This window comes from Pleurodeles waltl, chromosome 10, assembly GCF_031143425.1.
Source record: "Pleurodeles waltl isolate 20211129_DDA chromosome 10, aPleWal1.hap1.20221129, whole genome shotgun sequence".
In the NCBI taxonomy this organism is placed as follows: domain Eukaryota; kingdom Metazoa; phylum Chordata; class Amphibia; order Caudata; family Salamandridae; genus Pleurodeles; species Pleurodeles waltl.
In genome coordinates this window covers 778,259,216-778,331,304 of record NC_090449.1, presented here as the reverse complement: position 1 = coordinate 778,331,304, position 72,089 = coordinate 778,259,216, and positions in this window count along the sequence as shown.

Here is a 72,089-nt window from a genome sequence, read left to right as displayed (position 1 = left end):
AATACAGTCTCTGACTCTGGTGCTGTCAACCGAATGGGGCACTGACTGATGCTCCAGAGTGGCATGTAAATTTCCTTGTCAGATGGGTGGTGAACTTGTCCCTGGGCCGGGCTCCTGCTGTGGGTAAAATGGATGCTGGCATTTAAGAAGCTGGGGCGTGATGCGGCCTCAGGGGGAGAGTTAGTTCTTGCAGTCTAATCTGTTGTGAAGTTATTAGATGGTGGTAAGGGTTCACCCCCCTTAAAGGCAGCCCAGCTCTGTAAGCCTTTGGAGAGAATTTTAGTGTTGGGGGGAAGTTCTTCTAAGTGTTACCTCTTGCCTTCTGAGCCTACAGCTTATCTTGTTTCCCCTATGACCTTTTCATTAGCGAGGGTGTCTCATTAGCCATGTCCCAGATTTCCGAGTGCCAACCTGCACCTCCTCGCTACTTGGCCTGCTGCTCTGCCCCATGATTTGCCTGGTAGCTGACATGGCGGTCCCTTCCCCGTAGCCAGGATCCATAAACTGACAGACTATAGTGGCCAAAGCAAGCCTTGTCGAATGGGGCCCTTTGCAGCCCATTCCGGCGTTGCCAGCCCCCACACACTCCCAGTCTCAGCCACAGTTTTACTTTTGTCAGAAGTGTCTCTAAGGGACTCAGACAGGAAATCAGGCAGCGACCCTCAATCTGCCCTTCATCATTAGTTAGTATTGTGGCAGTTGCAGTGCCATTACATTATTACCTTCTTTCATGGTCGCCAGTTTATCTGATACTTTGTTGCCAGTCACCTCCATCGGTCCCACAGCAGAAGCCTGCAGATCAGGAAAATCAGCTTTGATTATTTCCATCAGCGCTCTGGTGACTGGTGCTTCTGTATGCTCTCCCTGCTGTTCTTCTCTGCTCACCTGGAGCCATGCCTGATTGAAGAAGCTTCATAACTGGGCGGCCCCTCAGGAGACAGGACCCTTCTTGGTGATATACTGTGGGCTTATAGCATTACTTAGAGCATTACTTGGTGTGTCTCCCATTTCTCTTCCTAAGGCTATTGTTGTAGCTGAGCCATGTCCGTGCCCCCCTGGAGTATGCCCGGCCTAGCTGGCGCCATACCACGGGTGAGAGCTATATGCTGCTGAAAAGTTTTAAAACTGCTGGAAGAGAGGTCAAATACATCTCCTCACAATCCCTTGCTCACCTCCGTATTTCAATGTCTTGGTTAAATGCCATTTAGAAAGGAAGCAAGCGGGTAATTCCCCCACAAATTAATTCACACACAAGAGCAAACTGCGCAAGGGGGCAACCGACCGTGCAGGGCAGCCTCATCTCCAAGGTCGAAGTATCCAGTTCAACATTGAATAGCACAAAATGCTGAGGCACTTCAGTTCAAAACCATCCAAGCATATATTCACATTGTAAAAAGCAGCTCCTACAAAGTCCTCCTGGTGCGTTTCGGCTGGAATGCCTTAATCAAAGGATAGTAGTTTCAGGTGTCCACAAAGCCAGTGCTTGCAGAGGTGAGCAAGGGATTGTGAGGAGATGTATTTTACCTCTCTTCCAGCAGTTCTAAAACTTCCTGGCAGTTGTTGAATGATTATATTAAGAACAACAGCTTCCTTGACACAGAAGTCAAAATACCAGGCGTAGGGGTTCGGATAATTCCCAATGAAGAACTATGACCAGAGTTGATTAAAGCAACGCATGAGGGAGGTGCTTCCCCCCATGCTGGTGTGGCAGCTACAACATCATTATCGCAAGCATGTTATTGGTGGCCAGGTCTATACAAACAGACCAAGCAGTATGTCCTTTGTTGTGACACTTGCCAACAAATTAAGGGCTCCACCGTCAAACGCCCACCGCAGACACTCCTCCTAATTTCAAACAAACCATTACAATGTGTGTACTTGGGCCACTGTGGTCCCCTAACAACTGACAATGCATACAAATACATCTTAGTCGCTGTCGACTCTTGCACCAGATTTCTATGGGTGTGGCCACAATGCTCGGCTAACACTCAGACTGTTATTAAAGATTTGCAAGTCTTTATTGGCAGTTATGCAGTTGCGGCTTTCCACTTGGACCAAGGACCCTGCTTTCACCTCCAGGGCATGCAGGGACACCCTGGCTTCGTTAGGGGTCCAACTCCATTACTCATCTCCATTTCATCCTGAGGGAAATAGTGTAGTGGAGCAACGAAACTGAAATTTAAAGCAATCCTTAACAGCCAGAGTGTTAGGCACGGGTTGTAGATAGCTTAATCACCTGTATGGAGTCTAGAGAGCACTTAACAATCTGCCTAGAAGGTCCGTTGGGGGGTCGTACTTCATACGAGTGCCTGTTCGGAACCGGAATGTATGTTCCAGATCTTGATGGTCCTGGCGTGGAGGCGGCAGGAACACCTTTTAACATAAATGTACTTGTCACTGTCTTGCAGGAATTACAACAGTTCCGTGATGACAATGCTTCTGCCAGTGCTGCCTCCGTAGGAATTAAGGATGTACCAATAACATCTAACGGCTGGATTCCAAAGGTTGGGGATCTAGTATGTGAAAAAGTTGCTGTGAAAAAGGAGTTTGGTCCTTCTTATCGTGCATTGGTCCCAGTCCTGGGAATACACAGTACCAGAATTGTCATTCTACCACTGTTGCCTAGTGCTGAAGAAAATGGTTTTGTATCTATTGACAATGTCAAGTTACACCATGTGGCCGACCCTACACAGCAGACCAAGAGAAGCAACCAGTAGTTCCCGAATCCCTCTCACTGCTGGTCAAGATGCCCCGCTACAAGTTTTGAACAGCAACACTGACACCTTTCCGAGCTTGGGGAGGGTGGAAAATGATCTTGCATTAGTTCTACTAACATCTATCACAACAACCAGCACAGAAATTGCTGATCAATTTGATTAAACTTCTACACAGATGGACCGCATCAATTACAGTCAACCACCGTGGAAGACCCCTACCAGTTCTCCTCCTCCAAATACAAAGCCAGTTTTTGCACAAACTGCTTCTGGATACTTTGCCGACATCAAAGACACCTTTTTGGACTCAATTGCCTTTTCTACATCTGAACTGCCAAAAACATGTAAGCTGATAACGCGGCTTTAAAAAATTACTTTATTTTCCCATGGAACTATCTGTGGCTTTCCTTGACTATATTAGCTTTCCCCCTTTGGATTGGCTTTGTCATTACATTCTTTCTATTAATACATGGTCATTACCTTCCTGAAAGATCAACAGATGAACTGGTGGATGAGGTTCTAAAACCCCATTTTTCTTCTCACAAGGTCCGCAGAGACTTGTCTTTCGTGAACATTTCCGCTATACCAATTCCTGATGAGATTGTTTGGGATAAAGTCACATTTGATATATACGGCCCCACGGAGGGCATTCAAATACCATATGTGTTTAAACTTTCTATGAATGATGTAATAATACTCTGAGTTGTTTCTGGTGACTGGGATGTGAAATCAGTTGATTCTATGATGACTGAATTTCAGTATTTTACTAAATTTGAAAGTGAGGATGTTTATCAATCCAAAGAGAATTATGGTGACATGTTTAGGTATAATTATTATGGACACCACTTCATTCACAGAGCAAGTACCCCAAATACTGTTTTTAACTACACACAATGGAACCATTGTCCAACTCCACCACAAAGGAGTTCTAAAACATATTCTGAAACATTTGCATATTTTTCTGGGCACAATGTTAAAAATGCTGAGTCATATTTTTCAAATTGCCATTGATGGAACATGTACATATATTATTGACAGATACAACATTCATTTATTCAGATTCCTTTGTTTCCCGGTTGACTATAAAAGGCTATGAATATTGGTTGAAGTCGATTGACTTAAAAAGTGTGTGGGGAACAAAATATTGGCAAATAAGGGGAAGGGAGCTTTAGTTGGAGCATGCCTGATACCTGTTCAAATGATATTTTTAAATGAAACTGTACAACAGACAAGTTGTTTAGGCTTAGCAAAAATGAAGGACTTAAATGTGTCCAGTATTCCTGCCCCTGCAAAATTTTACAAATGGCAGAAGTATATAAATGCAACTGAACATCTGCTCAATGAATGGGTCCAAAAAGGCACATTTAATGCTTCACTTTCACGTCCTGGTGGGTGGTTATTGTGGCCAATAGATAACAACGGGTGTCATAAATGTTTTATAAACTCCACAGGGCGTTTTAGGACAAGAAGGCCAGGCCCTCACTAAGTGTCATCTGAACATGTAGGTATAGTAACAACATGCAGTGTACGGAAACTATGCCAGCAATGGTCTCCTGTCTAATAACACTGACTTACAGGATTTCCTGTTAGGCCCCAGAAAACATTGCAGGAAGCGCTTCTCACATGCATTCTATCTTGAAGTTTGGAAGCTTTCTCAACAAGAAGCTGCAGCCCGGTTATGAAAGGCTAGGAGATAATTACATCCATGAGGTGTGGGAGCTACCCTTCTCGTACAAATGTCTCAGTGGCATGAAAGAGGTCTTTCTTAGTGGTAGTGAATGCAAGACTTCTGTCAGCCATTCAAAGGTTTGTAACCAGCTGTCCTTGCACTGGGCGTGTAACGATTTGGCAGCAAACTTGGCTTGTTATCTGAAGGGAGTCCCAGTCCCCTTGATTAGACCTGTGTTCCAGGTGATCTTGAATGGCAGCTATGTCCTCCTCATTAGTGAAAACTGTTATGGGATGCGAACCAGAATAGTTTATGTCATTTCGGTCTCTAAGATTGTTACATGCTGCGGGAACGTACTTTTTCCTCCTACGCGACAGAGGGAAGTAGCTGAGATTTGGCCCCATATCGCTACTTCAAATGTAAATTTTGACAAGTTGAGAAGACTCAAGCCTTTATTGTTTCAAAAACATGTGGCTCTCACATCTGCACACGAGACCGACCGCTTCAGGTTGCAAGGTCATCAGCAGAAATACAGTCACTTTTAAATGCTAACTTTCCGAGACACTTTAGTGAGCTCATGGGACAAATATTTTATGCATCCAGTACTACTGGAATCCCAATTGTTTTTAAGGCTTTTGGTTCTGGTTTCGTCCACACTTTCTCCTCTATATTCGACATAATACCTTGAGCCATCCACTCAATATTCTCCAGTATTTTCAGGGGATTTCTGATAAATTTGGCTATAATAGCAGGCATATTGCTATTGATACTTTTTCTGCGCAATGGCTGTCACGTCACAACAAGGCGGACTGAAAGCGATTCCACCAGCGCAGCTGTGTCATGAACGCATGATGCAGTACTTTGGAGCATCACTCCTGGAGCAATTGGAGTGTGACTGGTCTCTGTCATTCAGACCAGTTTTGCATTGTGTGCAGCCCGTGTTTCGGTGCCCCTCGTGCTCATTCAAACATGCACTGGAAATTTGTCTTTCTACACAGCGCTTGTTTTCATTGGACGCTGATCTGTTGATGTTATCGCTGAAGGCTCATTACTAGACATGCGCGTTGAGGGTGCGTTTGCTACGGGAAGCTGCTTATGAGTTGCCCTTTGTGGATGCTGCAGCTCTAAACTCATTGTGGGCACATCAAGGAATGCTGCTGCCTTGGTTGGAGCGCAGGCTTTGGAACACAAATGCTCCTTGGTTTTCCTTGGTGATGAACTTTCTACTTTACCACCTGCTAAGTGGAAGATTTCCTGTCTTCAATTATCCCAGATCCAATTGGCAACTTCCGAAATGACTCTGACTTTTGAATTTCGGCCTTTTTAACGCCACACTTAACATTTTAAATTGTCCTTCTAATACATGTTCAAGTGTCTTTTTAACTTGTCATTATTGACATTCATATATATGCCTTAGGTTGAATTTTAGTAGCTTTTATGCATAATTAGGCTTTAAACCACCTTTGAACTGGCAAGGGGAGGGTGTTGTGTAGCCATTTTAGTTATAGCTTCATACACGGTATTTTAGTAAACTTGGCCTGCCGCTGTCCACCTTAACCTAGACATATTTTACTCAGCTTTGTTTTATTATTTTATTATTATAATAATAATAATTATTATTATTTTTTTTATTATTTTAACAACAGCCACATTTGTGGTCTTGTTTTATTTTCTTTATATAGCAGTTCTTTGCGTAGGCCAGCACTGCATTCTTAAACAAGACATTTCTTTCACTCTGTGCTTTTCTCAAGGCTGCAGTAAGATAGGTTGCCGCAAAAGTGGTACGTTTTGTCTCTAATGTTCACAGAAACATACACACTCTCACTTGCGGATCCTTTCTTGGAACATCAGCTGTTTTATTATAAAAAACACTACTTTGACGGATGTACGTTAGAGGGAGATTCCAGCCAGATGACCACAACTGTATGCTGATTGCTGAGTGCTTCGCTGCAGCTGCTTATGTAGACTACATGCCTCTTGCTCAGGTATGAGGGATGATGTCTTTCCAGGGGAGCCTGAAGGGCAGAATTAGAGCTTAACATGCTGTGCTCTAAGATAGCCTAGGTAGGAGCTATTTTTAATGATCTTAGTGACAATATGATAGCGTTATTTTTATGTTTCACTCTCCTTGTCACAATTTGAATCCTGTCATGCTTCATCGTCCTAGTTATTGCATTACATGCTTTATTATGTAAGATGCAGTTACTTCAATAAAACCTTATTGAACTATACTCTGCCTCTGATTGTCCTTGCATACGTGAGACTAATGTAACTGAGAGAAACAGATGAGATCTGAGTGACCATGATTTCCCTGAGGAGTCAATTGTGTCATGCACTTGGATGCCCAATCATCCCTGCTCTTGGGTAGAGATGAGGCACTGCTAGTTAGCCGGAACAAAACCCAGATTAGGCCGGCAGGTGTCACCTGTAGTGGGTTCATACTCAGTCCCCCACAGTACAAGTGATTCTCCTGCCCAAATCCAGTAGTCTCATTAGGATAATGAGAGCCTATGTGACAAAGGGCTGGACCAAAAGTGCTTTGTTTATGGCTTGCCTCTATCTAGAGTGGTTCTGTAAATGAATATACAGTGGACTGGAATGCGGCACAAGTAATCAACAGTGGTTGAGAGCAAAGCAAGCATTCCTTCCATCATATTTTTGTTCATGGCAGAATACTCTCTAAGTGCAATTGTTATGGACAGGCATGTTTTCCCTGCGCAGTTTGCCACAGAACTCAAGCTGCACCTATTCGTTGAGGTCCAAGGAGGCCAAACCTGACCTGGGTTTGCTTGTACTGGCCTGGCAGTTTTGGCTACACGCTTAGGAGTTTGAGCAAGGATAATTTGCACATAGCTGGTTTTGATGAAAAGTTGCACAGTAGGTGAAATAAAAGGGACTGGAATCTGTCATGAGTGATCACCAGTAAATGGAATTAATTCAAGCATTTCTTCCCTAATTGTGTTTGCTGCTATAGATAACATAAGTTTGAAGGGTATTTCCAGATATTGGTCCCCTGCTCAATATGCCATGGAACTCAAGCTGTACCTCACTGATGTGTCATGTGCAGAAGGGTTTTCTGCTAATTTATGCAAGTTACAAACAAGCCAAGCCTGATATGTGTATTAGACTTAGGGCCTAGAAAATGAACTGGTGTGCTTACAAATGTGTGCACGGTCACCATGTTTTTAGAAACTCCATTCTGACAGTGTTCATGTAAACAAAACAGGGAAGGAATTTTCAATCTCTAGCCAGAATGACATTTCACCTTGTACAGAACCAACGTGGAAGGAAGCGAGGTTGTTGCATTTCTGCCTTCCATGCTCATCTGCAAGAGAGAATTGCGTACAGAAGCAGCCTAAAATGTGCTGAGCAGGAGTGCCCCCTACCATCTCCATAGGAAATCCTTGGAAACTAAGGTATAAAGAAAAGTTAGAAAAGGAGGGGTTAGACACACAGGCTGTATGCTGAGGGGGGCATGCTGAAAGATCATAGTCCAACCGCAGGCACAGAAGCAAATTAAAGTATGTGGGGAAACTAATATGACTTGGTATACTGCAAATTACTTAGGCGAAACAGCCAAGTAATTATAAGGCTGAATATATTTTGAATAGTAGATAGAGGTTTTAGAATAACAGGAAAAGGGATGTTGGTAATAATGTTTTGGGGCTTTCCTTGTGTTATCTCTGACTTTACTTTTGAATACTTAGATTTTAGTTATTATTACAACAATTCCGTTATGTATGTTTTATAGATTTGTTTATAATAAATACGCAATTACTGTAAAATATCAATCACTAAGGCCCTCATTACAACCCTGGCGGTTGGCAGAGAAGCGGTGGTCTTACCGCCAAAAGGCTGGTGGTAAAAAATTTGGAATTATGACCATGGTGGTTACTGCCATGGTCATCCGCCACTTCTCCGATCAGACCGCCAGGGCGGAGACAACCGCTGGGCTGGAGACCTGGGTCTCCAGCCCGGCGGTCCTCACAATACCGCCGGCGGTATCATGACCCGGCTGACCGCCATGGATTTCATGGGGTTAGGAACCGCCATGAAATCCATGGTGGTGAGCACTATCAGTGCCAGGGAATTCCTTCCCTGAGACAGACAGGGGTCTCCCCCAGCCCCCACCCCCACCCTGAGTCCTTCCCCGACACCCCCCACCACCCCTGCCACCCCCAAAGGTGGCAGGACCCCCCTCCCCACCCCTACCCCCAACATTACATTACACATTCACACCTGACACGCATGCAGGCACCACCAACACACATACCCGCACACACACCAACAAACATACCAACAGCCACACACACAGTCATACACACACACCCACATTCAGACATACACGCACACATTCATGCAGACATACATACAGACAGACACGCACACATTTCCAAACACACTCACACACCCCCTCTACGTACACACACGCACACCCCCATGCACGCACACAACACACAACACCCCCATCCCCCTCCCCTAACGGACGATCAATTTACCTGGTCTGTCGATCCTCCGGGAGGGGACGGGATCCATGGGGGCAGCTCCGCCGCCAGCACCCCGGCAACAGAACACCGCCACGTCGAATCACAGAACGTGATTCGGTGGGCGGTGTTCTGTTGACATGGCGGTGGAGGTGAAGCAACCTCCACTTCCTCGCCGACCGCCAGAATGGCTGCTGGTGGCTCTCCGTCCGGAAAAGGACGGAGGGCTGCCAGCAGTCATAATGCGCCGAGCGGAAATCCGCCTGCACTGGGGGTCTTCAGCACGGCTGTCCCTCGGCGGTCTTGTAAAAAGACCGCCGAGGTTGTAATGACCCCCTAAATGTGTCTACTGTTTTTAGGGACCAGGGTGGAACTCTACTTCATAAATAACCCTTGCAGATGAGCAATACTCCAACAGGGTTGTCTTACTCCTAACACTCCCTTGCTAAAGGAGGATATATCGTTAAAGGCAGGAGTGAGAGACACCTGACAGTTCCCCTTTTCTTTGAGCGGTATACAATAAGTAGGCTACCTATTCGGGCGAAGGTGATCTATCCAGGTGCGCCTCCCAGTGTAGGAAGTTCACAGCATGGCATACAGCGTGGTGCTAACAATTAAGGGCACTTGAGCGGTGGGGCCCTAAAACAAGTAACACGCACAACATTTACCCGAAGACATTCAGAGGTATTTTAGAATCCTCCTTTGAGCTAGGAGAGGTGTTACCTACTCTTGCTGGGGTTTGTTAAGCCCTTAACAAATAAAAAGCCGATATTATAAGTACCGTATTGTGACTCAGTGTTTGTGAGCGATGAGTTGAGAACCAGAAGAGATTGAACTGGAGGTGGTAGAGATTCCGGAAAATGATTTTCCTACACTTAATGCCCATAAAATGGAGAAGGGATCCTCAATAATTGGGGGAAAAGTATACTCATGGTTGGATCGAGCCCTGTACCCGCTACTACTTTTTTTCAGTGCTACCATTTTATTGTCATATTTTGTTTTGGCTTACTGCTATTATTTTATTCTTGGATTGAAATAGAGGTTTCTGACGCAGCAGTGGGCGACATACAAGGTAGCCAGCATTAGATGCATATAGTCCACAGCCCAAATGGGAATCACCTTTCCATAGCGGAGATCACTGAAATGCTAGCAGAAATAATCAACATATAAAGACATTTTAGGCCGTATGGCTTACAACACATATGGACACAATATAATTTATAGAGTTCAGATTCAAATTGATGGGTTGTTGGACAGATAATCTCAATTTTGTTTCTGGACTCAATTGACTGATCTCTATACTATAATATTTGATACAGAAGGCTGGCTCCCACAGTTTACAATTGAGGACCCTTGTGCGCAGAAAGTTATAATGGAAATATTTTCTTCTTTCATGCCCCAGACACTTAGGGGCCGGTATGCCACAAAATGCGTGCAACACCACATGTAATTGCTTTGAGAGATTAGCCGTATGTTCAAAAGACAATAGGCAATGGAACTAGAAGCTGAGGGAGAATTCACACTAATTATAAATGAAATACATTATCCCGGAAGTGTCATCCCATGCCCATCAACACTGAAAGCTGGATTCATGTGCTTTTGAAACCAGATAAGTCTTGGATCGTAGTTGGACTATCACAATTTGAACCAACATTGTAAAACATACTGTTCAAAATACACACAGCACTGGCTTTGATGATGTAACTACCACACAAGAAATACAAAACCACAATAGACAAAGCAGTTTAGTCACAATATGTGCTGAAGCATGTTACAAAGTGAACTTCAGGAAATCCAGAATATACTTTTTGAATGTAATCTTACTAGGATATGAGTTATCCATGAAGAGAGCAAACTTGTACCCAGAGCCTTCGAAAATTGTGGGACTCTAGAGCACCCTAGTTCACTTAAGATATTACAAGCATTTGTGGGATTCCTGTACTTCAGTGAAACGCATCTCCTTCACTCTGCACAAGAGGTAACATCAACCCCCTTATCCATTAAACTTATAATTTTTAGAATACCAAAAGGTGGTTCATTATTTTTTTTACTGATGGATCAGCACACCCTGTTAAAGGCACAACGGAAATTACACCACATCATATATAGCTGTGCAGGAAACGTTTGAGGATTCCGAATTTAAAATTAAGCACATACATGTGAAGTCCTGAGGTGAATCAACCATGCAAACTGCAGAATGGAATGCACTCCTCTTAGCTTTACAAGAAATTGATAATGCAGTTCCTACACTGGTTGTTTCCATTTAATACTTTTATGAAAAAGAATACAATGCTATTTTGAAACATTGGAAAACCAATGATGTCAAAGAGTCACAGGGAAAGACAATGAAATCTAAACAGATTTGGGCTTGGATACCTGCGTTCTAAAGACAGCTTCCTTCCAATGTCCTGTACATGCTGGCACACTAGAGCGAGGGAAAACACTCCATAGGCAATTCAACTGTGCATGTGCAGGTATGTAAAGTAGCATCAACGACCTGGTCGTGAACTAAGATCAAACAGGTCGTACACTCAGGAGTCCAATCATTGAACAACAAAGTGAAGCCCTGCCTCCTGTCTAATTGGAAAAGTACAATTACTTCAAGGGTCAAAGTGGTCTTGTTACTGTCAGAATTACCAAGATATGGGTTCATAGCATACCAAAACTAATTAAAGCCACTTATTTGCTCCGATCAGAAGCAAGCTTTTAGAGTATTAGCAGAGGTACCGGCTGAGGTGGAAGCAAGTCTCCAGTTCCCACCATTCTACGAGGTAGTTAAGAGGGTAAACAACATGTTAAAACAAGTCTTAACTGTGAGGGGTCTAGACAAAAGCAACTTGTGTAGAATACATAGAGCATTAGACAGTATGCCAAGACATGTTTTGTTGAACCGAATTTCTGTTTATTGTAAGGATGTATGCACTAGACCTTCTAGAGGGAAAGAATCGGCATAGATCTGGTATAGGATTTTTAACTCATCCGGAACAGTTTAAGTTAGACTGCAAGAATTCAAGAGTCGTATCCTGCAACCAGCTGATAACCAAAGGTTGAACTCTTGGTCAGAGGAACTGGGATTGAAGGAGGAGTTCCGGTGTGCCAATCGAGAGCGTGTGAAGTTGTTGGCAATAAAAGGAACATAAACAGTGACTACCACTGCTAACCAGGAAAAAGAGAACACAATTGGTGTTCGTTGATATAAAGAAACTGTATCACGTGGACCATACTTTACAGCAGATCAATGCAACTTCCAAAACCCCTGAAGACTGTGCAACTGTTGACAATTTTGCATAATGGGTTTCAGTCGGAAGCCCCTGAAGATAAACAAAGTCCAAGCAAAGATCATCAAGCGGTAAGCACTGAAATGACTGGTAATGAGCATGAATTACCAATGGCACCACCTTTATAATCAGAAGATCAACATAACTCACAATATTCAGATATAGATTTGTCAGAATGTAAGACTGTCACTATGAATTAAAAAATCAGTCTATAAGTGAAAAGAGATTTGATTGATAACAATGAATCAGGTAAAAACTATGCTTACAATACCATCACAATCGAGCTGGGTAGAATTTAAGTGCAATAAAGTGTGATGCAGTCTCCCTGAGCAATGGATGTCTGCAATGTACAACCCTCCCTTGAGATGACTTAAAACTTGAACTCCAAGGAGGTTTCCTTTGAAGTGAGTTAAGAAGCATACATTGACCAACAGACACAAAACACTGACAAGAGGTCTCTGGAAGCATATATTCTATGTTTCTAAAGTCATCACGAGTAAAAGACACACATCAGTAAAAACTAAATTAGGTAAGCAAACACGAGAATTCAAATCCAATTATTATCTACAGTTCCAACACAGGCAGCCCTAACTCGCAAAACACATGTAGGATCCAAAACAACCAGGGGCCGGTACTATGATGAGATGAAGACATCCTTTCCTCTCCAGATAAGAGCCCAGATCCAAGAGAGCCTCCATTGCTTTGCAGACTGAGGACCCGTTTTAGACTCTGGCGAGTAGTCCATTACAGGATGGAGGAGCTCACCAAATTTAGATATCACTGCCCACCCCAGCAAGTTTTATGGATTACCACTGTCAGTTGATGACAGCTGTCCACCAATGTTTTTTAAAACCAAACCCCCAGAGTGCGAGTTTGTTTTTAAAAATTGAATAACTATTGGTAACCACGCCCTGGGGAGCACCCAGTGAGTTTCTTTTTCCTGTGTGTGAGTGTCATTGTTTTTGTTTTTCAGTGTGACAGAAAAAATGACATCAGACCATCAGTCCTAAAGAGGTGGGCAGTTGAAAGCCCTTACTCCGTTCTCCAGCATCTCATCTGGCAGTAAGAGTAAGCTTTCTATCAACAGAGTCACTGGGGCACCATTGAGAAAGCCGACATTCTGCCCATCTCTAAATAGGGTGGGCCGAGAGTTTTGTAGTCAGGGTACTCCATCACAATTGTGTTGGAGTACCCTATCTGACAAACTCTAAATCAGGCCCTAAGTTATACCCCCTAGAAAACCCACTCACACCTCTCAGTAATCCTTTCATGAGGACGTTAACACACCATAACTCCATGGTGTCCAAAGGGACTGAGGGTGGGCTAAGAAATGTGCTTATAAATGGGGGGAATCTGGGAGGGTGGCATCTACCTCTGCCAGGTACCAATGAGCCTGCTCACCACAAAGTTGACTCATCTACAGAGTTATGTCCCCAAGACCAAGCATGACAGGAAGTATTTGCCCATCCCCTCATCCATCTCCTCCATTCTGTTATCTCATTTGAGATGGGATTTCGCAGAGACAAATTAGAGACTTGGGGCCATATGTACGAACACTTTTTCCCATAGACACAGAATGGGTAAAAACCTTTGCTACATCTGGCCCTTGGTCCTGAACACAGTACAGCCTTACTAACCCAAGACATTCCTCCAAGCATACATAATCTACACTACTATTTCACCACTATGCCTCTAATTCTTTATACACACACTCCCAAAAGATCAATAATCCTTTCCCTGCTCTCTATGCATTCCACACATACTAAGGGGGAAACATTGACATTCCAAAGTGGACAGTCCACAGGGAATAAAGCACCTTCTGAATAGAGCTCAAATCTTCAACCATGTAGGGTCTGACATGACACCTAGAAAACTACATAAGGTCACCATGGACTTAAGTCTGCTTAGTGTGAATACTGACTTCACTCCTGCCTTGGAACATCATGGTGGTATTCCTAATAAGAATGGAGAATGAAGAATACATTCCAAATGTTAAGGATCCAAATTCAGAAGCCAGAATGCTGAATGCGCAAACAAAATATATAGTCACTTAAACTTGAATATTATTACATCAAGGCTCAATTCCAGTGGTTGACAAAATGGCTGTTGTGCACCACAAGGGGAGGCAGTATGGGCTTGGCCTAAGAAGAACACAGACAAGGTTTTGTATCATGTTCCATCACCATCAACACTTAATGTGAAAGATTAATTGTTCTTGTGATGTAATTGGTTCAGTGGTGGGGAAAGCTCAAACACAAAAATCAGGCACTACAGATTTACTCCTCTGACATTCTGTTGAGTGTGCCTAAGTCTGGGACGCGTGGCAGGATACAAGAATGGATCCACCTATGACTGACTGTGGTGGGTGACTTCTATCACTCTGGTATACTGTACCCTTTAGCAGAAATAATGGAAATTTACAATGCCCCTCCAGACCTCTTCTTTTCATATAGAGGCATTAACAGCAAATTATATAATAGATTGGAATGGCAGCCTCACTAGAAGCAGTTATGATGAAACTTTACACACTATATTGACTTTGGAAAGAAGAGGCAAATTAGTTACCAAACTTTGTGGTGTGTTACATGCTGACTTGGATGGATATCTTAAGAAGGGAAAAATCAACAGGGACCTAGACTTTGATTTTGATGTTGCTGAAAAGGGCTGGGAATGCACCCTGGAATATCCAGCTCAGGTGTCTAAAAATGCCAGATTCAGACTCCAACAGTTCTGTTTCCTCCCCAGGGTGTACCTGGCTCCCAAGATACTTGTTTGATGCCCTTAATCATGAGCGGATCATGGCCAGGTGTTTGAAGGAGGAGGCTGACTTTTATCACATGAGCTGGGCTTGCCAATAAATAGCAAACTTTTTTTTGGGCGGTTGGAAAAATTGGAGCAACTGACTGGCTGTTCAACGCTGTTCAGCTCAAAAAGTTGCTTTTTAGGACTATACTCTCACCCAACAAAATGAAAGACGGGCAGCAGATTTATAGACCTAGGTCTAGTATTGGTGAAGACAAATTTAATACTTTGAACACCCATAAGGGACCGCACATCGAGGAATGGGCGGAACTTGTAGTACACTCGGCCAAGACACCTCTAGAGACTCTCTGCATGGATAACTGCAAAGACCTAGGGAAACACGAATATATGCAACATTGGGAGAGGTATTTCACAAGAATTCAAGAGAAGGTAAACCCTTGTCATGGAGTAAAAGAGTAGAGGTCAATGACCATTGCCCTCGACATGAAAAGTGACATGGACATATCATAATATCTTTCTCCATTGCAGGGTGGGCCTGGGTGTCCTCCCCTGCTTAGTTTCTCATTGTGGAGACCTAGTTCTTCCCTGGCATTAGCTTCCACAAAGTAATCAAAGTGTTGAATGTGCAGCCCACTGCCTGGTTCACTGTTTATATTATATGTGTACGAAAAATGGTGGACGGAATGCTTGAGTAATCATAGCTCCTTCTAATTACTCAGGGCATCCCAGCCCATTTATATTTTGCATACCATGCCAATTCAGTTTATGACCCAGCTGTATGGAAATCAGTCTATTTTGTATATAAAATCAATGGCACACAGAAGATTGTATTGTATTGTGAATATTTTACTTACGAGTTCATACTGATGTGCAATGTAATAACATTAACCTGCAAATGATATTGCAAAAGATTATAAACCGTTGACATTAAGGGGGTCATTACAACATTGGCGGTAAAAGCTGCTTACCGCCGTGCAGAAGACCGCCAACACACCGCCGCAGCCGCGGAATTCTGCCACAGCTATTATGACCCACATCTCGAAATCCGACAAAATTCAGACACCCACACAAGTCCGCCACACCAAAGGTCAGTGATAAACTGGCGAAAAAAAATCCTACACCGTCACGCCAACAGAAATACGCCCACGCTATCACGACCCACGAATCAACGCAGCGGTCTTTCAACCGTGGTATTCCATTGGCGGTACACACCGCCGCGCTCAAAATACACACACTTCTATAAAACACCGCCACATTGGACAATTCGAAATACACACACCTGATACACATACACACACCACTCCCACACACCCAATACAATATAAAACACACACCCACATCACCCACAAACCCCTACGATCAAAATCCCAAAGAAGGCGAGAGAGAGACACCACCATCCACAAACTAGCAGCCACAGGCACTCAACACCATCACCCACACAACTTCCACGCACAAAACACCACACACCACTACATATCACCACACCTATCACCACACACACCACCCCACACATCACCTACACCACCCCATGGCACGGTAAAGACACCCCAGGTTTTAGGAGGAGGATCTCAGGCTCATGGTGGAGGAAATCGTCCGGGTAGAGCCACAGCTATTTGGAGCACAGGTGCAGCACACCTCAATTGCAAGGAAGATGGAGCTTTGGAGAAGAATAGTCGACAGGGTCAACGCAGTGGGACAACACCCAAGAAATCGGGATGACATCAGGAAGAGGTGGAATGACCTGCGGGGGAAGGTGCGTTCCGTGGTCTCAAGACACCACTAGGCAGTTCAGCGGCCTGGCGGCGGACCCCCACATCCTCACCCACAACTAACAACATGGGAGGAGCAGGTCTTGGCGATTCTGCTTCCTGAGGGCCTCTCAGGAGTCGGTGGAGGAATGGACTCCGGTAAGTCAAACCTTTAACTACCATAACCCCCACCCTAAGTGCATGCTATCACATACCCCCAACCTCGCCCCCACCCCTATCACTCTAACTCCTCACAAATGTACCAATATCACAAACCACACATCCCACCACCAAGCCCTGCATGCAACAACAACGCATGGACACCCATCACTAAAGCATGCCCACTGCACATACCCAAACACCCCCCTAAACCAGCATCACACAAGCCCCCACACAGGAATGCAAGCACTGGGGTACACGGTCACCCGCCCATTGCACACCATGACACACACAGATGCAATAATCATGCTTTTACACCCCTGCAGGACCACTACCCAACGTCACCAGACAGGAGGGTCCAGACATCTCCACCCCACCCACAGAAGAGACCCACAGTGATGGCAGCAGCTCTGTCCAACTGGATCTAGATGACCAGCCCGGACCATCGTGGGCCTCGGGACAGTCGGTTCCCTTCACACAGGCACAGGCCACCTCAGACCTACCCCTCTCTGGTAACACCAGCACAGCACCCACCCAGTGGGCCCATACCTCTGTCCCCAGGACACGTCAATCAGCTGTGTGTCCACCACTACAGGGAACCCAGGATAACCCACCACCCCAACAACAACAGGGACCTGGGGCAGTGGTAGTGGGCACATGGTCCAGAGGACAGAGGCCCAGGAACACAGGGGAACTGGGAGGGCTGCTGTTCGCCAGTGGGCGGACAGGCCAAGGGAACCCACTCTCCACGAGGCCCTCTCCTCCATCATGGGAGCATACCACCACTCCCAGGAGACGATGGCAACGGTCCTGGCCAAGTTTCAGGAGACCCAGCGCATGCAGGAGGAACAGTATTTGGGGTTCAGGGAGGAACTCAGAACCATCAGCTCCGCCCTGGGCACCATCGTAGGGTGCTGAAGGAAATACTCAACACCAGGAGGGACACTGTGGCACTACAAGGGGCCCCTGACACTAGCATGGACGATGAACTGCCCACCACCTCCGCCGGCGCTAGTGGACAGGAGGCACCGCCACAGGACCACCACACCAGCACCCCACCCCCTGCAGATGGAGAACCACCCCTCAAGCGGTCCCTGAGATCCAGGAACAAGACAGAGCACGATGCCAAGACCCCCGCCAAGAAATGAGACCACCCTGATTGTCAATCCACTGTCCCACTTTGTCACCCTGTCCATATTGGAACTGCCCCAGCTCCACTTCCTATGCCATATGGGCAATGCACCTATGAGACAAATAGACTGGACTCTGCCATGGACACTCCTCCGCCATCACCCCTCACCATTTAACTTCCCCCTCCAATATTTTGTATGTAAATCAACACACCTAAAGCACCAAAAGATCTGGAGTCTGTCTGTGATTTTGAAATAGTGTATTTGCAATGACAGTGACAACATTTCCAGGAATTAGTAATGTCAACATACCTATGTCACACAGCTCTAGTCCATGAGGAATCTAAGCAGAGGACACACGTTGGGACCCACACCTGTGAAACCGTAAGGGAAAGTGACAACTCAGTGACCATACACTTGGTGAAATCGACAGACAGGATAGAGGTAGAAGTGTAAAAGTACTTGTAGAAGGCAGGAATGTATTCTCACCTGTGTTTCACTGGAAATATTGCTGGATGACGGAGTCCCTGTTGTCAATGTCTTCTTCCCTTGCTTCCTCCTCATCACTGTCCACAGGCTCCACAGCTGCCACAACACCGCCATCTGGACCATCCTCCTGCAGGAAAGGCACCTGTCGTCGCAAAGCCAAGTTATGAAGCATACAGCAGGCCACGATGATCTGGCACACCTTCTTTGGTGAGTAGAATAGGGATCCACCTGTCATATGGAGGCACATAAACCTGGCCTTCAGGAGGCCGAAGGTGCGTTCGATCACCCTCCTAGTCCGCCCATGGGCCTCATTGTAGCATTCCTCTGCCCTGGTCCTGGGATTCCTCACTGGGGTCAGTAGCCATGACAGGTTGGGGTAACCAGAGTCACCTAATAACCACACCCGGTGCCTCTGTAGTTGACCCATCACATAAGGGATGCTGCTATTCTGCATGATGTAGGCGTCATGCACTGAGCCAGGGAACATGGCATTCACATGGGAGATGTACTGGTCGGCCAAACATACCATCTGTACATTCATCGAATGATAACTCTTCCTGTTCCTGTACACCTGTTCACTCCTGTGGGGGGGGGGACCAAAGACACATGGGTCCCATCAATGGCACCTATGATGTTGGGGATATGTCCAAGGGCATAGAAGTCACCTTTCATTGTAGGCAAGTCCTCCACCTGAGGGATCACGATGTAGCTGCGCATGTGTTTCAGCAGGGCAGACAACACTCTGGACATTACGTTGGAAAACATAGGCTGGGACATCCCTGATGCCATGGCCAGTTGTTTGAAAAGACCCATTTGCAAGGAAACGGAGCACTGACAGCACCTGCACTTGAGGGGGGATTCCTGTGGGATGGCGGATTGCTGACATCAGGTCTGGCTCCAATTGGGTACACAGTTCCTGAATTGTGGCATGGTCAAACCTGTAGGTGATGATCAAATTTCTTTCCTCCATTGTCAACAGGTCCACCAGCGGTCGGTACACCGGAGGATTCCACCATCTCCTCACATGTCCCAGCGGACGGTGCCTATGAAGGACAACAGCGACCACAGAGTCAAACAACTCAGAGGTATGTACCCACAGTCTACACAGAACACGATTCATACACAAAATCTGGCCTGTGTGTGTGTTGAGAGTAGGCCTAGGTATGTGTGAGGCAGTTGGTAATTAGGCCATGTGGGCCCCTGAAATGGCGGCTGCCTGACCTCTAAAGCGGGACAATGGGATGTGAGGTAACTGCGCTGGCGTTGTACACCGTCGCGGTAGGCGGTCGGAGACCGCGGTGCAATGCTGCATTGTTTAAAATTGGACCCTATGGGTCCCAGGAGCCAATGACGATGTACGCCGGCGGTGATGGTACGCACCGCCGCGGACGTGACCGCCATTTTCTATCTGTTGAATCACTCGATACCTGATCTTTGACAGGAGAGGACCTACACTGCAAGTGCTGCTGTGACCTCGGTCTGGAAGAGACAATGGCTTGTGCGTCTGGGGAAAGGGCCCCTGCCTTCACATCAGAGGAGTTGGAGAAGCTAGTCAACGGGGTCCTCCCCCAGTACACGCTTCTCTATGGTCCTCCAGACCAACAGGTAAGTACACACGGAGCATGTTGTATGGGCTATGCCTGTGTGGAGAGGGCTGGTTGTAAGAAGGAAGGGGGCAGAGTCCTGTGTGCATGAAAGACGGTGGGTGCATGTGCCACATGGCAAGGGTAGGGATGGGGGCCACTCACTTTGACGGTGCAGTTGGTAATGACTTTTCTTCTTCCCCTGTACATTTCATGTAGGTCAGCGCCCACCAGAAGAAGGATATTTGGCGTGCCATTGCCAAGGACGTCCGGACCCTGGGGGTCCACCACAGACGGAGCACCCACTGCCAGAAGAGATGGAAGGACATTCGCCGCTGGAGCAAGAAGACGGCGGAGGCTCAGCTGGGGATGGCCTCCCAACGTGGGAGGGGTGCCCGTCGAACCATGACCCCCCTGATGTTCCGGATCCGGGGGATGGCCTACCCTGAGTTGGATGGGCGCTTGAGGGCATGACAGCAGACACAAGGGGTTGAGTACACTCTCATTCAGCTGACTTTGCGAGCAGTGGAGGTGTCTGGGTGGGGGAGGAGGGCTGTGGGTTTCCCTAGGCCAGGACGAATTCTGTAGGCTAGGCCCCTTCGTAAAGCATGGCCCTGTGGCTCCACACCCCACCTCTGTAGAGTGCCAAGTACAGCTATTCATGCCCCTGTGTCATCTATGTGTGCATATGTCGTCCATAGCCTTGTAGGCCATTTCCCAGGAATTGCACTGTAGAGCCCAACAGCGCAACGTAGTGCAGGGGGCTGCTGTGTCTGTCTTGTCCGCCAACGGTAGCGGTAAGCCATGCACTCAACCTGTCTTTCTTCTGTTCCCCCCCCCCTTTTTTTGCGGTCTCCCTGTTCTTGTATGCATTAGCATCATCAGGCAGAGGAGCAGTGGCACCAGAGCACGAGGGAGCTGCATCCCACATGGACATGGAGGCCCAAACTACGGACTCGAAATACACCAGTGGGACAGAGGCGAGGGGAGCACCACAGCGGTCACAGGATTTGCAACCAGCGATACGGACTCGTCCTCCGATGGGAGCTCGCTTGTGATGGCGGCAACATCTGTGCCCCCCACTTCAACAGGTACAGCCGCCACCCCCCCTACCAGCACCGCCCTCCCAGCAGCCCCTCAGCCTTCACCCCGTGCCCGCTCACCCAGGAGGCTGGGCATCTCCTTCGCCCCAGGCACCTCAGGCCATGCCCCTGTCACCTCTGCTGCCCTCAGTGAGGAGGCCATTGACCTCCTCAGGTCCCTCACTGTTGGGCAGTCTACCATTTTGAATGCCATCCAGGGTGTAGAAAGGGAGTTGCAACACACAAATGCATTCCTGGAGGGCATTCATTCTGGTCAGGCTGCCCTTCATCGAACCGTTCAAACTCTGGCCTCAGCACTGATGGCAGCCATTGTCCCTGTGTCTAGCCTCCCCCCTCCAACTTCCTCCACCCAGACCCAATCCCCTGTACCTCTGCCTATCCCAAGCACACCATCAGACCAGCCTGCACACACCTCACCACACAAGGGAAGCTCAGGCAAACATAAGCACCACACAACCCACAGGCACTCACGCAAGCATCACACACATACAGACACACCAACATCCACTGCCTCCACTGTGTCCCCCTCCTCGTTGTCTCCCTTCTCCCTCCCAGTCTCGTCTACACTCACACCTGCATGCACTACCACTACAGCCACTACGTCCTGCACCAGCACACCCACCACCACACCCGCTCACGTGCACTCAGCACCCCCACTACCATTCACACGTCCCTGTGTCCTCTCCCAGTGTGTCTATGACGCCCCCTCCGAAGATACACAAACGCAGCCACACACCCACCCAACAGCCATCTACCTCAAGACATGCCTCCAGCGCATGCACCTGCACTCAAATCCACAAAACTTACACCTCCTACAACCACCACCTTTTCCTCCACTCCCAAACCCCCTCCAGCTACCCGTCCCTGTGTCTCCAAACAACTTTTCATGTCCGCCCTTAACCTATTTCCCACCACCCCGTCCAACTCATAGGTCCTGTACTAGCACCTCAGCCACAAAATCACCGGGACCAGTGGTGCCTGTTGTGACAGGTATGTGGAGTGCACCGGCCACCAGGCCAGCCAGTGTATCACGGAGCCAGAGCACAGCCAGTCCCCCCCCTGTGAAGCACCAGAAGTTGGCCAGTGCCCGGCGGGAGAGGGGGAAGACTCCAGCCACCCAAGCCGCTCACAGGGGTCCCGGGGGGAGTGTGGACTCAGCTGTGACTGCTCCCAAGGTTGGGAAGGGGCAGAAGAAAGCCGCAAAGTCTGGGAGGAGCAGCACGGCGGAGATGACTGCCATCATCACCGCTGGTCAGGAGGCCACCGCCAGCCCCATTGTCGCTGCCCAGGAGGCCACCGCCAGTCCCCTCGTCGCTGTCCAGGAGGACCCCGCCAGCCACAGCCCAGCTGTCCAGGAGGACCCCGCCAGCCAAAGCCCAGCTGCCCAGGAGGGCCAAAGCCAAAGCACAGCTGCCCAGGAGGGCCCGCCACCCACAGCCCAGCTGCCCAGGAGGGCCCCGCCAGCCACAGCTCAGCTGCCCAGGAGGACCCCGCCAGCCACAGCCCAGCTGGGCAATGAAGGACCGCCAGCCACAGCCCAGCTGGGCAATGAAGGACCGCCAAGTCAAGCACCGCTGAACAGGGCAAGCACAGCTGAACAGGGCAAGGACCGCTGAACAGGGCAAGGACCGCCAAGTCAAGCACCGCTGAACAGGGCAAGGACCACCAACTCAAGCACCGCTGAACAGGGCAAGGACCGCCAAGTCACGCACCGCTGAACAGGGCAAGCACCGCTGAACAGGGCAAGGACCGCCAAGTCAAGCACCGCTGAACAGGGCAAGCACCGCTGAACAGGGCAAGGACCGCCAAGTAAAGCACCGCTGAACAGGGCAAGGACCGCCAAGTCAAGCACCGCTGAACAGGGCAAGGACTGCCAACTCAAGCACCGCTGAACAGGGCAAGCACCGCTGAACAGGGCAAGGACCACCAACTCAAGACCGCTGAACAGGGCAAGGACCGCCAACTCAAGCACCGCTGAACAGGGCAAGGACCGCAAACTCGAGCACCGCTGAACAGGGCAAGGACCGCCAACTCAAGCACCGCTGAACAGGGCAAGGACCGCCAAGTCAAGCACCGCTGAACAGGGCAAGGACCGCCAAGTCAAGCACCGCTGAACAGGGCAAGGACCGCCAACTCAAGCACCGCTGAACAGGGCAAGCACCACTGAACAGGGCAAGGACTGCCAAGTCAAGCACCGCTGAACAGGGCAAGGACCGCCAACTCAAGCACCTCTGAACAGGGCAAGCACTGCTGAACAGAGCAAGGACCGCCAAGTCAAGCACCGCTGAACAGGGCAAGGACTGCCAACTCAAGCACCGCTGAACAGGGCAAGCACTGCTGAACACGGCAAGGACCGCCAACTCAAACACCGCTGAACAGGGCAAGGACCGCCAAGTCAAGCACCGCTGAACAGGGCAAGGACCACCAACTCAAGCACCGCTGAACAGGGCAAGGACCGCCAAGTCACGCACCGCTGAACAGGGCAAGCACCGCTGAACAGGGCAAGGACCGCCAAGTCAAGCACCGCTGAACAGGGCAAGCACCGCTGAACAGGGCAAGGACTGCCAACTCAAGCACCGCTAAACAGGGCAAGCACCGCTGAACAGGGCATGGACCGCCAACTCAAGCACCGCTAACCCAAGAGCGGCAGGGTCAGTGAAGCAACAGGGACCGTCACGGGGTGAGTGATGCACTCTGGGCACCAGTCCCCCTCCAGAACCAGTGGAGATATGCATCCACTCCGTCTGTCCTGCACAGGATGAAGCACTCTGGGCACCAGTCCCCCTCCAGAACCAGAGGAGACATGCATCCACTCCGTCTTTCCTGCACAGGATGAAGCACTCTGGGCACCAGTCCTCCTCCAGAACCAGTGGAGACATGCATCCACTCCGTCTGTCCTTGGCAGGATGAAGCACTCTGGGCACCAGTCCCCCTCCAGAACCAGTGGAGACATGCATCCACTCCGTCTGTCCTGCACAGGATGAAGCACTCTGGGCACCAGTCCCCCTCCAGAACCAGTGGAGACATGCATCCACTCAGTCTGTCCTTGGCAGAATGAAGCACTCTGGGCACCAGTCCACCTCCAGAACCAGTGGAGACATGCATCCACTCCGTCTGTCCTGCACAGGATGAAGCACTCTGGGCACCAGTCCCCCTCCAGAACCAGTGGAGACATGCATCCACTCCGTCTGTCCTGCACAGGATGAAGCACTCTGGGCACCAGTCCCCCTCCAGAACAGGTGGAGACATGCATCCACTCCGTCTGTCCTGCTCAGGATGAAGCACTCTGGGCACCAGTCCCCCTCCAGAACCAGTGGAGACATGCATCCACTCCGTCTGTCCTGCACAGGATGAAGCACTCTGGGCACCAGTCCGCCTCCAGAACCAGTGGAGACTGTTATCCACTTGAAAGACTGTGGCTTTGCACTCCCCAGGATGGTACAGTGGGCAAACCACCCACTGGAGAGACTTGAGAGACTGTGGCTTTGCACTCCCCAGGATGGTACAGTGGGCAAACCACCCACTGGAGAGACTTGAGAGACTGTGGCTTTGCACTCCCCAGGATACATCAATGGGCATGGAGCCCCCTCGTGGATCTGGCGTCGTGCACTCATCCGGCTGAGGTGCCCCCCCTTCCCTTCCCCCTGAGGTGCCTGTTGTATTTCTATCTGATGCCCCTGCAGTGTTCTCTCCGTCATGTTCGGGTATCTTGTGTGGGCCTCGCCCATGCATTTTGGGCCCAGTGGGCCACGGACTATGAATGGTGTATTACCTGGACTACTATTCGTGGTGTATAGTTTGTTAATAGTGTATATATGTATATTTTTGCTTACTCTATTTTGATATTATACAATGGTTACACTCATTTCCTTTTTTCTTTGCATTCTTCCGGGGGGGGGTTGGGGGGTGTTATTGTAATGTTTGGATATGCATTGGTGTGTGTGTTGTAGTGGGTGAGGGTGGGGGTGGGGGTGTTGCGTGTGTGTGTCCCTGTTTTTTGCCTCCCCCTCCCCTATGTCATAGGTGCAGTATTCACTGTGGTCTTCGCCGCCGGTGTTGGTGCTCCTGGTACAGGAGCAGGAAGACTAGCGCAGGAAGAATATGGAGTTCCGGCTCCATGGTGCCCTCCTTCCTCGTGGAGTGTGTAGAGGTGAGCGTTTTCCCTTCGAAATGCCTGTTTCCACTGTGTTTTTATATCGGTGAATCGCCCCAGAAAAGGTGGCGGATTGGCCTGTCATAATAGTGTGGGCGGTACATTGTCTCCCGCCTACCTGTTGGCGGTGACCGCCAAGCTGTTTGTCTGTGCCGCCGTGGCGGTCAGAGTGTTAAAGTGGCTGTCTTTGTTGGCGGTTTCCACCACGGTCGTAATTCCAATTTTTTTACAGCTGGCCTGTTGGCGGTCTTACTGCCGCTTTAACACTGTCCGCCAGGGTTGTAATGACCACATAAGTGCCATATGTACGAACACATTTTCCCATTAACATAGAATGGGGAAAACCCTTTGGTACATCTGGCCCTAAATGTGCCAGTCTGCTCACTGTTTCTATAACTCAAAAAAAAGTTTATAAAAAATGTAATACATGGAGTCACTAGAAGTGTGTTTGAAGGAAATGTAGTAGTCACCACGCTGCAAGATGGTATATACTACGAGGATTGGGAAACTGTTCCACACACCTTCATGATGGACTTAGATGCCATCTTACGTCCAAACCCTTTCATCAGTGATTGGGATAGAAACACATTAAAATATTTGCTTGCAAATGTAGTCACATGCCTCCAAGTATGATACTGAGCTACAACTCAGTGCTAAACAATGAGAACCCACCGGAAGACGTCAAGCTTTCATACTGTGAAATAATGTTTGGTTATTTAGGGTTTAAGAAAGAAAAAGCAGATTTTCCTAACTGGAGAGTGTACGAAAAGTCTTACCTTTATTGCAAACACCGAAAAGAGTATTCTACTTCCATTGTTTAATTTGCTTCAAATTTAAGAAGTGAAAATGTAACATTGAATGAATGATACAGAAACCAAACAAGGAACTGTAAGTCAATAGTACTACAAGTACAATAACTAATTGAAACTTGCACTACAGTGGATATAAAGTTCTTTAATACAAGTAACAAACTATATTTCCTTGCCTGTATGATGACTTCGGAGAACATAAACTATTACACGCATTATGATACTGAGCAGCAGAAATACAACCTCTGGGATATTTTTTTGCTCAGATTTGTAGGAGATGTGAAATTGCAGTTGCGGAAGAAAACAGTGAATTAATTAGTGCGTGGGAACAATAATCAGGTTAATAAATAGCATTGATAAACAATTAATAAATAACATATTTAATTTAACCAGGTCTTATCTGACACCGTTCACTTAGAAAAGTTAGCATTTTTGGAAAGTTGAGTCCCTTGACTAATCTATCACCTTCACACTGTCCCCCAGCAAGGAACCTACTTAAAAGCCTTGGGTGGCCTCACACCCATGCAAGAGTGAGCAATAAAAATGGAAACATCAATGCAAGCTAAATTCATGATGTATTTAACCTATCTTGAAAGAAAGGGAGACGAGGATTTACAATACATTGACAATTGGGAAACAGAAGATTCCTGACAATTCAATTTTTTAAGCATAAGTCAAAAATTCAGTTTTGCCTTATTCTGAAAATAAAGGTAAAATACTTTCTGGGTTAAATTTGGTTCTATTGATAAAAACAGAAAGGCAGGGACAGTCTGAAACTGATGTCTACAGCCTTGACCTCCAAGGTTTTTTTGGAAAATATGTGGCAAAACTGGAGAGTGAGTTTCATTAATAACATTATTTAAAGAAATAAATTAATTAGGCAGGTTTAAGGTTTAACATGAATTTAAATACTAACATAATATCCCACTCATTGATGAGAGGGTGTTCTCCAACTAGTTCACCATCTACTCGAAGATGTTCTACCGTGTGCCACTTAATTACGATATAAAGTTTCAAGGCAAATAAAGGCCATCCATCACATTTAAAACAGATGACGCATTCAATGAAATAGGACTGATAGAACTCTACAGGTAGTAATCACACCCAGCCTTCCAAGCAGATTTGTATACTTTGGTAGTACCTGAAGCCAGGAATTGCCGGATGAGCTAGATAAAGTCTCCATGTGGAACCATTATTATCCAAACAACCAGCTTTAGGTTCTAAGACAGGGTTAGAAAACAAAATAGTAAAGACTAGTTTTTCTAGAAACATCTTGAGTAAGGTCTGAAACCAAACATGGGATGTCCAAAAGTAATATTGCTAGAATTAGAGAGGCTAGTTTTCTTCTTATATGAATTAAGCATGTTGAGATCATTGCAGTAAAAGTCTAATTTTAACTTTCACACCTTTTTGGAAGAAAAGTGTCTGAGGCCAGTGTTTCTGGATATGGTATCCAAACTGAAGAAAAGAAGGAGATGGAAGATTAGCAATGATTCACATGAGTCTAAAGGGCAAGGTTGAAATGTGTCTTATGGAGGATATGAATTGCGTAAAAGAAAGTGGGAGGACAGGAATGTGTTAAGCAGCTAACCTTTACCCTGTAACTTTCTGGGGTAAGACCATACCTCCTGGTTGGGCTTTTTTCATGGTGGGGTACCTCATCCGATTTTCTGAATCTAATGCCAACAAGGTGTCCCTCCTCTCTACTGAGAATTACTGCAACAGGCCTGCCCCCCAATGTCTCCCAGGAACCCTGTGCATTCTCAAAGCCACTTCATAACCCCTAAACCACTGCTCTATTACGGCTCGAAAAACTACCGACCACTCCCTATAGCGAGTTTTATTTTATGAGGTCGAGCTATTTTTAGATTCCAGTCTAAACTGGCCAGTGAACAAAGAACAGGTCTTCTGTTCAGTCAGAAACTAAATTAGCAATTAATATGCCTTTAGATCTTATTCTTGTCAAAGTTGTTCTATGTTTAGAGACAGAGGTTAAAAGTCCGTTTGTTTCCTTGCAGTGCAAATACTTTTCCTTGGGACTGCAGAGTTCCAGGATTTTGTAAGGTGAACTGTCTGACATATGTGAAATGAAAGGCTTTTGGTATCAGGTTTTCCCTAACACACACAGCATTTCTATAACTAAGTCAACTTTACAATCATTTCAAAATATATTTCAGTAGCTGTGAAAGACCATTTTTTGTACTTCTGTTTGATGAAAAAATATTTTAATAGGATGAAAAAAGTCAGAACACTTTAATTGGTGATGTACAAATGATAAATGTTTTCTGAAACCCAATTTTCAAAGATTATTGTTAATACACTATATAGTTTTATCAGTAAAGCTTCAAGTTAGTGAGAAGGTTTTGGGACATTTCTTGGAAATTTACTGTCTATAAATGACAGTGCGCTACCACATCATGCTTTAGTAATATATTTATGAAAAGTGAGTGTTTAAACATAAACTGAGAAACACTCTTGCACTGATGGCAAAGCTATTAGTAAACTAAGAGGCAAGTCATGCATGGATCATGTGTACCCTATGTGTGGGCTAGATTTATTATACACAGAGCAAACGTTTAGTGTATTTAATCAAACAAAAGAGGATTTGTTTTACAGTAGAAATGCTAAACTCGCATATTTAAAGGTACACTCATATGTGAGAATGGAAAAAAGGCAACTGTAAAATACAATATTTGCCTAACATCACACAATTTGAGACCCGTTTCAGGGCAAATACATTACAGTTAGGTCGTACTCGACCTGCAAGTCTAGTAACATTTTTATTATTTTTCGAGGACTGTCTATGTCATCCCCCACTACAAAATCCCTCACCACATCCTTGGGTATATGTACCTTCCCCTCAGACTGCACTGTAGAACTGCTGCCACCATCTGCGCTGTACCTGCTCTTTAAGTCCTGCTCCCCTCAAGCTCAGCTTGTGAGCTAAAATCGTCTTAATCTCCTCCATGGCAATTCTTTCTTTTACTGCCTCTCTTTTGAGCCTGGCTAGTTTCAATTGCAGCTCCCTAGCCTCCCGCCTGTCCTGCAGTTCCTCTAGGGACAGACCTCTCAAAGAAACACTGCTGCTTGCCCTGGAAGGAGCCTTCCTCCAAAGCAGATTCCAATTCACAAAATGCCCTTGCAGGCTCTGCTTCTCTCTATCCACAATAACATTCTCCTTCTCTGTGTGCTCACCAGCCTCATTTGCTGCCAAGCAGGTCCACAGCACCCTTTCAGCGCCTCATTTCTAGTGAGGTTTTTAATAAGACATTTGAAGTCCTTGCAGAACTTTTTGAGCTGAGATACCAAAAGGTCTCCAACCTCTCCTGCTCAAACACCAAATATGTAGCTCAAACTGATGGCTCAGCAGACTGAAACATGAATGCGAATAAAACTCAAAAGTTGCAAAGAGAGAAAAACCAAACCAGTATGTGGGGGTGTAATGGTCTGCAATATGGAAGTAGTGTACACCAATCACTGTAAATAAAGTACAAATACGGGTCCTGTCCTGACCGATGATCACCAATGATAGAAATGGGGTCTTCGGTTGCCAGTGGTGTGCACCCTGTCCAAGTAGAGACCCTCACTAGTCAGGGTAAGGGAGTTACGAAGCTAAGAAATTCCCTGCTCACCCCCTTGGTCGCTTGGCTCAAGCAGTTAGGCTTATCTCATAGACAATGTGTAAAGAATGTGTACACACACACACAGTAACAATGAAAATACCACAAAAGTACTCCACACCAGTTCAGAAACATAGTCAATATTTATGTGAGGAATACAAGACCAAAACAAAAAAAATGTAACATACACAAGTAAAGATACAAATTTACAAAGATAAAATGTAGTATAGCACTTAGGAATACAATAGTTTCAAATGGGGCTATCACAACGGCTTGACGGAGCCGCTTCCAAAAGTCTAGCACCACCCACATCAACTTCGCGGTGCTGCAATCACACCAAAGGGGCAACAGGTGCTTCCACGGACGTCGGTGACAGAGCACTCTTGTCTCAAGCTGTGATGGGACCTCTTAGGTGCTGCAGCGGTGTCGGGCCTGTGTTGTATGTTGCAGTCTTTGCACTCAGTGGGGACTACGGCTCCGGTGCAGGCAGCAGCATGGGGTCAGAGAGTGGTGCTGGTTCCGAAGTCGTTCTGGAAGTCGATGTACTAGTTTCTTCCATGTTGCACCAGAACTCACTCCCAAGGGTCTAGGAACTGTATTTGGCACCACTTGGCAAATCAGGACTCTCAGAAAAAGTGCTGACAGATGATGTATTTATGTCTCTGAGACTTCTTAACAGGAGGCAAGCTCAGTCCAAGCCCTTGGAGAATCTTTGGAAATAGGATGTAGAAAGCCAGGTCCAGTCCTTTGCCTCCCAGGATAGAAGCAGCAAGCCAGCACAACAAAGCAACAGGCACAATGGCAGTCCCTCCTACAGCATCCAGCTCTACTTCCAGGTAGAATTTCCTCAGTCCAGAAGGATTGTATCTATGTGATGTCATACCCATTTTGTCTTTGAAGTAGGCAAACTTCAAAGAGAAGTCTTTGTAGTGCACAATACCCTGCCTTTTCTTGCCCTGGCCCCAGACACACTCCAAGGGATTGGAGACTGCTTTGTGTGAGGACAGTCACAGCCCTATTCAGGTGCAAGTGTCATTCCTCCCCCACCATTCTAGCTCAGGAAGACCCATCAGCCTGATGATGGGCCATCAAGATATGCAGGACACACCTCCGCTCCCTTTGAGTGACTGTCTAGAGTGAATGCATAAACAGCTCAACAGTCATCTAGACCCAGACGTGCATTCAGAAGACAGGCAGAGGCACAGAAATATTAAGCGAGAAAATGCCCACTTTCTAAAAGTGGTATTTTCAAACTTACAATTCAAAATCCAACTTCCCCAAAAGATGTATTATTAAATTGTGAGTTTAGATACCCCAAACTCTACATCTCTATCTGCTCCCAATGGGAAACTACACTTAAGAAATACTTCAAGGTAATTCCCATGTTGCCCTATGGAAGAGATAGTCCTTGCAATAGTGAAAATCAAATTTTGCAGTATTTCACTATCAGGACATGTAAAGCACACCAGTACGTGTCTTATCTTTTAAAATACTGCACCTTGCCCATGAGGCTGCCTTGGGCCTTCTTTATGGGTGACATACATGTAGTAAAAGGGAAGGTTTGGGCCTGGCAAGTGAATGCACTTGCCGAGGAGAAATGGCAGTTTAATACTGCACACACAGACACTGCAATGGCAGGCCAAAGAACTGTTTGCAAGACTGCTCATATGGGGAGCACTATCAGTGCTGCAGATCCGCTAGTAGCATTTGCTTTACAGGCCCTGGGCAGACTGGGTGCACTGTACTAGGGACTTACTAGTAAATAAAATAAGCCAATCATGGATAGACCAATCACCCACACAATTTAGACAAGGAGCACTTGCACATTAGCACTGGTCAGCAGTGGTAAAGAGTCCACAGTCCTAAAGCCAACAAAAACTAAATGCAGCACACAGTCAAAACCTGGAGGTCAGAGGCAAAAGGTTTGGGGATAACCCTGCAAAAAGGGTCATTCCCAACATACACCAAAATGCTCACAAAGGCATCTGTGAGCACCCTTCCTCGTTCTGTAACCTGCAGGTAAGTACACTCATGTCCCACTACTAAAGAGAATTCAATGCATAAAGAGCTAAATAGAAATAGAGGCTGCCTATGTTCGAGTTCACTTGGGTAGGTTACCTGAAGTATTGAGCATCTTCAAATCTTTGGCACAAGGTCCACAGACAGCACAACTGGTTCTGGTCTCAGTTCACAGCAGTTGCAAAGACAGCCCTGCTGTTTTTCCTGATGTTGGTCAAGAAAGCAGTCGCAAACCAGCATCTCAGGCACACGTGAACCCACCATTCAAACAACAAGGAAATCCCCACCCAATCATTGGCGGTCACAAGGCCTCCAAACATAGCATCAACTGCTGGAAGAGTCAGCACATGTCCGTTTGATTCTACAAGCGGGTTGCATTGTTGTGGTCACACTAGTGGCCATGCTGAAGTTGTCACCCTGCAGTGTTGTATATCTATTTTAGCCATGTTTTCAGCACATTATTTTAGCAAACTAGGCCTGCTGTTGTACACTTTAGCCTAGTTACATTTTATTCAGCTTCGCTTTGTTTTTCCATCATTAGCCACATTTGCGGTGTTGTTTTATTTTCTCTATCTGGTTGCTCTTTCACCTAGGAAAGCATTATGGCGGTCATTCTGACAAGCGGTTCCCGCCGAAAGACCGCTCTGCGGTCAAAAGACCGCGGCGGCCATTCCGGCTTTCCCGCTGGGCCAGTGGGCGACCGCCAGAAGACCGCCGGCCGGCCCAGCGGGAAAGCTCCTTCAACAATGAAGCCGGCTCCGAATGGAGCCGGCGGAGTTGAAGGGGTGCGACGGGTACAGTGGCACCCGTCGCGATTTTCAGTGTCTGCAAAGGGGCCCTGTTAGGGGGCCCCTGCACTGCCCATGCCATTGGCATGGGCAGTGCAGGGGCCCCCAGGGGCCCCACGAGGCCCGTTCCCGCCATCCTGTTCCTGGCGGTAATTACCGCCAGGAACAGGATGGCGGGAAGGGGGTCAGAATCCCCATGGCGGATTCCCTGGGCCAGCGGAAAACCGGCGGGAAACCGGCGGTTCCCCTTTTCTGACTGCGGCTTTACCGCCGCGGTCAGAATCGCCCAGGAAGCACCACCAGCCTGTTGGCGGTGCTTCCGCTGCCCTCCGCCCTGGCGGTCATGGACCGCCAGGGTCGGAATGACCCCCTATGTTCTTAGCACAGCATTCATTTAACTTTGTGCTTCCCCCAATGCTGCAGACAAATAGGGTTGCTGGCAAAAGTGGTACACTGGGTCTCGGACATTCACAGAAACATACGTATCCTTACGTGGGGACCTTTTCTTAGAACATAAGTTGTTTTATTATAAAAACACTTCTCTGTCCCATATATGTTAAAGTCTATATATATATATATATATGCAAAAAACAAAGGAGAACTCTGGGAAGTTCCCAATTTTAGGTGGAGAGTTGCTCTAGTAAAGAGCACCCTGCAACACCAGCGACACTCTAAATTTGCTCATATCAAATGTCTGCTTATCTAGCAAAGTTTTTAAGCATAGGATCAGCACAGTGCTATCCTCCCTGAGCTAGATAGTGACAAAGTCTTTTGCCATTTGTACAGCAAAATCTTTAAGCATAGGATTGACATAGTGTCATCCTCGCCGAGCTGTAAAATGACAAAAGCCATTTACCACTCCAGGCACAGTATTACAGCTTTGGACTGGTCAAATACCGTCCAAGCCAACCTGGAATGAGTAAAGCAACCCCTGACACATGTTTCGCTCTCATTAGAGCTCTTCAGAGGGGTATAGCTTTGTCCAGACACAAGGGAGCACCCAGTATAAGTCAAACCAAGGCCCTTTCAAGGTTAGAATGATGCATAAATTATGCAAAAAACAAAGGAGAACTCTGGGAAGTTCCCAATTTTAGGTGGGGAGCTGCTCTAGTAAAGAGCACCCTGCAACACCAGCGACACTCTAGATTTGCTCACCTCAAATGTCTGCTTATCTAGTTTTTAAGCATAGGATCAGCACAGTGCTATCCTCGCCGAGCTAGATAGTGACAAAGTCTTTTTTATACATACATATATATATATATATAGTCAAAGAACATAGGCCCTCATTATGACTTTGGCGGTCCTTTCCTAAGACCGCCGAAGCTGCGAGTGCCAGAAGCCTGACAGTGCTGGCGGTTTCCAACCACCATATTACAAGTACTGAAGGATTTCTGCCACAATTTGGGCAGAAATCCTCCATCAGCCGTGCTGGCGGTCGGTGGCGCAAAGGCGGTTCAATCACTGCCACGCCAAAAGAACTACGCCTGGCGTATTACGAGCAGTGATACGACGTGGCGGTGTCTTGGTGGTGGGGCTCTGCCAGCGGTGGAAGCGCCTGTTCCTGTTCCCTGGCAGACAACCTCCTCGCCGGACAAAGTAAATCGATCGTCCGACAGGGGAGGTGGTGGAAGGGTGGGATGTTGTGTGTGCGTGTGTGAGTGGGTGCTGTCTGCGTGTGTGAATGCGTGTATGCGTGTGTGTATACGTGTGTGTATGGGTGTTTGAATGCGTGTTAGAATGCGTGTGCGTATGCATGTGTGTATGGGTGTTTGAATGCGTGTATGTTTGTTGAAGTGAGTGCGTGTTGGAATGTTTGTGTGAATGCGTGTCTGTTGGTGCGGGTGAATGACTGTATGTATGCGTGTGAGTAAATGAGTGTATGTATGGTTGTGAATGAGTGCATGTATGTAAGTGTTGGTGAATGTGTGTATGTAAGTGCCGGTGAATGAGTGTATGTAAGTGTTGGTGAATGAGTGTATGTGGGGTGCGTGTGGGTGTGTGTGTGCGTGTATGCAGGGAGGATGTGGTGGGGAGGGGGTGCTGTCATGGAAGGGGGAGGGGAGTGCTGTTATGGAAGGGGGTGGGGAGGGGATGCTATCATGGAAGGGGTATTGGGGGAGAGGGGTGCTGTCATGGAAGGGGGGTGGAAGGGCATTGTAATTGCAGGGGGGATGGGGGAGTCGTCTGCCGGTGACAGTAAAGAAATTTCCTGTCACCAGTGGCCTTTCCGCCAGGGTTTTCATGGCAGTTCTACTGCGGCGGAAACCGTGGCAGAAAGGAGACTTGTGATACCACCAGCGGGCTTCAGTGGACTGCCGGGTCAGAGATGCTGTTCTCCGGCCCAGCTGTCCTACCGCCCTGGCAGTACCAGCGGGGATGTGGCGGTTTGGCAGAGGCCAAACTGCCACTCTCATAAAGTAGTGGTCTTCACCGCAAGCCTGTCGGTGGTGAGACCGCCACCACGGCCCTATCAGTCTTCGGACCGCCAGGGTCGTAATGAGGGCCATAGTCATGAAATTCTCCCAAATATAGCTTGCATATTGATTATAAACACATAGGCTAGAAAGTTGACTTAATAAGGGTGTAACAAGGCCAGAATACTCAAGGGATGCCAAATAGACAGAAAGATTGTTTTTCCAAATAATTATTGTCTTATCATTTATAATAAGCAAACCACTAATACATTTTGTTTTGTGTTTGTGCATAAAATTGAGCCCAAGTTACACTGAACAATTAAGGTTTATTATCTCTCTCTGGATACGTAATCTCAAAAGCATAATCAAGAAAAAGCCCAGAAACATGTAGAAGCAGTATAATTCAAAACAGTGCTACATCCATGAGAGAAGTAGATTGAGCAGGACGGTCACATTTGCCTAATTCATGCAAGTCGGAATGTAAGACTTTATCTGCAGAAGTCTCACAATAATTAAGATAATGGTGGCATATTATACCGGCAATCTGTGGAATTGTGAAATCAATTATAAAGGTTATTATGACAGAGAAGGTTTGCATTCATATCCCCCATAATTGTTAATTAATTTTTGCGTTAAAAGGACAATGTTGCCAATTATTGATCTTAATGATGAAGTACATTTAACTAAGGTAGGTGGTATACAAACATTAACAATCAGAAGAACTTTTGTCTATGAACTGGTGTACATGGTCTCAAGCATTATAATAAGAATACATTATGGGTTAAATAAGAATCTTTGTATTAACCAAGGTGAGTAGGGCACTTCTTGGTCTACCCATCTGATTCTTAATTAAATTTGTTTCGTAAGTAGTGACATTTTCAAAATAAAATGTGACAGTTTACAAGATTCCTAAATATAGATGATAGAAAAGGTGTTTAAAAAAATAAAAGATCCTCTCCCCTTAGTTTTATTTCATTATCAAACCCTGTATGTTCCTGGACCAAATCTTTGAACCGCATTGGAGAGGAGGTCATGCTATTGGGCTTCAATACTATTGATATCAGAAATGTTAGTCAACGCGAGTGTGTAACGATTCTGGGATCCAGATATCGGTTCTGTTATCCACTGTGAACACCTTCTCAAAGACAACATTGGTTTGTTCTGCTCTTTTAAAATGGTAACAACCAAGGTGTCAATCTCATTTAAAGGTATTGCATCAGGACCCTTATTATGTCTATCAAGCCCACCTAATGAAGAGTAAGTACACAACTCCTTATGATCTCTGTGTGACTACATGCTGTAAGGCCTAAAAACGGAAAGATAGGTACGTTTAGAGACTCATTATAAAACCCATAGCAAACAAGTGTGTATTCCAGATTTTGTCCACCCAGGAGGAACATGACCATATTGAGCATGTGCCTTCTTTCTAGTAGCTGGTCTTCTTGTCAATTATGGTTAAAAGGTTACAGGAGTTAATGCCTTTCAATTCTGGGAAAGTTGACAATAATCTAAGCATTATGTTGATTCACATTTCATGGGACCTCTCTGAAACATACAAGGGAAATAAATCAATTAGAGTAGGATCCAGGTCTTCTTGTGAGTAGTCTCAAGGTTCAAAATCATCTTATTTCATTCTGCTTTAGAACTGATCAAACCCCAGGTAGTTGAAAGTCATTCATCTAGTTTAGGAAGGCTGCTTTGGGGGCAACTGGGGTTAACAATGGTAGGGTGACCATGCATTATTGTTTTTAAAGATACCACCTGTCCTTGAGACGGGGAATTTGTGGTTGGGATACATTTCTCCTTAATAACTTGACACTGTATTATATTTGTTTATTGGGTTGTACATGTGTAGCAAGCATATCTGCCATATCAGCAAGCATTTTCTGTACCAATTTCTAGGATTTTGCTTCGTAGGTTTAGAAAGACCAGTTGAGATGTGTGTACCTGTTGGTTTTTTACAAGTTCTAATCTCTGTAATTGAATGATAGCTCACAGCTGCCGCTGCACATGCTGTCCCATCATACTTATATCCTTAATGTCCCAGAAATCTCAGGGGTGATATGAATTATTACAACATTCTCTTGTTGGTTATCAATGTTTGCAACTGAACTGACCATAGGAACATCTTTCTTTTGTACACAGGTGGTATCGTGTTTTTACTTTTAGGATATTAAAGAAAAGATATGATTTAGTTGTATCAGAGTTTTTATCTGACCCAGCTTTGACATTGTTAATGTGTAAATGTTTATTTACTCTCCCAAGCTTCCTAAGACGATGCCTGATTATGTGGCTGAAAACTACCATAGTCTTCATTATCTGCAGACAGGCCTATATCTATCACAAGATTGGGACGGTTGTATGATGAAATAACGCATGCCTGAAACACGCATGCCTTAAGAATGCGGTCTTAACAACGACCACATCTTTACCACTTATGTCTTTACCACACATGCCTTAACAACTAATTTTGTTGTAAAAGAATGTTTGGTAAAGGAACATGCGTAGTAAATTGTCCCCCGCACTGCCCCTTACACCTGATACCATATCCTGCAATCCATCCTGCCCCAGCCCTTAAAACTGCCCAGCCCTGTCCTAAAAACTACCCCTACCCCCACCCCCACCCTCACCCTGAACCCTAAAACGTACCTCGCCCTGTGCTAAAAACTACCCTGAGCCCCCACCCCGCCCTGAACCCTAAAAGCTACAGACCCTGTTCTAAAAATTACCCGACCCCCCACCCCCACCCTAAACCCTAAAACCTACTTCCCATTGTCCTAAAAACTACCCAAATCCCCCGCCCTGAGCCCTAAAGCCTACCCCACCCTGTCCTAAAAACTACCCCGACCCCCACCCTGACTCTTAAAACCTACCCTGCCCTGTCCTAAAAACTACCTCGCCCCCTGCCCTGAAACTGCCCAACCCACCAGCGCCCATGCCTGAACCCTAAAACCTACCATGCCCTGTCCTAAAAACTACCACGACCCATGCCCCTTCCCTGAACCGTAAAACCTACACTGCCTGTCCTAAAAAAAAAACTCCCCGCGCCACTGTGAACCTTAAAACCTACCCCGCCCTGTCCTTAAAAAACTACCCTGACCTCCGCCCGGCCCTGAACCCTAAAACCTACACTGTCCCGTCCTAAAAACTACCCGACCCCACCCTGAATGCTAAAATCTACCCTTCCTGTCCTAAAAACTACCCCTACCCTTCCATGAACCCGAAAACCTACCTGCCCTGTCCTAACAACTACGCCACCACCGCCCTGAACCTTAAAACCTTGCCCGCCCTGTCCTAAAAACTACCTCAAACCCTGCCCCTGCCCTGAACCCTAAAACCTACCTCGCCCTGTCCTAAAAACTACCCTGACCCCTCTGCCCCCACCCTCACCCCTAAAACCTACCATGCCCTGTCCTAAAAATGACCTCTACCCCTGCCCTGAAGCGTAAAACCTACACTGCCCTGTCCTAAAAACTACCCTGACCCCCCCGCCTGGCCCTGAGCCCTAAAACCTACCCGACTCTGCCCTAAAAAACTACCCTGACCTCCCCTGAACCTTAAAACCTACCCCTCCTGGCCTAAAAAATTACCCAGACCACAGCCCTGAACCCTAAAACCTACCCCGCTCTGTCCTAAAAACATCCCAGCCCCCCTGCCCTAAACCCTAAAACCTACCCACCCTTTCCTAAAAATTACCCCACTTCCTGCCCTGAACCCTAAAACCTACCCCACCCTGTCCTAAAATCAACCTGACCTCCTGTCCCTGCTCTGAACCATTAAACCTACCCACCCTGTCCCAAAAGCTACCTGACCCCTCTTACCCCCACCCTGAAACCTGAAACCTAAAACCTACCCTGCCCTGTCCTAAAAACGACTCACCCCCCGCCCTGAACCCTGAAACCTACCCCGCCCTGTCGTAAAAACTACCCTGATCGTCCAACTCTTCCCTGAACCGTAAACCCTACCCCGCCCTGTTCCCAAAACTTCCCCAGCCCCTACCCTGAACCCTAAAGCCTACTCCATCCTATCCTAAAAACTACTCGACCTCCCCACCCCTAACGTGAACCCTAAAGTCTACCCCGCCCTGTCCTTAAAACTACCTGACCCCCCCTGCCCAGAACCCTAAAACGTGCCCCGCCCTGTCCCGAAAACTACCCGACCCCCCCTGCCCAGAACCCTAAAACGTGCCCTGCCCTGTCCTGAAAACTACCCTGACCCATCCCTGTCCTAAAAACTGCCCCAAACTCCCCCTAAACCTGGCTCCAGCCCCACTTACCTCTCTGTCCTCTACTCCTTCCTGTTCCACCCAGACAGCTAGACCGCTCTCTCTGCCTTCACCACGCATATGCGTAGTAAAGGCATGTGTGCTAAAGGCATGCATGCTAAATGCATATGCGTGGTAATGGCAAAGTGGTAAATCAATCAATCATGGATTTGTAAAGCGCGGCTAATCACCCATAGAGTCTCAAGGCGCTGAATGTAGGTGTGCTGCTCAGTCGAAAAGCCAGGTCTTGAGGTCCTTCCTGAACTGCTTGAGTGATGTGATCTGTCTGAGCTTGAGGGGTAGTTTGTTTCATGTCCGGGCTGCTAGGTAAGACAAGGATCGTCCTCCTGCTGTACTTTTCCAGATCTTGGGGATGGCTGCAAGGGCAAGCTGGGAGGAACGGAGATGTCTGTTGGGTATGTAGAAGGTGAGGCGGTCATTGAGGTATTCCGGTCATATGTTAAGCAGTGTCTTGTGGATGTTGATCATGAGTTGGCATGTGATGCACTTGTTGACTGGGAGCCAGTGTAGGTCTCTGAGGTGGGAGGAGATTCGGCTGTGTCGGGGGATGTCCAGGATGAGTCTGGCTGTTGCATTCTGGACTCTTTGTAGTCTTCATTGAAATTTCTTGGTGGTGCCGGCACACAGTGTGTGGCGGTAGTCCAGTTTGCTGGTGAAGAGTGCGTCAGTGACTGTCTTCCTAGTGTCAGGAAGAATCCATTTGAAAATCTTCTGCAGGACACGGAGTGTGTGGAAGCTTGATGAAGAGACGTTGTTAACTTGGCGGGTCATCAATAGAGAGGAGTCCAAGATGATGCCCAGGTTGCGCGCATTTTCAGTGGAGGTGGGGGCGTTACCCAGAGAGGTGGGCCACCAGGAGTCGTTCCAGGCAGAAGGGGTGGAGCCGATCATGAGGATATCTGTCTTGTCCGAGTTGAGCTTGAGGCAGCTGGCCTCCATCCAGATGGCGACTGCTCTTATCCTGTTATGGAAATTCCTCATGGCTTGAGCAGAATCCTCGGACAGGGAGGGTATCAGTTGGGTGTCATTGGCGTAGGAGACTAGGTTTAGCTTGTGTTGTTTGGTGATCTTAGCGAGCAGAGCCATGTAGATGTTGAGAAGCATCAGGCTGAGTGAGGATCCTTGGGGCACTCCGCAGCAAGTGTCTTTAGGTTCAGACGTGAACGGTGGTTGTCTGACCCTTTGTGTTCTCCCGGTGAGGAAGGACCTGATCTAGTTCAGGGCATTGTCTCGGATGCCCCCATTCTGCAGTTTGTCGCAGAGGGTGGAGTGGGAGGTGGTGTCAAATGCGGCAGAGAGTTTGAGAAGGATGAGTGCTGCAGTTCCTCCGCGGTCCAGTATGATGCGTGTGTCGTCGGTTGCTGCTAAGAGTGCTGTTTCGGTGCTGTGGTTGCTTCTCAATCTGCACTGGGATGGGTCTCGGATATGATGCTGGTGGTGCATGTTGACTGCATTTTTGTAGGCTGTGCGGTCTTTGGTAGATTTGATGATCCCCTATTTATGTTCCAATCTTCTTAAGGTGCGCTTGGATTCCTGTAGGTCTGGCATAAACCACTTGAGTGTGTTGCTCTGTTGATTCCCAGCTGATTTCCTTAGGGGGGCTATGTTGGCGGCAGAGTTTGAGAGCTAGCGGTGTAGGTTGCTTGTGGCTTCGTTTGCATCTGCTGCATCCGGTGGGTCGGGAGTGGTTGAGAGTGAAGGTGAGCGTCTTCCAGGGGAATGGGGGATGTGGTGGCATGCGGTGTTCTTTGTGTTGGTGGATGCACTTATGGTCGGTCCAGTGGTGTTCGGAGGTGTGGGAGATGGTGATTGTGTACCCTGCTGAGAAAATGAGATCGAGAATGTGTCCGGCTCTGTGGGTGGGGATGTAGACAAGCTATTTGGGGCAGAGAGTTGTGAGGTTGTCCAAGAGGTTTCAGGTGTTGGGCTCATCCAGGGTATCAAGGTGGAAATTGAGGTCGTGAGTAGGATGTAGTCATAGGAGGTGAGTGCTTGGGGGGCAATGAGGTCGGCGATGTCTTCGCAGAACTGGGGTCGGCGTCAGGGTGGCTTGTAGATGAGGGTGCCCTGTAGGGAGGTGTTTGGGTTGGTCTGGATCTGGAAATGTAGGTTCTCGTGCGTTGACTGAGACTGCGACTCAATGGTGGTAATCAGGCGGAGGTTGTTCTTGTAGATTATGACAATGCCTACCCCAGGCCGGTTGGCTCTGTCCTACTGGATGACTTTGTGGTTGTCCGGGATGGCCGTGGCGATATCTGGGGTAGTGGTGGGGGTGATCCAAGTCTCTTTGAGGAAGGCGATGTCCGGGGCTGTTGAGTCGAGGAGGTCCCAGACTGCATGCTTGACAAAGGATCATGTGTTTAGGAGTATGCAGTTGAGGTGGCTGTCCGAGCTTGGTGTGGAATCGCGGGGCGGTACTTGGAGGGTGCTGGAGCAGGTGGGGCAAGAAAAAGGTCAATGGGTGTTCCTGGGGTCGGCTTGGTGGCAGGCTGATGATCTTCCCGGGTTGAAGGAGCGTTGAGTGCTGGTGTAGAGCCAGCGGAGGGGGTGAGAACCAGGGTCTGTGACGCTTGGTGCAGTCCAGGCACAGACGGGCGCTGATGGGCTAGCCTTTGGCGCGTGGCCGTCATTAAGAAGGGGAGGGAGGTGGGGATCCGGTCAGCTGGGAGGTGGGAAAAGCACTTCACAGGGAGACAGGGCCGCAGGGGCAGCAGCGGTGCGGGGAAAACACAAGAGGGACAAAAAGAGAAAGAGACAGAAAAGAAACAGAAGTTGAAAAATAGAAGTAAAGGCAGGACTAAAAAGGCAGGAGTAAAGAGAGGCAGAAAGATACTTACTTTCAGATGGCCACCAAGCCACCAGGTATGAGGCGCAGGCAGGAACCTGTGGGTGGAGGTGGGCCTCGAACTGAGAGTCAGGCAGGCTCTCAGTTCATCCCAAGCAGAGGCAGCAACAGCTGCCAGAGGAGCTGCATTTGGGAGGGCAACAGACGCTGACCAGGAGGTGAAACGACCCTCATTCACCTTGCAACTAAATGCTACAGATGATAAAACATCATAATGAGCTGACTGAGTGGAATTTAAGGTATCTGTGGTGTTAAAGCTCCCTTTTTGCAAACTGTCAATTGATGAAACACACTTAGAATCAGATGGCAGAAATATGGGCCTGATTTAGAATTTGACAAAGAGGGCACTCTTTTACAACTGCGCGAGAGTACCCTGTCCATTAAGCTGAAGGTCTGCCACCTGACTTATAGTTGGGTGGACCTTAAGTATGTTAGCACAGCCTACTCCGGCTCTGTGGATGACATACTCCTCCGACAGGCCGATTAATTATATATAGGCCCACGGACATTCACATATAACACAGTCTGCCTGATTTATAGTGTACAGTGTTACATATAATATATTTTTTTGCTATTGCCAGCACCCAGTGAACTGGCAGTTAGGAACAGAAAAAAAGACACCTACACCATGAAAGGCAACTTTAATGATGAGCAGTATGTGGGGGCAATAGTTTTACTTTTTCCAAAATGTAACTCCCGCTCTGGGAGTTTGATTTGGGAAAAAGTCATATAGTGTACACTTTTGATGGGCGACCGTCATGTTTTATGGAGTGGTCTGTCAAACTTTTATATCATTGATGGGAACCACTGGAATGGTAGTTACTGCCAACGTTTAGAATTGTCTGCAAAGCATGTGTACAACTTTAAAATTGGCAAACACTTGGTAGGGTGGGAGTAAAGTACCCTGCCATAGCGATGAACTTACCCCCACTGACAAACTCTAAATCTGGCCGTCTGTCAATAGTTACACCATTACCAATCTTAATAATTTAACAAGATCGTTATTTTTGGAGTGGTTTTAGCTTATAGGAACTGAATTAAGTTAACAATGTAAGCCATAAACAGCATATCAGAGCAGCAGGAATTAATTTGTCTAAATTTTTTATTTAACAAAGATAATTGTTGTGGTGTCATTTCTGTCGATTTCTATGTAGTCACCTGTACATTTAACAAAGAAGAATCTTTTGAGAGAATGTATTAAAATGTACACAGAGATCCAGAAATTGCGCCCATTGCTATTACTACGGTAAAGATTGGAGAAGTATCATCTTGGTCATACAGGTTTAATGACGTAGTACAAGAAGCGACCTGATTTATGTCAAGCTTCTATATTTTCCACTGCCCACAGAATTTTCCACGGGGTTTTTATTATCCTTGCCAAGAAGGGTAAGGGCATCCAATGTAGTCACTTTTACTGTGTGGACATGCAAACCAACACCTATGCGTTTCTAGAAGTATTGCAATCGTCCCTGCCATAGACAGATTCAGTCCGAAGGAGAGTGATATTTAATTGGTGAAGCAAAAGTAGTGGTAGAGCTTATTAAAGCTGTTGTAACAATGCTATTCTTTAAAACTTCTTGACATTTGTCATTGACTACATCATGCATAAAAGGTGGTGGTGTAGGGTGCTTGTTAGCTAATCTAAAAAACATTTATGAACATTTGGCTGCTTATGTGGAGTGTCAAGAGATATGAGTTTGAGAAGCAGAGTCTGATTGACTTGGCATGTACTTTTGCAACATTTCCATTTTGATTATTGTTAATTTTTTTAGTACAGATGATTGTACTGATGGCTTAGGTGGAAGCCCAGCCTTGTCACACCACCTCCTCCTCGTTGAATTGACATGTTAACATTTGTAAAAGATAGATAAAACAAGATATAAAAATAGCCTCAGTTCGTTATGCTAACATGCTGCAAATTAACAAAACAAATACTAAGAAGCTAAAGCAGATTGCTAAAGCTCTATCTCAGTGGTTCCCAACCTGTGGACCGGGGATCCCTGGGCATCCGCGAAGCCCCCCTGGTCTGCGACTGCTTTGAAAATTAAATCATTTTACCAAATTAATAAATTGTCTATAATAAACGTGGCTCAATGTACAATTTAACATTTTAAAACATATTGTTAATGTTATGAAATCTGAAACTGGAGGCTAAAAATGTAATTAGTATCCTCAGATTGATTGGTGGGAGCAGTGCGGGTGCACCAAACAGGTCACAGTATGAACCATGTGTGACTTCAATTGAATTTAGAAAAGATCCAACCTTCCTATTAAAGTTGCTTTTTTATTTATATTTGTTTGTAAAGAAAAACAAAATGTGTTATCATTTGTGTATGTGTTTGATGAATGCTTGCTTTTCATTTTTGTGTGTTTTGCTGTTAAAATGATCGACAAAGTTCAGGCCAGAGCCCCTGGCTTCCAGTGATGAAGGGAGTGCGGGCAGGAGGGGGGGTTTCCCAGATTTCAATAAATATTCATTGGGGGTCCCCAGGTTCCAATAATGATAATGTGTGTGTCGATAGAAGTAAAAAGGTTGGGAACCACTGCTCTATCTTATAGAAAAGGGATCAGCAGAATATTTTTATTGAGGCACCAGTCTGCGGTCAGTCACAAATCATGGCCAGTCACAGGTGGGCAGAGACGAATAAGTCATTCTGTTGTCGTTTTCTATTTAAAAGGCAAGAAATCCAAATATGGCAGCCTCCCAAGTTTCTACACCCCCATGTATGTGGCAATATGTTCACCAGTGTTGCAATTGTTGAGAATGTTATCGTAAATATAATATATGAAATGGGTTAGAGGCGCTGCAAGGCGGAAAACGCCACGGGGCAAAAACAGATCTCTAACTACGGGGCAATAACAGACCTCTAACTATTAAAACTAGTGTAACGGTAAAACCAGGTTAGTATAAGCAGCACAGTTTAGGCAAAATCAGAACACAGGTAGGATTGATTAAGGGGCAAAAAGGAATAAAGGACGAAATTAAAACCATGGCCTTATTAGCCATGAAAAACAGGATTTTTTGGCCCGCCCAAAGTTGGCGCAATCAAGCTGAATTGTACAAGCTCAAATGATTGAAAGGCAGATCCAGGCAAATCGATTTAGACCGATATAGTCAAAAGGAGGGGAGAGGAAGAGAAACCAATCTATTTAACAGCAAGTCAAGGAAAACCTGATTAAACTAAAACAATATTCCATGAATCAAATCAAGCAAAATAGCACATTAAAACCTATGTCGTTATTGCGCAGCGCAGCTCAACTCTCCCTCCTTCCGACATACACAACTTCTATGCCACATCACAGTATGGGAAGCCAAAAACTACAGCGTTCAAACTTCTTGAATTAGACACTGCCGACGTGTCCTTTCTATGAGTGAACAAAATGATGAGCTAGCTGTCTCTGGCCATTGTCAACCTCCAGGTCATAAGGCTGATGCAAACTGAACTTCCCTGTCAGAGGGACCTGAAACCATGGGGGTAGGGCTGTTCCACACCCTGCCGCCCGTCGGTCTCACCTCCCAGATTCCCCCATTGGTGGGTGTGAGAGACAGGCACCGTTGCTCAGAACTGACCCCAGAATCCGAGTTGGGGTCCCAGTCCAGAATTCAGGTGGAGGCTAAAGTGTGACTCGAAATAGAAGCTAACAAAGCAGAAGCAGCTGTGTCAACTACGTGGTAGCAGCACAGGTAATACATGAGCAGCAGATTCTCAGAAAGGAGTTTTTGGGAGCCTTCCATCCTTTGTCCAAATACAGATCTCTTAGCTGGCCTAGGACAGGGTGCCAAGGTCTACTTCTACCAATCTTGTGTTTGCTATCCCTTTTTTCAGGAAGTGACATGCTCAGTCTGAACATCTTGCTCAGTTCACAAGAGCTGAAAGAAGAACCTACACTGCTTGCCAGTAGTGGTGGTGGCTTTTTTAGGCCTTGAAGTGCTAAGGCTGACCCCGACGGAGAGAAGCCAGTTGGACACTGAGACTTCTATTGATGAGCATAGGGAGGCAACTGCATTGCCACAAAGGAGAAGACCACAGGGCCCAATAGCTTCATGGTGAAGCTGGTTAAGCATTTCTTTTCTGGGCTCAACTTCGATCTCGGTGACATGTTTGCCATTTTTCTGGCAGATGGATTCCTTCCTCTATGCCCCCTCCTTTTAACACTGAACATTAAGCCTCTTGTACACTGGCTTTGGGTAGATCGCTCTAATGCTAGATTACAGTTTGACCACAGAGATCAAAGGTCGTGCCTTGCTCAATGCAGATGATCTCCTGATATGCCTCTATCAACCATGAGTTTCTGCCTCAAAAAACATTGTGGCTCCTTGACCAATTCAGAAGATATTCAGGCTTTGGGGTTAATTGATCCAGGTCAGTCAGATTCCCAAAGTGAGGTACATCAGTAGACATGGTGTCGACAACTGAGGGTAGAACTAGAGGTGTTTGAATATTGTGTGGATATTTGTGGCTATCACAGTATTGCTGTGAAAGGTATGTAGCAAGCCCCCAATGCTGGATTCCCTCACGTTGGAGCACAACCTTTGGTCAACCTTGGCAGTATCTATAATGTGACATACCACAATGGTGAAAACGGTTTCAGTTCAGAAGCTCTTGTATGCCCTCCAAAATTATCTTAACTATATACCACATTCATAGGATCATCGCCTTACTTTCTATGGTGGAGAGTATCTTGCATTTCTGTATTTAAATGTTATCAACTGTCATATGATGGGATTCGGTTAAGATGGATACACTTATGTAATATTGTGCCTTACACGTCATTGTTATTTACAAATGGATTTTTGGATCCCAATCAGACCTTGTTTACAAAACATAGTTGGGGTCTCAAAGCACACTCCATTACTTTGAGGTATATATGTGGGAAGTACTCCCACATATATACCTTTGCTATCCAGTGTTCGGATTCTGGCATCACTGTTCGTACAATTCACTGGGATAACAAATAGACTGTTGACAATCCGCTATGGTAAGGGATGCATTTTACACGGGTAAGTGCACTAAAGTAATTTACCCATTGAGATGCATTTGGCATATCATGCTTCAAAGAAGTGGCCCCTCAGATTCAGCAGCTAGTTATTCTGCAGGCTTGCTGCAGGAGACTGACCTCCACAGATCCCAATTCTTCTGATATTTGCAATTGAGGCATGCTATCTCCTGAATCAAAACACTTTGAGGACATTCTTGAATAAAGTTCTCTTGAAGATAAGATTACAATAAGCACATTGGGGAATAAAACAGTGGCCTAAGTATGCAGGCCTGCTGTTGTTCACAACCCACATATATTTGCCACCATCTGGGAACCTTAGGAGTTTGATGTGACTGCATTAAATGTGGAATTGTGGCGGAACACATTTATGTCCCCAAAAGAGGTGACCATTTCGTCCAATTTATAGACTGATCCAATTTAAATAACTCAACAATTATTAATGCCCCCAAAACTATGGTAAATACATAGGGGCTCCTCGCCATTATACCTCTAATGCAGCTCAATGGAAGGTGACTTCCATCCCCCAACTTTAAGCTGTTTGATCATTCTGATATTTTGGGCCAGTATTACTAACTCTCTGTCAGAAACCCTTAGCTAGCCAGTCCCATTGACTCCAACATTGGCTTTACTACAGACTTTAGAAGACATGCAAGTTAATAAAAGCAAGCCTCTTATTAATCTTGTCCAGGTGCGTACCTAGCAGGCCATAGGTCTGTGTTGGAGGGATGAACCCCTTCTCTTTGGATTGGTGGAAGTCTGAATTGAACATGTGTATAACCCTTCTATAAAGCTCTATATGAAGTTCAAGATGAATGGGCAAACATGACAATATCTGAAGTGTTTGGCAGGCTCGCTGTAACTTAGATTAAACTTGACCAATGTATTATAGGGATGTTCTGTGTTCTTCATTATGGTGGGGTGAGTGGGTGGCGAGTGTACTAGGGAAAGTTTGCTGTTACATACTGATGATTCTCATTTGCTTCGTACTTTCTTTATATTGGTAGCTGTGCCATTGTTGCAGGACACATCTATGTCCTTGTATTCTCGCATCAAAATATTGAAATGGTGATTACATTTTTCATTTAAAAAAGGAAGAACAGTGAAGATAATTTATAGCATCGTTCCCTAATCTAAAATCTTTGATATCTGTTGGAAACAAAATGTAGAGGAAAGTAAGAGACTAGCACCACTACCATAAATGAACCCAGCAGTAGGTTATCTGGTATCCTGCTATTTATGTTCCTGCATGCATATTGAGGTCTAGGATTTGCAACTGACTATGAGACCCAGAGCGTGGATCTGAGGATTAGAAAGCACATCAAATACACTTCCTAGTTGACATTGGATTACCCTTTATGTCCTGGGACACATACATTAAGCTGTGGTGACAGCATACCATTTTCTGATTGATAATACTAAACAGACCTTTTCTCCTGTTCACTTCCCCCACTTCCATAAATGTATGCTTGAATGTAATGCCCAGACACTGCTCTGATCTGCATACGTGTGTCTTGTTTGTGCTGTATGTATGGAGAATTTCAACAGGACTTCATAGATGTCATGAGTGTATGGTTGCATAGACCAGTTGGATACCTCTAGAAAAATATAGCACAAAAGGTAGGATGTGATAACCCTCCCATGACAATGATAGTGTATGGATTGTAGGGTGTTGCCTCAGACACTGAAGTGAGGGAGGATGGTGTAATGCTTTCTGCATTTAACCACCAATTCCATCTTGACCATGGTTCCATTTTGTGCTTAGCTTAGTTTCAAATGGCGTCACATCGGTGACGCAGGTATTTTTCCACACAGCTTGTTTTCTACATTGAACGTGTTTTCGTTCTTCTCACCAGAAAAGGGAACATGTCGTGGGGGATGCAGAGTTGATAGGAGTGTACCAGGATGAGAATGTTTATAACAGAGAAAGGTGCAGCTCTGTCTTGGGAATGCACATTGGGATCTGGCCCGTTCTTGTGTGTGTTTTCAACACAGACCAAGTACAGCCAGCACTTGAATTTCACAACTTACTTGAAGGGAGGGGGAAGGTTACCAGAACCTTCCTCTTGGGTTTGTTTAAGGTATATAATGTGGGAAAGCTTGGCACTGAGGCAGAAGGAACTCATTTTGAGGGTAGACCCACTGCTCAAAAAACCAGAGTCCCACTTGGGAATGTTTCTCCTGTCTCAGCTGTCCAGGGTTCCAAAGGTTGACATCGGCGAGGACGAGGATGATGTTGGATTCGATCCCCATGGTGATACATTTTTAATTCTTAATTATCTAGCTTTGCTGTGTGCATGCATACATATACATTCAGTGCATATATATTCATTGTTGATGGATTGCACTTTTTCTGCCTATGATTATTCAACTGCTGTGATTATTTTAGTATCTGCACGTGTTTTGCTGCATTCAAGTTAAATGCTCACGTTAATACTTTTGTATGCCCTCATTTGAGACCTGGGAAGTGCTTTAATAAATTCATTACTCAGACTAAGAGTGCTGGATTCATTGCCTTTTTTAGCCTCATTCCCTCTTAGTTTGAAGCTAAGCAGAACAGATGGGGATGGCTGCATTATAAATGTAGGCTTTGTCTGAAAGAGCCTGCTACTGATTTCTTCCTTAGCACTTCAAGGTGTTTAGTGGTGGATGTGGTCAGGAGAGAAGGGAGCATTCTTTACTTCTAGGCAAGGCCTGTCTCTTTGTTTCTCCCCAGAGAGCTACTCCAAAACACTGATGATAGCCTAGGTGCAGAGCCTTCACACTTCATTGTGCTTGTGTTTTTGATGCTGCAGTCTGGAAGCATCTGTGTCAATACCCTCTATGAGAGATGCCACTTTCAACGAAGACTGTCTGCTCTGCAGAAGGCAAAGATACTTGTGAAAGGGAACCACTTCAAACTGGTTGCTGAAACCTGCCAGTGGAATCTGCATCTCCTGCATGGGAGATTGCCATGAGAGTGGGACCCAAATTATTCTACGTAACTCCAGTTACAATTCTTTATGACCAGGAGTACTCAAAGAACTACTGGAATCTATGGCTGGTGTTTCTCCAAGAGGTGAAGTCTGCACCACCTTGTTGGAAGAGCTTTTTCCAAAAAGGAAAACAGTGGGCCAGACAACATTTGATCTCTTGATTGCATAACTGTTTAATGTCTGCCTCTACCCCCCAAACAAACTACCGGAGAAGCCTTTGAGACAACATTTGATCTCTTGATTGCATAACTGTTTAATGTCTGCCTCTACCCCCCCATACAAACTACGGGAGAAGCCTTTGGCTGGCCACTCTTACTAACCTAAGTGTGAAGTGCAAATTGACAATTCCACTGTAGGGTACCCCTCAATGCATCAGTGGTTTGAAGTTAGTTGTACAGACTCTGGTAACATAAGGCAAACACTTTTACCAGTGTGAAGTGGTCCACAGCGACCTAGCCCTGCATGTCTCACACTGCTCCTACCTGCCTACTTAGGTTCTTTTAAATAATCAATGAAGTAGTGCTTGTTTTATCTCCACACTTGTAAACTTAACTTAGTGATGCCATTTACACCATCTTGGCTTCATCTGTCACCTGTTGTTTTAGGGATGTCAAAGGATACTCCAACTTATGCCACATTGCCTGGTCTCAGGTTTCCCTGTATTTGACATCATTATCAAGCATACTCCAAGAAGTGCAACAAACTCCCACTAGTTCTTCTTCAGCCTGGAAAATACCCTTGGCACATCCCGAGCACCAGTTTGAATTTCTCCCACAGCGCAACTGGTGAATGAACTAAAACTGCATTAGATTCAAAGCACAAATCAATGTCTTCATAAAGGAGACCAACAAAAGTCTAGTTTGTCAACCACCAGGTATTCAACTTCCACATCTCCCTGTGCAGCTTTCTGATGTCCCCCAGTGTGGTCAAACAGGTGGAAGGATACTCACATCAGATGCCGGATGCATATTTAGGAGTGGCACAAAGATGTGGCTGAAGTAAGAGAACATGTGTGATTCTGAAAAGAATGTGTAGTCTTGAGCAGTGGGGTGGTGTATACACCACGTGTACTTCAAAGGCAGAAAGGGGTATAAGTACTGGACCCAAAACTTCCTCTGCTAACTTCTGGATTCTCTGCTGAGACTCCTGCCCTGCCAAGTAGTGCTCTATCCAGTTCCTGGGCCCTTGAAAGGTGAAGTTGGCAGGCAAGAGCTGAAAATCAACGCACAGAATGGCGTGCGGGGAAATTTTCGACGCACCATCTTCAACACGGCTGATAAACGATTCGCCGTTGGCTTCGCAGCTAAAATTGACACTCCACCTGCATCGCAGCTGGGAGATTGATGCATCACAGCTGAAGAAACGACGTGCAACACCCACTTGCGGCTGCTGATAACGATGTAAACCCCATACAGCACAGTTTTCTAACACCATACAGCATGGTTTTCTAACACAGTGCAACAGGATTTTCCACGCATCAAAGTGAACGTCAACATGACTGCGTGGATCCGAGGTGCCCTGTCTGGAAATCAACACATCACTTTCTTGCGAGGGAGGAAAACGACGCATCGCCGACCTGACCGGATAAGAAACGATACACGGCATTCCTTGCAAGGAAAGAATCAACGCATGGTTGCCTTTTCCGACGCACGCTGACCCATGCAGCTTTATTTTTTACACTAACCGGGTACTTTGTGTAAATTAACATTTTATTCTTTTACAAATTCATATTTTAACTTGTGTATGTTGGATTTTTGTCGTTTTGGTCTAGTTTGATTTAGATAAATATTACCTAATTTTGTAAACTGGTTTGGTGTCCATTTTGTAGTGTTTTCACTGTTACTGTGTGTGTTTGTACAAATACTTTACATTGCTTCTGAAGTTTAGCCTGCCTGCTTGTGCCAAGCTACCAAGAGGGTGAGCGGGGTTAACTGAGTGTGATTCTCCTTTACCCTGACTATAGTGAGGGTCCATGCTTGGACAGGGGGTAACCTGACTGCCAACCAAAGACCCTATTTCTAACACTATGTCAACCACAAGAACGGTGATGATTGAGCTGTCTCATAGTGGGTACTGTGCTGCATGTGGCGATGAGCCCTGACTGGTCCAGATGCGAAGTAGCAGTCACGTAACTAGGAGCTTGCTTAATATTTTGTAGTGCACATTTAATATTGATAGCGGCCTGTAGGAGGTGACCAGGTCTTCCTCCTTGTCCCATTTAAGGAGTTGAATAAGTAAGGCCTCGTGCATAATGGGGGCTGTGGTGGCACCACCCTCCCTTGCAGGGTTATAGAGCTTAATTGATGGGGGAGCCAGTATGTCCACAAATGTTGAGTGAAATTTGATTGGTAACCCATCCATCCCTGGTACTTTCCCTTTGGCCAGGAGCTTAATAGCCTCCCTCACCTCAATATTTCCCCTGAATAGTGTGGCCATGTCATGGTCCAGTCTTTTAGTCATGGTGGCTATGACATGAGAATGCAGCTCCTGTGGGTCAGGCTAGAGCAGGCAGTTTAAAGACTGGCCTATTAGTTTATATTTTGTGGCCTGCATGGTAAATTAGGGAGAGTATAGTGGTATGGTGTCTATTAGGATTAGTGAGACATGCCAATAGACTTTATCTTATTTGTTTTCTTACTTAGTGATGTAGTGACGGTAGTCATGCTCTAGCCTAACCAGCCAGGGGAGGGGACTCTGGAGGTGTTTTTAGTAATTCAACAGCCAGGCAAGGGGTCGATAGTTAAGGCTGAGGCACTGGAGCATTGTGGTCATCATGTGGATCCCCAAGCCAGGAAGGAGCTGCAGCACCAGGTCGGTGGAGGGAGCTCAGTGGCCAAAGGAGCAATAAAGGGGATCTGTGGTACCAGCAGGTCGACAGGCCCAGGCGCTGGTCCACACTCACCGAGTTAGCCTCCAGGAAAGCATATGCCCATCAGCATGGTGGCTTCTCCAGTCTTGTTTAGCAGTGAGACCCCCTCTCTTGCCTCACAGTGCAGGACCCAGCAATTAGCTGTCAAAGCGAGGGCTGACCAGCACCAGCAGCCACAGGCAAATCTGTCCTGAAGCCCTCAGAAGCACGTTATCCGGGGCAGAGTTGTGCCAGCAGTGCCACAAACTCAGGTCCCAGCTGCAGATCCACTTCTGCTAGGGGCACTCGCTCAGAGGATTGCCATCTTGAAGCTCTGTGGTGGCATTTGGCAGATTCCGGTGGCTGGATCACTCCACCCCCGGTGACTGACTCCAGTGTATCCGTTGGAAGGAAGGGTGCCAGGGCAGAAGGATACCAGGAATTTTTTGGGTGGCAGTGGAGCTCGCTCAGACATGGCGGTTAGCTCCACCCCCCAAGCTGGACAATGATTTATTTTGCCTGTTGGTTGGCTGTTGAGTTCTGTGGTCTTGTCCGTACTTCACCTACATGAGAAGCTTTGAGACACTTACCTTTGCTACCCTGAGAGTCAAGATCAGGCAGGGCTGCACTTTTTAAACAGCTCTTTATTTGGCTTTCCAAGTCTGCAAAAAGAACAATCATCTGTTTGCTTCCAACAATTTGAGTTACATCTGCTATATTCAATATTTATCAATGTCTTTAACATTATATCATTGTTGTCAATAAAATTCTACATTGGTTTAGTTCCTGTTTGTGTCTTTGTAAAACACAGGTCTTGCATATTTCATTCTTCATCCTTCATCTGTAAACTGTGAGCAGGTCCAATGTGCATATGTGTTTTTTTCCATGTGTTGTTTCCAAGCTTGATGGTCCATGTTTATTATTTCATATCATTGTTTTTCATTGTATGCAGAGTTGCCTTTAAACTCACTTTGGAGTGTGTTCTAGTTTAATGATCCATGTAACCCTCAGGCCTTCTTCAGGTATATAGTTAAACTGTCTGTTTGGGGTTTCACCCAATCTGTATTGAGAAAATACAGAGGGTAGTAAGAAGTAACAACTAACAGGTGTCCATTTAATGTTAAATAAGTATCTAAATTTCCTAATTTATTATAAAGTCTAATAAACATATTTTTCCTCCTATACTTTACCATGGAGACACCTATTGTGGGGGGTGGAGTGAGGTCTCCAACCAGAGTGCGCAGTTTCTCTATGATAAAGTATAGGGAAGTTGGAAACTTTATTTGACTTAAAAAGAACAGTAAAACTATTTTTATGGTAAACATTAATGCAAATTACTTTTTATATTTAAATGCAGAACAAAAAAACAGGGGGATTTGTGGGATGGTAAAGTTCTCTGTATGGAAAATACCCCTGCCCTGAGTGCCCAACTCTGTTGTTGTCTGGAGTCCTAATGCTGATTTATTTTCATAGGTGGACACAGATCATGTCTGTGCACCATGACAGAGGCCTGTCTCACAAATTGCGGTCTTATTGGCCGAGGAGGGGTGCCCAAAGAACTATCTTCATAGTGGTAGAAAGCTACTGCCTTCACCAGGAGTTAAACAGCTCAAGTGCCGTGGTGGCCATATACAGTGTAGTGATCAGTAGTAGTGAACAGGTCCCTTTTACCCTGTGTTACTGAAGTAAGGCCTACAGGTTCATTCACCTTTTTAAAAGTTCACCTGCTGTGTGTTTAACTCACCCTGGCCTAAATCAGACTGATGTGGAAGTGCATGTATGCTGAAAACGTGCTGGGTGCATGTGTGTTTGCAAGAAATACACTACACAGAAGGTGAAATGTGGCACAGTGCACACATGGTAAATGTGTGTGCTGGCTGTGTGTGGTTTTAGAATGACACACTGGTACAGTACAGAGTGAAGAAAAGTGGCCTCTTTGTAGCATGGTTACCCCCACTTTTAGCCTGTTTGTCAGTGTGTTTGACTGTGTCTACTGGGATCCTTCTAATCAGGACCCCAATAGTTATGCTCTCTCCCTTAAATTATGGTTGTAGGATACTAGTAATCCCGTATTTCACCCACAATTGGCATGCTGGTGCCCGCTTATAAGTCCCTAGTATATGGTACCCAGGTACCCAGGGCATTGGGGCTCCAGGGGATCCCTATGGGCTGCAGCATATCTCTTGCCATCCACAGGGAGCCCATGCAAAGGTTTCTGCAGGACTGCAATTGCAGCTTGTGTGAAAAGGTGTGTGCACCCTTTCACTGCCTTTCATTGCTTTTCACTGCCATTTACACTGCACCAGGTCACTTATAAGTCACCCCTATAGCAGGCCCTTCAGTCCTGAGGACAGGTTGCAGAGTACCTGTGTGTGAGGGCACCCCTGCACTAGCAGAGGTGCCCTCACGACCTCCAGGAACATTTTCCCAGACTTTGTGAGTGCAGGGACGCCATTTTACGCGTGTACTGAACATAGGTCACTACCTATGTCTAGCTACATAATGGTAACTCCAAACATAGGCATGTTTGGTACCAAACATGTTGGAATCATACCCCAGTGCTTTTGAAAGCATTGGTTGTATGTTTCCAGGACTCTGGGGGCTCCTTAGGGGACCCCCGGTATTGCCATTCCAGCCTTCTGAGGATTTCCAGGCAGCCCAGCTGCTGCCACCTCTCAGACAGGTTTCTGCCCTCCTGTTGCTTGAGCAGCTCAAGCCCAGGAAGGCAGAACAAAGGATTTCCTTTGGGAGAGGGGTGTTACACCCTCTCCCTTTGGAAATAGGTGTTGGGAGGGCCTCTCGAAATGCTTTGAAGGGCACAGATGGTGCCCTCCTTGCATAATCCAGTCTACACCAGTTAAGGGAACCCCAGTCCCTGCTCTGGCACGAAACTAGACAAAGGAAAGGGGAGTGACCACTACCCTGTCCGTCACCACCCCAGGGGTGGTGCTCAGAGCTCCTCCAGAGGGTCCCTGGATTTTGCCATCTTGGATTCCAAGTTGGCAGGGAACTCTGGGAGCATCTGAGTGGCTAGTGCCAGCAGGTGACATCAGCGCCCTCCCCTGATAGGTGCTTACCTGTGTAGCTGACCAATCCCCTTTCAGGGCTATTTAGGGTCTTTCTTTTAGGTGGTTCTTCCGTTTCAGATTGCAAGACTCCAGCAGGAATCGTCTGCATCCTTTACTTCACCTTCTTACCGAAGAAACTGCATCTGGACCTCCAGGAACTCTACAACTGCAACAAAGAAACAAAGACAACTTCTGCAACATTGTATCTTCAGCCAGCAACTGCAACTGTTTCCTGGTCGTGCATCCTCAGAGGACAGCCAGTCTTCAGCCTGCACCAGAAGAACAAAGAAATCTCCCTTGGAGTGAAGGAGTCACTCCCCTGCTTCAGCAGCACCTCTCTGCAAAGATGACCGGTTATGTGGGACCCCTCTCCTGATGAGCTGCATGGATCCTGCATCACGGGTGGTAGACTGAAGTGGTTCCGACGGTCCTGAAGTCCAACTGTCCAACTTTGGTGGAGGTAAGAGCTTGCCTCCCCACACAAGACAGTAACCCCATGCACTGTGTGTTTTGCAGTTGCCAAGGCTTGTTCGCATCCTTCCACAAACTTCTTCATGTACTGTGCAGCTCTGGCCCCCAGCACTCCTTCCTACGACGCACAGCTTCCTGCGTGGTTCTCCGGCAGCATGGGATCCCTTTGTGTAGCGCTGCATGGGTCTCCTTTTGCACCTTCATTGTGCTCATGCTGTGGGAATGCTGTGCATGCTGCCTGTTCTTCTGAGGGCTCTCTGAGTTGCTGAGAGATCCCCCTGGCTCCCCCTCCTGGGTAGAGCCCACAAGGTCCCTCCTGGTCCCAGGAAGCACCATTTTCCACTAACCGCAAGCTTTGCATTTGCCAAGGCTTGTTGGCCGAATCTAGCGACGCAAACCAGACTTAAATCATCCATCCGGCGTGGGACATCTTTTCCACCAACCAGGAACCCGCATCCATCTTCTTGGGTGCAGTACTGACTGTCGTTCTTCACCGGTGGTTCTTTTTTTGCATCTTTATCCGGGTTAGCAGGGGCTCCTGTTCTCCTTGGACTCTTCAGTGCTTCTTGGACTTAGTCCCCTTCTTCCACAGGTTTTAAGGCCCAGTAATCCATCGTTGGTGTCTTGCAGTCTCTTCTGGTTCTTGTAATATCTTCTTTCTCATGTTCTTGTGGTCTAGGAACGTTACTGTGATTTACTCCTGCTTTCCTGGGCTCTGGGGTGGGTTCCATTACTTACCTTTGGTGTTTTCTAATACTCCCAGTGCCCCTCTACACACTACACTTGACTAGGTGGGAAACAGAATTTCACATTCCACTTTCTTAGTATATGGTTTGTGTTCCTCCTAGGCCCATTTCTAACTATTGTGATTTTCACTAATTGCACTGTTTTCTGTTTTTACAGCTATTTCTGCATACCAGTGTATATAATTTGTGTATTACTTACATTCTAAGAGAGTATAGTCTTTATGGTATTTTTGGCATTTGTGTCACCAAAATAAAGTACCTTTATTTTTGTACCACTGAGTATTTTCTTTCAGGTGTGTGACTACTGTGTGACTACAGTGATATTGCATGAGCTTTGCATGTCTCCTAGTTATGCCTTGGCTGCTCATCCACACTACCCTCAGAGAGTCTGGCTTCTAGACACTGTCTACATTTCACTAATAAGGGATAACTGGACCTGGTATCAGGTCTAAGTACCTTAGGTACCCACTACAAACCAGGCCATCCTCCTACACAGAGACTTCATTACGAAACAGTGTGCACAGACAGTGTATGTTGCATGTGGAAATGCTGGTGGTAGCGTAATACATCAGGATAACATTACTAGGCAGTGAGTGTGCTGTGAGTGCACAGTGGGTGCAGACATGTCTGCACTGGTACATTACATGGAGGTACCTGGGTTCCATTTTGGAAGGCCCAGACCTGCCTGTTGAAAACATTAGGAGTAGAAGAATGCCCCCCATTTGTGTATTGCTGCATTTCTGTAAGCTGGGTGGGACAAGCAGTGGATGAAGGGAGGACCAGGCTCTCCCTATGCGTGCATTTCAAAGGGCTCTTTGATTCAGTGACAGATCACAAGGTATGGGCCTGGACACCTCTAAGGAAGTGGGGGATGTGTCTGATAAGGGAATGAAAAAGAGTAGGTCTGAGGGCTCAGGATTAACCTTCTGATGCACATAATATTGTGGCTGACATCCTGGTGTGAACTCTGGTTGCTCCCATAAATCCCATAAATCTGGTTGTGGGTTAATCAGTTTTAGAGTCCTGCTCAGTGGGGGCTGCCACTGAACAGGGGTGGTGGGGCGGGACAGGTGTCACGGGATGCAGGGGCATGGGGGAGGTTAAAAAACACATAAATACAAAAAAAACACTTATCTTCCATCCTCTTCCTGTTTCCAAGTGCACACAGACTCCCAGTCAATCACCATGATGCTGTCACCAGCATGACAGCAGCGTTGTGATTGGTCTTAGCAGCCTGCTTCACCGCTTAGACTGGGACTGGGAGCCTGTGCATGTTCTCCAGTCGGCTGTGCAATACAGCCGGGTAGAGAACATGGAAAGTATATGTGTCTGTTTGGCTGGCCCAACACGGCCGGCCAAACAGACATGCGCATTTACTGTGGTGCATAGCCCTCCTCGGGCCCCCTCCCTACGGCCCAACCCTGCCCCTTTCTCCCAGGAACAATAAAATGATAATAACGTAGAGTACATTATTTTCATTTTATTATTCCTTTTTTGAAAGTCCAGTGGTGTGATGCTCCTCCACTTTAGCAGAGGAGCCGCCTCTGGTCCTGTTTGCCGTGACAGACATCCTTCAGGAGAAAGAAGAAAGGGCAGAGATGTCAATTTCAAAGAAGCAGAACCTCAACATAAAACTGAAAAAATCTAGTCACTAAATCACTTCTTGTGTCTGGAAAAGGACTAGAAGAAGGGTGGTCATCTGCCGATCAGCCAGCCGGGCTGTGTGAAGAAGGGAAGCTCTGCAAGACTTCTGCATGTAAACAGGACTAGGGGCTCAGCCTGCTAGTCTCCCTGCTGGTTGAGGGGACATCACCTAGGGAAGCCAAGATCACCTGCCTTGGAGCCTTGAGCACTAGTTCTAGCCTGCTCACCAAGACTGGTGTGCCTGTGAGGAAGAAGACAGTGTTGGAGGGAGCGATGTCCAGTGGGAAGCCCTGACATGGGGACTCCCTACACAAGGAGTAAGGAATCGTTCCCTGCACCGATCAGGCTGCAGCCCGTGTGCCGGGCTGAACTGGCAACTCTGTGTGCCACGAGGGGCTGCCTTGAAATGAACTGAGGAGTGTGGTTAGAGAAACCCTTTCCCTGCAGTGATCCCTTAGCCCATGCGCCGGACTGAATCGTGAACCCCAAATGCTAGAAGGGGCCGCCGTGAACTGAGCTTGAGGAGTGTGGTGGGAGAAATTCACTTCCCACATCGATCAGGCTATAGCATGTGTGTTGGATTGCCTTTGCGACTTTGTATGCCAGGTGGGGCCACTGTGAACACCAACATCAGGCCAGCATGACTGGAGTGTGAAAACCAAAGTGGCGACCCCGTATGTCAGGAGGGGCCACCGGAGACATGAACCTGAGATGTCTGGGTCGTCACCCAGGACTGAGAAGGTGGCATCCAACTGCATTGTGTGGAATTCAATAGTGGAGCCCATCAGAGCAAGGAGACCACCCCACTATCCCTGCTGCAGAAAAAGTGACTTACAGCGTGAGCACTGGAGCCGGTGCACCTTGCCTGTCTGAATCAACAGGTAGTGCGGCTCAAGGGAGAAAGAGCTTCCACATGTAATTGCACTGCTTGACTCAGCCAATCCAGCACGGGACCGTGCTGCACCACCGCAGGGTTCTCTACCACCAGAGTGGGTAAGCAGAGAATTGAGCCTTTGAAGCCCCGGGGCTCATACCACTTTTGGTGCTGCTAATCTCCATACTTTAATAAATGAACTTACTAGCAGAGTCCAAGGGAAAACTTTTGAGTACTGACTATTACTTTACATTCCCTGGATGCAGCCATCAGTGGATAGGGAATAACACCAAGCCTGTTACACTAGAGGTGGGAGTGGCCTGACAACTACTAGAGTCCCGACCTCTAGGGGCTTGTATTACTGCTTTTTGAATGTCATTTACTTTTGATATGTAGGGTTAGAATTAAAATACTTATTTTTTTACACAAAAACAAGTATTTTACAGGACATTTAATTTTTTTGCTCTGCCTGCACATTTATGAGTTATGAGTCATGTTCACTGAACTGAGAGTCAGGTGCAGAAAGGGGTGCTTGACCCAGTTGAGCATGAACCATAGTAGTGTGGGTCAGGTACATTGGGGGTAAAAGGCCTCATTTACATCAGTTGGACCCATTAGCCCCTGCATGCCTCATGGCCCCCTGAACTGGTTTCTGACAATTAGTCCATTTATCAGATTAATTACAGATTCACTGTTATAGGGTTCAGCAGTCCAGGAGTCTTTGGGATGTTCAATTTACTCCATAGTTGGTCAGGACTTAAAAATCGTTATTCTTCACTCAGTTTGGAGAACCATATTATGGTAGGCACCAGTGGCAAATGATCTCAATCACCACAGCTGGGGACCAGTAGCTCCTTTCTGTCCTTTGACCCCCCCCCACCCGAACGGGGTCTGGCAGTATATGAGAAACATTTTTAGACAGTGCTATTTCCTAAGTACACTTTAGAACCAATTCCCCAAATGTTAGAATGTCAAATGTCCTGCTTACCTTTGGAAAGCCAAAAGCAGGCCTAGCATATGGGAGCTCTTCTTTACAAAGATGTAACTTCTTCCCTATGTAATCAAAAGACACAAGTGATGGAACATTTGATGTGGCATTCCAAAACGTCCTATTCCAAAACGTTCTATATAAAAACAGATTAAAAAACGGAGAGTCCAAAATACTGACTTCCAAAATCCTGACCTTGCGTAAATACTTCTCTGATGTTCAAGTCTTAAAATAAAGCAAACCCTAAATTCCAATGATTTTATGTCTGGGTTCATTTCCTCTTCTAACTCTAGTCCCAGCAAGTGCTTCAAAATGGATCTAGGAGCAGGCAATGTTTTTGTATGAAGATATGTATTCAAGGTACAGAATGCTGTAGTCTATGTTTTTGAAAATGATGATTTTGGAGCTTATGTTTTCACTATGCCTAGTAAAAATTTAAATTGTGCCATTGAAATTTATTAAACTCCTGTATTACCTGCTGTGTGAAATTTGTGATACTTTTAGAAAATTCACATTACCTAATTTTGGGTAATTTTCCCCGGCTGGAGGCTGGTTCACATGTCTGAGGACAGGTTGGGGGTTTGCCCCTAATATGCCCCCCTTGTGGGTGCACCAAGCCCTCTAGATACCAAGGAAGTCTTTTTTGTAGGGAACTGGACCTCTGGGCAGTGGCTAGTGCACCCCCTAACAATTGGCAATACTGTCTTTTTTCTGCCCCACCAGGGCGATACAAAGTCCAGTAAACACCAACAATTTTTTAAGTTGGCAGGAAGCTGTCACTTGGGCAAGGGCAATTTATCCCCACCACCAGTCTTTCTGTTCACTTTGGAGCCACATTCTGGGGTTTGCCCCCACTTTGCCCTGCCCTGGGGGAAGGGATGGTAGAAAGCCCCCTAGATGCTAGGGTTTCCGCATGATGGAAAATAAAAGAAGTGAGGCAGCCCACCCTGGAAACTGGCCTTACCCTCACCTCAGAAGGGGCACAGTCTGTCTGTTCTCCTGGGGCAGGTAGACAGGGGGTTCTGCACCCAATCTGCTGCAGGGATTTCTTTCCTATGGGTTCGCAGGGGCTCCTTGTGCAAGGTCCAGTGTCCCCAACGGAAGACAATACAGTATTTCACTCCAGTAGGGAGAAAATTGGGGGATTCACCACCAAAAGGAGTGGGAGTAGCCAGCCATGCCTCCACCTCAGAAGGGACTTGCAATCTTTATGCCTCATTAAAGTAGGTATGGGGAGTTTGTGCCCAAGCTGCCTACCCCGGGTTTTAGAAACCCCATTAGACACTAGTGATTTTTTTAAAGTGCTTCCTTGGACAAGGGCCTGTGCTGCTGCATTTCACCTATGGCCATAAAGTCTTTCTGCCCAAAGAGTGAGCAGATTGGGGGTTCACTCTAGATCTGTTTGCCGTTGGGGGTTTTAAGTCCACTAGACATCAGGGATTTCCATAAGGCAGAAAACAAAAGGGTCTGGGTCAGGCTATCCTGACATCAGGCCATGCTGTCTGAAAGTAGAGGGACAGAAAGCCCACTAGACAATAGGAATTTATTTAGTCACAAAAAAAGTTGTGGAGGCGACCCACCAAGGCGTTGGTTCCTGTCTCTACCACAAAATGGAGCCAACAATCTTTCTGCCCGACTGAGGGCAAAAGATTGGGGGCATATTATGCATCTGCCCTCAAGTTGGCCAAAAGCCCACAAGACTTCAGAGATATGAAGATATGTATTTCTTGCCTTTAGTAAAAAATATGGGATGATGCAAGCTGCCCATGCATCAGGCCCATTCCCCACTCCTAAAGATGCAACATTCTTTCTGCCTGACTGGGGTCTACAACATTGCCACCTCATGGTAAGATTGAGGAGGTTTGTTTTGGGTGTAGTTTTGCCATATAGGCCAGCAGAGAGGAGGTAAATACCATTTTCCTGTCACTAGCCGTGCTGGATAGTTGCACTATTCAGGCATGGGGTCAGTCTGCAACCAGCGAACCCTTCTAAATGCACACATTTCTGAAAACTAGACACCTACAGGAGTACTGGGTGGTGTGAGTTGCTTGAATCTCACAATATTTTCTTAGGTGCAATGCCCTACAAACCTGAAACTTTAGCTGCAATCACACATTATCCTCATATTTTTGTGATGTAAACTTCCAAAATCTGCGGGAAGCCACAAAATTCCTATCTCTCTGCATTCCCACACTGCTCCCGATAAAAATGGTAACCTGCTTGTGCCGCCGGACCAAGCGGCCACAACAAGGAGATATCAAAGCAGGAACCAGGTGAAGTTCAGGTGAACTGTGTGCTTCGTTTTTAGAAATGTCTGGGTTTCATACGTTTCTCTGGATGGAGGTCAGGCCCGGGCCCAAATACCACAGCTACACTTATTGCCAAAAAAGGTCATTTTTTGGGACAGAAAATGTTAAAGTCTCAATGTTGCATTTTAGAGAATTTTGTGTTGCAGTTGCTAGGTCCACACACATGAGGTATTGTTTTTATTGACAGAGATGTGAATATTAGGTGGTAGGAATTTCATGGTTCCCCACAGATTCCGGAAGTTTACGTCACAGAAATGTGAGGAAAATGCATGATTTTAGCCAACGTTTGGGATTCACATGGTATTGTGGGGAAGAAATTGTCATGGAATCCATGCTAGTCACACCAAGCGAAGTTCAGGTGAAGTGTGTGTCTAGTTTTCAGAAATGTCTGGGTTTCGTACATTTCTCTGGATGGCGGTTTAGCCCAGAACCAAATACCACAGCTAAACTTATTGCCAAAAAGCTCATTTTTTTGGACAGGAAATGTTAAATTCTCTATGTTGTGTTTTAGAGAATTTTGTATTGCAGTTGTTCATTGTGCGTTGGTCCGCTTACACAAGGTATTGTTTTTATTGACAGGGGTGTGAATATTAGGTGGTAGGAATTTTATGGTTCCCCACAGATTCCGGAGGTTTACGTCACAGAAATGTGAGGAAAATGCATGATTTTTGCCAAAGTTTGAGATTTACATGGTATTGTGGGGAAGAAATTGTCATGGAATGCATGCAAGTCATACTACGCTGGTCTCCCCTAGGTGTCTAGTTTGAAATAATTGATAGGTTTGGGAGATTTCCCAGGGTGGTAGCTGAGCTCAGACCAAAATACAGCAGCTACCCCCATCACCTTAACAGGTCATTTTTGACAGGAAATGCTGATATTTTTGTATTGTATTTTGGGTGGTTTTGTGTCACAGGCACTAGGCCCAACCACAGAATTGTGGTATTTGTTTTTGGGGGAGGTGTGGCAACGTGGGGCGGCTGGAATATTGTGGATCACTGAAGATTCTGGGAGCTTCTGTCAAAGTAATGTGAGTAAAATGTGTGATTTCAACCAAATTATGAGGTTTGCAAGGCAGGTCACACCAACCTGGACTATCCCTGGGTGTCTGGTTTTCAAAAGTGGTTGAGTGTAGTAGATTTCCATGGGTGGCGGGCCAGGCCCTATTCCACAGCTACCCCATTGCTTAAACAGGCCATTTTTTTCAACAGGAAATGCTGATGTCTACTTGTTACATTTTGCGGACATTTGTGTCATGGGTGCTAGGCCCAGCCACACAAGTGTGGCAGTGTTTTTAAGTATGGAAATGTTTGGCGGCAAGTATTTTGCAGATCCCTACAGATTCTGGATATTTTTTCTCACAGAAACATGAGGAAAATGTGTGCTTTCAACCAAATTCTGAGGTTTGCGGAGCAAGTCGCACCATCCTGGACTCCTCTTGGTGTCTAAATTTCAGAAATGTCTGGGTTTGGTAGGGTTTCCTAGGTGGTGGCCGAGGCACCCCAAATACCGCAGGGACACTATCACCAAAACAGGTAATTTTTTACAGGAAATATTGATGTCTCCACTTTGCATTTTGGGGACTTTTGTGTCACAGGCAACACACTTAGCTACACAAGTAGGGTAGTGTTATTTTATCAGAAGTCTAGGAAGCCAGAACACTATACAACATTTGTTATTATGAATTGGATTTCTCTCCATTATAAGCATCCAAAATTAGGCCAGTGTGCAAGAAAGATCACATTTTGCAAAATGCCTTCTGAATCAAATGATATTATTGAGAACTCAAAATTCAGAGTTGTTCAAATAACCACTATTCCTAAAATCGCTATCAGGGGCACATTTGAAAAAAAGCCTAGATTTTCTTCATATCCATTTTTCATTAATTGAATTTTACCTTATGAATCCATTTATAAAATATGATTATCAACTGCAGTTCAGTTGTTGGCTCTGGACATCCCAACCAACAAACACTGTATGAAGTCTTTTTTAAACCAACCATCAGAGCAAAAAAATACAGATGAAATCTTTGCCAGTTACTTCTATTTTTTCCATTCTTTTTTATTTCAATGATTAGTTTCTTTGGAGAAACCACGAGTTATGTATAAAATTCACCCTTTGCTGAATTAGAAATGTTCTCTTGTTTTCAGAAATGTATAGCTTTCAGGGTTCACCCTTGAAACACACCTGTTTTCATCACAATATTCAAGTAGGTTGAAACCATAGGAAAGATGAACTACCTCTATGAAAAAAGAAAAAAGAGTGGTAAACAATTTTTATTTAGAACTGTTCTTGTTTTTGAAAGTTTTTGGGAAGTTAGGGATCTTAGCACTACAAAGCTTTTGTTGGTGTAATAAGAGGGGAAAAACATACAATTACTTGTGCAGCATGTTTTAACATTAAAATAAATACAAAATATACTATAGTTTGCATTTTTCTCTGTTCCGTTCAGAGAAATCCACAAACTCTAAGCACCTTTAGAAATCCCCATGATGTGCAGAAAAAAGACACACATTTGGCTTTGTGAAAAAAAAAAGTTATGAAGGCTTTAGAGTGAAGTACCTCAAACATTAAAAAAAGGTTTAGCAAGTGGAGGGGTGGAAAGGCTCAGCAGCTTAGGGGTTAATATGCAAATCAAAATTTGATGGCAGCATACCATTGGCACAAGAGTGCGTCCTCCACTAACTTGTATTGGCAGCACATACATGGCATTAAACGAAATGTCATCTCCCACGAAATTCCAGACATCTGATACAACACACCTGTGACACGTGAGGGCATCGCCCAGGTGATTGAGGTGCCCTTGGCTTATGTCAATGTACCCATTCCACTGTTAGCTGTCATGTCATCATTTTGTGTGCATTGTATAGTTTTATTGAGTTTGATGATGTTTTTCTGCTTCACACAATTTATTTCCAGTTTTAGTTCGAGATGATAGCATCCTAAACCCAAAGCTGCCTGCAGGGCTCTAGTTGACCCACAGTCTTCTTTTACTTTTAGGTACCTGACAAAGCTAGAAGACCACCTCGAAGATGGCATTTGTATTGCCACAGAAGCACTTTAAATATGACGTGCTGCAACTACAGCACCATGGTGTGCAGTCTCTGGTAGATACCGGCCTACAGGAACTCACTAGGCCTGGTTCATAATGGTAAACTTACACTTCTGTGTACGTTTACTTTTTTCAGATTCACAAACACGTTTAAATGTATTAGTAGTGGTTTTATGTGTGCGGAGACTACGTAGTTGGGGTGGAGAACTCGGACATCATAAGATAGGACACGCCTATATTTTTATGTGCAGATTGTCTGCCACAGTGCAGTGTCCACAGTCACAAAATTACTATGACTAAAATTAAACTCGTAGTTTGCGAACAAACAAACAAACAAATAGTAAACTCAGGCAAAAGTGCAAGTTTACCTTTGTGACTTGTGATTGATGAAGTGAGGGTGTAGGTAAGGAACAGTAGCAGTTATTGCAACAGAATTTCTTTTTACATTGCACATAACTACACTCGTTTTCCTCATTCCGCTATCACACACATCCTACTTATTTTGGACTCTTGGGTGTCTAGAAACACAGGAATGTGAATATAAACATTGTAGCATACGTGTGTTCCTGACGGTTGATTACAATAACTTCCTGTAGCTCCCTGACATTTCTCGGCCGGGCATTACCGTGTCCCGAGATTCCAGGAGTTGGCATTCCGGAGATTCCAAAGGCAGAAATTCCTGTGTTAATCTTTCCAACCAAGAAAGACAGCTGCAAAAGCCGCACATTGACCCCTCTTAATAGCTAAATGTCGTATTGTTTCCACGGCCAGGAGAAAAGTCACCCTCTTCAAAAGCAACGGGTCGAGTTACAGATTTACAAGCACTTGTGTTTCAGTTCCAACAAACTCAAGGTGCAGTAACGAGCAAAATACACATCTGCTTCGGCGGATATTTGGGGGTTACAACACCCCCTCCCTACCATTTACCCTAGTTCGTGTTTAGAATTCTTGTTTTTTCCTGCCTTGCTTTCTGATAAATTTAACGGAACAAACCTCGAGCTTTGTGCAGCTATTCGGTTCCTTACAAATTATGCTTGCATTTATAGGTCGACATTATAACCTCTGTGGGCTTTTAACCACGCCCACCGCACGCCCATCACCATCACTTGTTCATGGTCTTGCCTTTCAAAAATTCTTTTTTTATCATTGGTATATGCTTTACATTTGTCCAGCCCTGTGGCGGTTTGGTTACTGCCTTTGACATCAACCTAGTTACATGGATAATAGCACTTTTGCCGATACGTTTGACTGCAAGCAAACTTCTTTTCTTTTTGTGTGTCTCCTTCACACTCATGACGGCCGTGGCACTTTGAATCAGCTCTCTTATGTCAACTGTTTTACTTTTCAATTTAAATTTTTGTGGCAAGAAAAGTCCAGTTAGGAATTTACAATAGTAATAGCTCAAACTGGAGCAAAAGCGAGACCCATTGCATTGCAAATGCTTGTTTGTGCATGTTGGTGTTAAGCTGTTGTAGGTATGCTGGGCACGCCTTGTTCCCTTACCTCATCAATCGGTTTTTTAAGGTTTCTGATTCATTTTATTATGTGTATGGCTGATCTCGCGGGTCCCTTTGTATCATGAACAAAAAACTGCTATGGGATCTTAGTCAGCCCCTTGACAGAGTTTGGGTGATTTATGGCTAGTGGAATAACCTGAGAAACAAGGTGTATTTTTGGAATAAGTAGCAGAAAAACCTTGCAACATGAAATAAATAACCAACATGCAATTTTAAGTGGTTTTCTCAAGCACAAATTTGGGCTGTTTACTGGGTATGGTGTAGAGAAATCAGCACACCTGCAGCCAAGATGTCAGATGTCAGCCCACTGCAGACTAAGAAGTGTAAAAAACAGAACAAACAAGGCAACAGGACATTTCTGTCTATGCACCCAGGGTCTGGAACATCTCCATATCACAACCACACCACTACTGCGCCAATTTAGAAAAGATCTGGAGACACCTCTTTCAGGAATACTACATCACAATTCATAACCTACCACAACCAAGCTACTTCTGATACTTGTGGACTTTATGCTTGATTCAGTACAGCACTCTGCTGCCTTTTGGCTAGGTTTGCTCTATAGAAATACCATATAGATACATGCTAATAAAGATAACAGTTCAGAGTGGTGTGAAGGGTGGAACAGTTGAACGAAATTTAAGATGGCTGTGAAAAGCTATGTGAAGTAAAAATACAATGCATAGCGATACAGATAAGATGACTATAACACACATAGGCTTGACAGAATGGAACAAGTACAAGTTTGAAGAAAACCGTAAAAAAAAAACAGAGGTGTTCAATCCAGAACAATGGTAGCCTCAGCAAATACATAGAAATAAAAAGGAAGACATTAAACGTGTGAAGACTTTAAGCGAAAGGGTAGCGACCACACAGGGAAAGGCCTGTGGGGCAGATGTACTAAACCATTATGCAGCATCAAACGCTACGATTTGCAAAAATAGGATTTATGACCGCAGAATTGTGTTTTTTCATGTACCAAACACATTTCGCAATTCGGTATAGTCTTTCTGAATAGCAAAATGGGTTTAATGATTCGTAATTGCGAATAGGAAGAACTGTGAAAGGGACCTCCCCTCCTCTTTGTGATTTACAATGAAATGTTATAAATGGTTTGTGTGCTGCAGTTTTAGTGGTAAACACTGAAGCTACAGACTCCTCAATGAAGGTGGTAACCCATTCACAAAGGGGATGAAGATGCCCCCCCTCCCTTGGACAGATTCTTCTTTGGGACTTGTGCTGGGTGGACTTGAAGGGCACAGCAATGTTCCAATGTAATAATACCTGCCCTATCCTTTGTCTTACCAAATGGAAAGCATTTTTTTTAAAGTAGCACCAACTCCCTTAAGGAAAAGGGCACTGTAAAATAAAGAAAAAACAATTTTCCCTTTAGGGAATGTAGACACAAAGGTGGTGGTCTGCTGTTCCTTGCAGGCTAACCTCCCTGTGTTTGCAGGCAAATACAAGGGATCACAAGAAGTGCCCTGCCAAACTAATATTCATTAGGCAGGTCATTATTCAACCCCCTGCAACTGGAGATTTTACAGTGCAAACTATTAGTACCTGAGGTGCATTGTGGAATAAGAAAGGGCGCAATAAGCTCCCCTCAACCCCCAGACTATTAGCACTGCAGCACCTGACAGGACCTAGCTAGACCTTTTTCTGACACAGGAGTAGCTTGTTACTCCACTGCACTAGGAGGACAAGTGAGAGAATTTCAGGGAGCAGGTTTCTTATAAACCTCTCTCCCTCCTCAAGGTGCAACTGTCACCAGCAACAGCCAGGCCCACGGAAGGCTTTAGAATCTAGCTCTAATCTTCCATCTCCTTTTCAGGAGATACATGAGGTCAGCAGTCCCCATCAAACAAGTGGGATCTAGCAGTTCCTGGATATTCCAGGGAGCCTGGATTTTCCCTGAGGATTTGCTATTCTTTCTATTCTTCTTTTTCTCAGTCTTGTTCTTTACAATAGGGACAGCGGGTAATTGGGCCACAGAGTGGGCAGGAATGCGCAGTCATAGTCTTTAAGTATAGCTCCACATTAAGATTTGGAACTGGTTGAGGTTTCTTTTAATTCCTGTGTTTATGACTCAGACATCTGCCATATTTGGCTGGTGGCTCAGGTAAGTTGTATTTACATCTTGGTCATTCACAGTATAGCCCTCCCTTAGCAACTAAATTAATAATATTTTGTGCACTTCCAGTAGCTACGTTCTTTATTGCTACGTTCTTCACAGTATGTGTCGCCCAGATATGAGAGTAGGGGTTTTAATTTTGTGGCTGTGAAAATGGCTTCATTGGACATGTCCTTATCAGTGTTTAATTTAAAAGAATAAAGAGACATTAAATAGACTTTTGGTTCTATGAATGTTTTACTTTACTACAATTTTACATTTAGCACATTCATTAGATAACTTATATGTTTCAATTTTCTTTTTCATGTTGGTGCTTTGTAATTTGGACCCTTTGTGTTTTAGATTAGCTTTAGATTTTGTTTCTTCTTTTTTGCAGGCCTTTATATAGGTGATAATAGTACAGAAAATATTATTAGTTTTATTTGAGCTGAAAATATGTTTTAGAAGTTTTTGTTTTATGATTTTTTGCATATTTAAATATTTACCTACTTTTTGTGCGAGTTTTCTTCATTTACTTGGAAAGCCTGACATACTTCGGTCTTCTTGGTTGGGTGTAAACACAAGCAAGGTTGGTATTTCGATTATTTTGCAGTGGTTTCTTAATTGTGATTTTGGTTTGATTTTTTAACTGTTTTTGGTTTGATTTTCATTAGTCATTTTGTATTTATTTTGCTGTTTAACTTATTTAGAAAATGTTAATTGAGGTCTATATATGTGTTTGGTTGCATGTATTTTACTATTAATAATTGCATCAATATTTTTAAATTATTTTTGTGAACTATTTAGTTAACGTGAAAGTAGTTTTCAATATTTGTGTGTGCATTAATTTTGGAGATAGGATTGTCTATTGCTTTTTTTAATATCTGGCTATCAATATGTAATTTACAATATTGTAATCTACAATATAATGTCATTCAATATTTTTATTTTTTACATATAGTCAACAGAAATTCTATATTATGGTAAACAATAATTTTGACTTGATATTGTTATGCCACGATATTTGTGGTTGCCTTCATTCAGTAGTACAATCTGAATGATGGCATCCCACCACCTTGATACTGTTTCACCTCCCTGCTGCTTTGGACCCGGATGGTCAATTCCATGGAAGCCGATAGTGGTGCTTGTTCTGGTTCCTGAATCCATGCGGTTTCTTATGTCAACAGGCACATCTTTGAGGATTTAATTCCAAACAATCTAAACAAACTGTTGAATTCTACAGCGAATGGTACTCTCCTATTTCTAGACCAACTATTCAGACATCACCCCAGTATGTGAATGATATACACAGCCCTAGAGGCAGGTTCTAAAGCCTTAAGGAATGCTTTATCGGGAGATATATGTAAGGCCCATGGAGTAAATAGCCTCTATCTACATTTTACCCTGATAGGTGTTGCGCCAGATGGTATGTTTATGTCTTAAAGAGATCCACATAAACTTTGAGTTGGGTCGGAACATCGACACTGTAAATAGGGATTGTCCAAAATTCAATGATTTGAAGACAGTAATCAGAACATATCTCGAACTGTGGATCTGAATACATTTTGTGACATTCCATTTTTATATATGTATCATTTTAAATATTTCACATCACCGCACCAATGAGCACTACACCGTCTACACCACTTGAAATGGTATGTGATATATAATACCTTTTTGGAGACTAAAACACAAAATGAGTTACAACATTGTGAGAAAATGTAATATAGGATAACATCAGGCTTACATGCAAAAAGAGAGCCATGGAACTAGTTCATTCTTTGCATGGTTTACCCTAGTTCAGATAATAAGCAAAAGGGTTTGTCCCATGTATTTGTTTTTGTTTAGAACAGTGCCAGTTTCAGCGGAAGCACCCTGTGATGTCATCATTAGAATGATGAAAGCTGGTGCTGGGGTGGAGCAAAACGTTAGACAGTTGGGAGTAAGAGGTCGGATTGTCAGAGGTTAGGAATGGAAGAGGGAAAGGATGGAGCCCAGGAGCTGCAGTGATGTAAGTGAGGTTGCAATTGCCTTTGTACATACTGCCTAGGTAGCCCTTAATTTTTAGAACACTACTAAGTGCCTCTTTTGTGCTATCATGAGAGAAGCCCCATGTTTTCTGAAACCACAAAGCCTGTTTCCGTAAGCCATGCTCCCTCCTTATTTAGAGCGGTTGAGAGGTGGTCTGGAAGGTTTTTAACCCCAAGATAAAGTGGGTTCCTGGAAATAAGCAGTATCATCACAACAAAGAATTCAATAAAGTCAAGGTAGGGGTTAGCCATGCACTAAAAATTATGTTTATTTCAAGATGGCTTGTTAGTTAGGCGCCATCTCAGACCAAGTTGTTATCATGAACTATAAGAATATACTTATGATAAAAAAATGATAAGCCCGTCCCAGGTTTAGTGTAATTTACACATAAAGAATGACATGACG